At 46.9% G+C, this 67,581-nt stretch overlaps 7 protein-coding genes across 12 annotated transcripts in view; 3 read left to right on the forward strand and 4 right to left on the reverse strand.

Annotated features, from left to right (window-relative positions):
* Positions 1-2,914: 2,914 nt before the first annotated feature.
* Positions 2,915-17,517, reverse strand: C2CD2L (C2CD2 like). Of its 2 annotated transcripts, XM_032201840.1 has the most exons (15): positions 17,460-17,517; positions 16,991-17,128; positions 15,300-15,395; positions 14,789-14,908; positions 13,924-14,034; positions 13,061-13,174; positions 12,492-12,609; positions 12,205-12,328; positions 11,608-11,672; positions 11,062-11,189; positions 10,598-10,769; positions 9,784-9,885; positions 9,074-9,207; positions 8,328-8,610; positions 2,915-7,418 (listed from the first exon to the last, which is right to left on the reverse strand). In XM_032201840.1, the coding sequence occupies exons 3-15, from the start codon at positions 15,300-15,302 to the stop codon at positions 7,201-7,203; spliced, it is 1,692 nt and encodes a 563-aa protein (XP_032057731.1). In that variant the 5' UTR covers positions 15,303-15,395; positions 16,991-17,128; positions 17,460-17,517; the 3' UTR covers positions 2,915-7,200. The 2 variants fall into 2 exon arrangements, with proteins under 2 accessions (XP_032057731.1, XP_032057732.1); XM_032201841.1 differs by lacking the exons at positions 16,991-17,128; positions 17,460-17,517 and adding an exon at positions 16,530-16,931.
* A 603-nt stretch (positions 17,518-18,120) lies between these two features.
* On the forward strand, positions 18,121-22,508 carry DPAGT1 (dolichyl-phosphate N-acetylglucosaminephosphotransferase 1). Of its 3 annotated transcripts, none has more exons than XM_032202004.1 (10): positions 18,121-18,308; positions 18,391-18,511; positions 18,591-18,804; positions 19,324-19,470; positions 19,603-19,687; positions 20,264-20,452; positions 21,059-21,146; positions 21,512-21,667; positions 21,953-22,039; positions 22,321-22,508. In XM_032202004.1, exons 1-9 carry the CDS (start codon positions 18,154-18,156, stop codon positions 22,016-22,018), a joined length of 1,221 nt encoding a protein of 406 aa, XP_032057895.1. In that variant the 5' UTR covers positions 18,121-18,153; the 3' UTR covers positions 22,019-22,039; positions 22,321-22,508. The 3 variants fall into 3 exon arrangements, with proteins under 3 accessions (XP_032057895.1, XP_032057896.1, XP_032057894.1); XM_032202005.1 differs by lacking the exon at positions 22,321-22,508 and adding an exon at positions 22,193-22,290; XM_032202003.1 differs by lacking the exon at positions 22,321-22,508 and having other exon boundaries at positions 21,953-22,290.
* Positions 22,509-23,117: 609 nt separating this feature from the next.
* LOC116497904 (histone H2A) lies at positions 23,118-23,994 on the forward strand. The gene has a single exon (XM_032201930.1). The coding sequence runs from the start codon at positions 23,149-23,151 to the stop codon at positions 23,578-23,580; it is 432 nt and encodes a 143-aa protein (XP_032057821.1). The 5' UTR covers positions 23,118-23,148; the 3' UTR covers positions 23,581-23,994.
* On the reverse strand, positions 23,902-32,653 carry HMBS (hydroxymethylbilane synthase). 2 transcript variants are annotated; one of them, XM_032201927.1, is made up of 14 exons: positions 32,630-32,653; positions 32,470-32,523; positions 31,094-31,166; positions 30,362-30,411; positions 30,210-30,265; positions 29,237-29,314; positions 28,847-28,924; positions 27,696-27,771; positions 27,353-27,466; positions 26,863-26,901; positions 25,983-26,102; positions 25,730-25,783; positions 25,097-25,183; positions 23,902-24,875 (listed from the first exon to the last, which is right to left on the reverse strand). In XM_032201927.1, the coding sequence occupies exons 1-14, from the start codon at positions 32,651-32,653 to the stop codon at positions 24,702-24,704; spliced, it is 1,077 nt and encodes a 358-aa protein (XP_032057818.1). In that variant the 3' UTR covers positions 23,902-24,701. The 2 variants fall into 2 exon arrangements, with proteins under 2 accessions (XP_032057818.1, XP_032057819.1); XM_032201928.1 differs by lacking the exon at positions 29,237-29,314.
* Positions 32,654-33,008: 355 nt separating this feature from the next.
* On the reverse strand, positions 33,009-41,792 carry VPS11 (VPS11 core subunit of CORVET and HOPS complexes). The gene is made up of 16 exons (XM_032201948.1): positions 41,630-41,792; positions 41,174-41,322; positions 40,891-41,026; positions 40,188-40,351; positions 39,840-40,087; positions 39,211-39,412; positions 38,779-38,930; positions 37,904-38,090; positions 37,352-37,495; positions 36,668-36,856; positions 36,172-36,333; positions 35,562-35,701; positions 35,048-35,250; positions 34,363-34,534; positions 34,018-34,240; positions 33,009-33,258 (listed from the first exon to the last, which is right to left on the reverse strand). The coding sequence occupies exons 1-16, from the start codon at positions 41,781-41,783 to the stop codon at positions 33,094-33,096; spliced, it is 2,790 nt and encodes a 929-aa protein (XP_032057839.1). The 5' UTR covers positions 41,784-41,792; the 3' UTR covers positions 33,009-33,093.
* A 3,654-nt stretch (positions 41,793-45,446) lies between these two features.
* DDX6 (DEAD-box helicase 6) lies at positions 45,447-58,647 on the reverse strand. 2 transcript variants are annotated; one of them, XM_032201760.1, is made up of 14 exons: positions 58,526-58,647; positions 55,930-56,406; positions 54,601-54,664; positions 54,014-54,118; positions 52,720-52,849; positions 52,101-52,247; positions 51,770-51,864; positions 50,916-51,038; positions 50,329-50,457; positions 49,901-50,017; positions 49,124-49,187; positions 48,139-48,240; positions 47,523-47,706; positions 45,447-46,382 (listed from the first exon to the last, which is right to left on the reverse strand). In XM_032201760.1, exons 2-13 carry the CDS (start codon positions 56,127-56,129, stop codon positions 47,531-47,533), a joined length of 1,452 nt encoding a protein of 483 aa, XP_032057651.1. In that variant the 5' UTR covers positions 56,130-56,406; positions 58,526-58,647; the 3' UTR covers positions 45,447-46,382; positions 47,523-47,530. The 2 variants fall into 2 exon arrangements, with proteins under 2 accessions (XP_032057651.1, XP_032057650.1); XM_032201759.1 differs by having other exon boundaries at positions 58,501-58,647.
* Positions 58,648-61,584: 2,937 nt separating this feature from the next.
* The window catches only part of CXCR5 (C-X-C motif chemokine receptor 5), a 6,123-nt gene continuing 126 nt past the window's right edge, over positions 61,585-67,581 (forward strand). Inside the window, exons 1-2 of the mRNA XM_032201715.1 lie at positions 61,585-61,623; positions 66,631-67,581. The exon at positions 66,631-67,581 is cut by the window's right edge and continues 126 nt beyond it. Coding sequence (XP_032057606.1) covers positions 61,585-61,623; positions 66,631-67,581 — 990 coding nt within the window. The remainder of the gene's footprint in view (positions 61,624-66,630) is intronic.

The raw sequence follows: 67,581 nt of genomic DNA on the forward strand, positions 1-67,581 counted from the left end.
AGCATTAGCCATGGGGGCCAGTAAAACAGCTCTTAAGAAAATGCTCTTGAAAACATTTCTTGAACATCTGGTGTCACCTTTGCTGAAGCCCAATGTAACAAAATCCCTCCCACGTCATTACTTGCCAGTACAGCCTGAAGTGAAACGAACACCAAGCAGCAGAAAGAAAGGATGGCCAAAGAGCTAATCCTGTGTAAACTCCCCTCTAGCATTAGTGGTGCTAAAAAGTGAGAGAACTCCTTCAGTGCCATTATTTACGTATTTTCTATGAAACAGGAGTAGAAAACTGTTATTTTTACTGCAGAATATAGGGCAAACATGGGCATTTAACGTCCCCAATTGTCTCATTTGCTTTTAATACAATTATCCCTCCTTCCCCATGGCTTAAGCTGTGTGTTTACCCAGGCAATTATTGCAGGAAGCTAAGTACTTTATAAAACTATGATCAGTTGGCAACAGTCCCACTGATCTTTACCTCACCCCCCCAAAACATCATCTGTGGAGCAGATATGCAGCCACACTTTGAGGTACCCATCTTTCCTTTTTTTTTCCTTTTTTTATTTTTTATTTTTTTTTTTCATTTGTTTTTTCTTTTTTTTCCATTTGTTTCCATAAGTTTAGTTGCCTGGTTATTGCTGTCACGTTTTAATTAGCCAGCTTCTCTCCTTTCAGCTCCTTCCCATTCATCTTGCACTGGCCTCCTCCTGTTACAGCATTACCTTTCCCGTCTCACTGCTTTCCTCATAGAAAAGAGGGTGGCTGAAAGGAGCTGGAACAAGAGCCAAAGCAGCTTGTTTTCATTTTTCTATTATGCCGGTATAACTGGAAAAATCCAAGATTGTCTGAGCTGGGGGAGTAGAGTTCCACGTTGCTTCTGTGGAACTAAGGTAGCAAAGAATTCCTTTCCCGTGCTTCACCATCACTTTCAACTGCTTTTAGCCAAGGCAGCGCACCTGGACATTCCTCATCAATTAAACTGCTTTGGGCAAGAAGCTACTTTGTACTATTAGCTATTCTTACCCACTCAAATAAGAATGGCAGAATTTGGGCCCTTATTCAAATCTATTCATTAGAATTTTTAGTCAAGAACAGAATTGAAGCAGACTTTCCCCAACCCTCCACCTACTCCTTAACCAGCAGGTATTTGCAACTCCTAGCACTGAATGACTTGTGTTACTGTTCCCAGCAGCCAGCCTCTTACAGGATGTACCCATCGCTCACAGCTGGACTTGTTCTAAATCACCAGCTTACCTAGAAAGCCTGTACGACCAATTTCCAAGAGCACAATCATGTACTAGATTCTCTTACTGGAAATTCAAGTAGGAAAGGGATTACTGAATTTCACTGGGTCAAAAATACCTAGTAGAAAAAAAAAATAAAAATAAAAAACAAACAAACAAAAAAAAAAACCTACAAAGCCCAAATCCTTGTTTTCCCTGTGTTATGACACATTCTATTTACATTTGAAAAATGAGTGTCAGAACTCCAAAAAGCATCGTTTAGATTTTTGGATGGTCAGTTTTCCTTTAGAAAGCCACAACATCACTCACACAGCATTTGCTATGAAGATTGTTTTAATTGTTCTTCTTTCCCCATCCCTATTTCAGGGGAAAAAAAAAAATCATTTAAATGCCAGCTCTGAACAGATTTATCTTCAGAATGGTTATTGCTTTAATTCTTGTTTGTCTGTGAAATTTCCAAGAGCATCCCTTCTCCTGTCTGGACGCCTCCCTGAGCAGCCTGCTCTGAGGAACTGCTTTGGTGGAAGGGTTGGACCCGGTGATTTTTTGAGGTCCCTTCCAACCCTACAGTTCTGCGATTCTGGGGTTAATTTAGGCTGCGTGCGGCTGACAGACATGGGGACAACCCCCACACACAGCCCCTGCCCCCTCTGTACCCTATGGAACCTGCACCCATGGACACACAGCGCTTACAACCCTAACCCTAAACCCTCATACAAACCCTAACCCTAAACCCTAACCCCTGCACTCTGGGCACACAACATGGCCTCGAACTACACATCCCAGCATCCCCCGGACACCCAACATGGCCGCCGGCAGGTCGGGTGTTCGAGAACTACATTTCCCAGCATTCCCTGCGCCCCCAACATGGCCTCCTGGCCTGCAGCGTTTGGAGAACTACAGCTCCCACAATGCTCTGCGAAGCCAACATGGCCTCCCGGAAGCGCAGTGCCCTCGGACTACATTTCCCAGCACTCCCCTGAAAATGGCGCCTGGCCGTAGGCCGCCACTGTTTGCCCCTCCCCTTCCGGTTTATTTTTGGGGCTTTCCCCTCAATTTTGGGGTTTCATCTCTCCACGGCAGGGTCCTCCCCCCAGAATTTTGGGGCTCCTTCCCCTAACTCGGGGCTTCGCCGCCCCTGTTTTGAGGTTCCCCCCAGTTTATAGAAAAAACTAATTTTAAGGTTCTTTCCCCCAATGTTGGGGTTATCACCACAGTTTTGGGGTTCCTTCCCATAATTTGGGGCTTTGTCCCTCGAGTTTTGGGGCTTCCACACAGGTGACACCAAACTCCCCACTGGGTAGGACCCACTTTTGACCAGCCGGTGGCCCCTAACACTAACTCTAAAACTCTACCCTAACCCCATTTTTTGGGGTCAGAGGCTCCAGGGTCAGGTCTGGGGAGGGGGTTCTGGAATTTGGGCTGTGTCAGTGGCTCGGCTCGGCTCCGGGGTCAAGGGTTTGGTGTCAAGGTTTTAGGGTCAAGGGTTCGGGGTCAGGGCCCTTTTGGTGCTGGTCCAGGATTGGGATTTGGGGTCATTAGTCACGGTTTGACCTTGCTGTTGGGGGTAGGGGTCAGGGGCTCCATGGAGCTGGTGTAAGGAAGCAGGGCTGGGGAGCAGGGTAGGAGAACAGGGGTGCAGTCAGGACGCATGCTCAGGTTTTTATTTCCATGGGTTTTAATAAGTTAACAGGTTCAGCCATTACACAGCAATGGAATTCTTCAACATTTACAAAGGTGCAAGAACTTCATTCATTTACTCTGAATTAAGTCGTTTTATTGTCATCTCTTAAGTAACTACACAGTTCCTAGTTTTGTTTTTTTCCTCTAGACAATCTGGGGTTAAAATAAGCCACCCAGAAAGAAGGTATTAAAGTACAAAAAAAAAAAAAATGAGCACACAAAAGGAGGGGTGCTAATTTCAGATTCAGCATGGGGATTTGGTCCAGTACCTCTACACGCAAAGAGAGGTGGTACGGAGCAGTCACGCTTGTAGAAAGAGCTGTGATTCCTGCACGTACACAAAGACCTTTTCCAGAAGTTTGACCACCGACAGAACTGTTGCTGGATCCTTACACTCACCGTGAGCTAGGGGCAGGGAAGGGAGAACGAGGCAAAAGACTCCAGAACACGCCGATAGCATCCACACATCCAAGCATCTCGCCAGCTACCCAGTAACCTCCCTCTAGGATTAGCACACAGGGAAGGAGAGTGGCTGCCACACGATGTAGCACCTCTAAAAACAAATCTGAAAATAAAACACAGAACGCTTCCTCGCATACACGCTGACACACACACACAGATCTGGTGTAGAAACAGCCCGTGCCTCTCGCACTCTCACAGCAGTTTGAAGTTTTCCTGATGCTCCCCTCCCCTGAGCTGCTCTCCAGCTAGCTGCAAAGTCTCCACTCTCTCTCCCCCTCAAAACCCATGCTTGACTACAAAAGCATTTCGAGGGCATCCGCGGGTGCAGTATCCGGATTGTCTTTCTCAAGTTGACCTCTGGGGAGGTGTATCAGGGTTAGAAATATTGCGTGGATGGCACAGAGGCTCCTAAAGCCGTTCTCCTGGCCCTGTCCATTCGCTTTGCGGTGTGAGCGGTACTCTCAGAGAACACGCTGTCCACACGTACACGCAAACATATATTCACGTGTACAATCCCTCTCCCTTTGGATTGTACACGCTTTAAAACTCCTCTCCAAATCATGGAACCACAGAATGTGTCAGACTGGAAGGGACCTTAAAGGTCATCTAATTCCAACCCCATCACCTGACAGAGTCCCTGCCCTACCAGGCTTCAGTCAAGTTCCACCGCATTAAAGCCCACAGCACCCCCCAAAAAATGAGGTTTTGCGGTCTCCTTCATTCACGTTAATGTTTTTTCTTACTTTAAGAGGCTGCAAAATCACAGAACACCCTTTGCAGGCAGATGCTAAAGGCTTTTCAATGGGAAGGTTCTTAAAAGCCTTACCAAAACAGGGGGAAGGGTGTGTCCGGGCAGCTCTAGTTACAAGCGTACAGCTAGAGCGATCTGTTTTCTTCAAAGAAGTGAAAACACACAGTATATGTAAATCCTAACTCTGTTCAGCTAAAACACCAGGAAAAAGAAAAAAAAAAAAAGTGTACTTTGGCTTTTTTAACGGTCACTCTTTCTACTTGCGTAGCCAGCAATGAAACGTTGCATTTGGAATACAGCCTGCGTAAGCAGGCTGAGCTCTTTCAGAAGCATCTCTTTGTTCAAGTCCAGCGCTCTGACACTCCTCTCCCCCCACTTGTTTGGTCAATGGCACCAAGGGCACGAGTACCCACAAGAAGTTAAACAGGGAAAAGCTGATTTCAAACACCATTTCTTCTGTTTTAAAGCAAAAAGCACCAAGAGGTGACTAAACACAAACAGATTTTTTTATACAGCAGCTTTATGAGTGAAAACTCCATGGGACCTTCTCTACAGTTTCTGGAGACCAGAGACTTCCATCACCTTCCCTTCCCTTTTGAGAAAGTTAGGATATGAGGATAAAAGAATCGTTCCTCAGGCCAATAATCACACCTCCCCACAAGGCAGATTTGTTACCATTCTTGGCTTCAGTAAGTCAGGAGATTCACACACACTCACATAGCCAAGACTACAAAATTAAAAAAACAAAACACTGCTTTGGAAGACAAAACTAACCTTGCACAAGAGAAAGGAAACCGTGTACAGATATGAAGATTAAGGATGGATGTGTTAAATCAGTAACATACCAGAAGTAAAATACTCCCAAGTGCACCCAGTTGTGCCATTCTCCCTTGCCCCACTGTCCTTCGAACAGCAGCTTACCCAAATACTCTGAAAAAAACATTCTGCACTCAGAGAAGATTTTGGAGAAAATCAAAAGCTACAAGATCACTCCTACACTGTAAAACTTTGAGGAGCAATGATGTGGCAGAAAGAAAACATAAGCAGATGCAGGAATTAATGTTTGGGGATATGCTCCATCTGACCTTAACAATAACCCTTTCCGCTGCAAGGATTATTTGTATCTAGCCAAATACAAATTTTCATATCCAGTATGAAAAATATTGGATATGAAGAAAAAAAAAAAAAGCCCACGATAAAGAGTGCCACCAAAAATTCAAGGGAGAATACACAACCACTGTTGTGCACCCTGTGTGCCATTCATCCCACAGAAAACAGTGCAGAATATTCCCAACATTTCTGACAGGTCAAAGCTCAAATCAAAACCAGTAATTCCATCGCCACTCGTTAGCAGCCATATCCTGGAGCCCACAAAGCAGGAACAAGTTCAGTAAGGCCTTCCCAACTTCCTGATACTTTTGGGATGCACTCTAAAATTCCTGCCTGTAAATTGTTTCACAACAGCATACCAAACACATTTCAGCCTTTGGAAATAGCACCTGGCCTTACCAGTAACCCAGGATTTGTCCTTCTGAATAACACGATGCATTGTATCACACACAATTTCAGAGTACTGCTACTTTTCCAATTGGGTTGCATCTTGAGTGAAGTATAGCAACAGCCCCCACCTCTGGAGGTATTTTAACAGGAGAACAGAGAGCTGAAGACCCCAGCCAGGCTTACACAATCTCTCCACCAAATTTCTTTTCCTCCCCTTTGACCCATTTCCCTATCTCTGCAGCTCTACAGAAGAGCAAGAGCTTCCATTCAAACAATCTACTTTAACAACGAATAAGCATTTTTCTAAGGAGTGTTGTTACACTCATTCAAACGGGGCCTCTTGGGATATTCACAACGCACGTATTTCAAGAGACTGGGAAAACATTCATTTAGAAGGGCAGTTTCCTCCTGTGTGAGCAGCTGATTTTTCCCCCCGTGCAGCTCTCCCTCAAGAAACACCCACTGCAGACAGGCCCACGCTTTAAACGTAGAGGATAACATTTTCTAGAAGGAGGTTAGTTCCCATGCCATCAGGAAAGGCTCTTTCTGCTACAAGAAATGCCGTTCATCAGTGCAAACATGTAAGCTCTTCACTCAGGTTCCACATCACAACGCCCTTTTGCTAGCATTGCCATGTTTCTCGTTATTCATCCCCAGCACATCAGGCACTGGAGTCAGAACTGCTAAGGAGAACCACAGAACGGGACCACAGCCTCTGTTTCCCCCGTGCCCTATCAGAGATGGCCCTAACCACCCACAAGGAAAACGTTTCCACTTGTACAGGCAGATGGCTGGTACAAATCTGTCCCATGGCCTCTTCCCTGCTCCAGAACATAGATAAAGAGGCACCAAAAGCAGCCAACGGATGTTCTTGCAAGGACTGGGTCTTCTACAAAAACTCGTCTAGTGGTTAAGGTTTCCTTCTTCTTAGAGACTTCTTTCTTCATCAGTGTAGCACAGAAAAAAGGCACCTTTCACGCCTTCTGAAACGGAGACCATTCCAACAGCCGATCTGGGTGGGGAACAGCAGCTTGTTCTGCTCACAGCACATAGCCCAGGAACGCACACATCGTCCCACACCACACCTCAGTCACGTTACAGCCTCTGCATCGAGCAGGAGCAACAACAGAATGGTCTGCAACTGCACCATTCTCTCTCAAGAGCAGAATCGAGCAAGGCTACATACCGCAGCTCTCGAAAACGCAGCTAACTTGGCAGTTTCTCAGTTTTTTTTAACTCCGAGGCTGTCACTTGACAGGTGCCAGGAAGCGCTTAGTGAAGCTGGACAGCTGGACAGAGTCACTTCTGCAGCTCCTGGGAACCCCACGGGGATTAGCATGCCTGCTGGATTTTTTTGGGGAGAGCGTAACAGTCAGAGAAGGCTGTGCAGTCTCAGCCCTGGGTATGCCACCTTTGCTCCCCAAACAGTGTAAAGCACTGGGGTGTCTTCCCTCCGCCAAGGTTGGAAGGAACTGGACTGCAGATCTCACATACCATGGAGCGGGAAGACAAAAGACTAAGAGAGGATTTCTGTATGATCTTTCCAACCGGCATCTCCCTCCTTCAGTTCTCACCTGTCGTGTTGTCGTTAGCTTTAGGTTTGGATTTAGACTTGAAGGAGAAGCGTTTGATGAGGCGGTGGGAGAAGCTGCCGGCTTTCTTCTTGCTGGCAGAACTGGTGGTGACATTGGTCAAGTCATCGTGAGACTGGCTCAGGCCAGCTTCTTTCTGCTTGGTCTTTCTCCTGAAGATGAGCTTGGTACCACTCCGAAGAAAACTAACTGCAAAGACAGAAGAAGGAGATGGAAACAATGATTGTATCCTTCCCTGGCAAGTCTCAGGGGCAACAAATGCACCAAATATAAGAGGCAGAGACCTCTTTTGGCCTGAGCAGCAAAAGCATACAGCAGGGCAGCGAATCTCAGCTCCCAGCCTCAAGGCAAAGCCTGCATTCAGGACAGACTGCAACACCCGCAAGCTGTTTCACTAAACACTGCACATGTCCTGTGTGTAAGCTTCCTTTTGTGCAGCAACACCCTCACTGTAGCGGAGTCGTGGAGAATCGGAACTTAAAGGTAAAACTGGTGTGAGTGGAAAATGAGTGGGAATGTCAGTGTGGAGACACCCGCAGGAACACACAAGAAGGGAAAAGGCATCTCAGACTAGGACTGGCTCCAGAGCATCCAGATTAGCTGGTCATCGAGCCCTCAGCACAGCTGCCTGTACTTTCACAAGATGTCCAAATCTGGAGAAAAATAACAGTGATGGCTCCGGGTGATAAACCAAGGCAGGGCAGGATGGAAATGCTGATCACTGCCAGCCCCAAAAGGGTACAAAAAGACATCCAAAACCTGCACATTATTCAGTGCTACAGCAGCATTTCCTACAAAGAAGGGGTTCCGTTTTTTTAATTCCTTCTTTTCCCTGCCCACCATGTCTCTTGTCAATCTGGGATAGATACTTTTTGCAAGCTACAAAGAGCTTCCATCTAAGACAGCACACAAACCACAAAGCCTACAGGAATCGGGTAACTGCAAAAAGGTGTTTGAAACCATTTCATCAGGGAGCATAGAAAATACGTGGGCTCTTCCAAGGCTCCACTGGAAGCCACCCTTCATCACCCCAAAAAGCTGTCAGTTTGTCCTCAGGCACAAGCTGCCATTAGCTACCGTACAAGAGTTCAACCTCACCTTTGTGATCTTTCAAGCTCCTAGTCTCGAGGGCTCCTGTGGAGCCAGTTTCGGATTCAACATCTTCCATGGATGGTCTCTCAGAGATGTCTGATCTCGTTGTCTCATCCAGCTCCTGACTGGTCCCTGGTCCTGATGGCGACGCTTCCAGCAGCTGTGACGACTCAGTGGAATCGTGCATCTGCTCCGCTGCACTCACCGCCCCAGAAGCCCCGTACACCGTGGCCTCCATGGATGCAGCATAACCCAGAGAAAGTGCCATTTCGTCCTGAGCAATAGGTACCTGCAGGGGGTTAAAAAGTCAGACAGGAAGACAGAGTCTAAAGGATTGCATTTCTCTCCGATTCTTCTCATCAGCACTAAAAAAAAAAAAAAAAAAAAAAAAAAGCACAGATGTGCAGCAGTCACTTTTTGCTGAAACACACTGGAAGATACCTGATTCCATGGCATTTTGCAGCACTTCCCTCTCTCACACAGGAAAGTCTCAGAATAACTCCTTACATTCTCCATGAGGTTCCCGACTAACGCAAAAGTTTCCCTTTCTGCTGCCAATGCTTTGTGAGCTTCCATCGGCAGCTGCCCTGCAGCCTGGCGAGGTACCTTTGATGGGAAGCAGCAAAAAGCTGAGCAAGTCCTCTGTGCTGGTACTTTTCCACACCATTCCCTACAGGACAGGGTCGTTTTACACAGACATGCACAGAAATAGCCTCCCAGACAGGAAACGGAGCCCCCTAACTGCCAGAGACCTTGGAAACTCCCGAGATGATCAGCGTGCTACGTTTTGTTGGGGTCTTCTTGGCGGGCTTGTTATTTGTCTCAGTTAGCTGCCTGATTGCCGTCTCAGCCACCGGATCCAAGCCATTAGGCATCTGGCTGTCCCCTGAGCGACAAGAAAGATACCAACACTTGAAGTAGCATCCTTCAGCACAGGGAAGAGATCACTTGCTGATCACGATGCTTTTAATAGGCAACTACGTGGACATGAAGGGAGAGAACAGTATTTATTACAGACTTGCCCAAACAAACTAAAAGGAGAACGCTCTGTAGAGCTCTCAAGTCTTTCAGGCACCTGTAAATTTGAAGTTCCTACAGGCGTATCATTAAAACACCACTCCCACCTCCCACTTCAGAAAGATTTCTAAAGACTCCCAGGAGATCTCCCAGCCTCAGCCACAAAGCATCCAAAGAGCTGCAGCATTCTGTCTCAGAGACAAAAAGGAGATGCCAAGTACAACATGACCAAATCTCATTGGCTCCAGCTAACTTAGGGATGTTCTTGTCACGCAAGAAAACACCCATAGTCATGGGCGGAATTTCTTTTACCTGCCCTCCCCCTTACCCTCTTCACTCAATCACTTGGACTTCCTCTTCTGCAGCACATTCAGACAGACACTCTTCTAGAAAGGCTAAGGAACATCCTCGCTCCAGTAAGAACTTCTGACTTGCATGCACTTACTGCTACTGCTGGCCAAAAGGCTGCGAGGACAGCTGCTCTCCAAAAGAACCGTCGTCTTCTTTTCAGTTACTTCCACCTTGGATGGCGATCTTGAGGGTGAATCTTCACGGCGAAAGACAGGCAGAGACAACAGTCAGTGGAGATGAAGTTTAGGCAACTTCATCACCGTATTGTGCCCTTCCTCCCCGCCCCCCACAGAGGGTCTGCTGCCATGAGGCTGTGCAGCACTGAAGTTGCAAGAAGCCTACTGGAACAAGACATGCGAAGCAGCCCTGTCACAAGGTTTGTGCTGTTTCCCAGCCCTGCCTCACAGAATATCCAGCACCACATTAACCGAGACATCAGACAGACACTGAGCAGCACCAACCACTGGCAAGCAAGGGCGACATATTTTCAAGCCTGCCAACAGTACCCAGAGCATAATTCATTTAGCAGTGATGAAAAAATAGAGGAAGAAAGCCACAACACTTAGCACAACATCATGCAGAAGCTATGCAACACCAGCATACGCAGCTCAGTCCTGCCACCAGAAGATGTCAGAGAGGCTTGTCCCTCTCACAGCTCTCCCCAGTTGCTCCCCTCAAACTGATCTCCTCAATTCCCTCCCTCAAGGCCACGTACTCGTCTCCAGACGGCCACAAAACATTAATAACTCAGAAGCTAAAAGCACCGCCCACCCATCCGATCCTTAAGGTGCACAACAACCACAACACACAATGGCTGAACAGTTTTCCTGCTGCCTGTGTGAACGGCCTCAGGAATACGCCCCACCCCACGCCACCTTGACAAGACTCCTGCCTCAGGGCAGCCTCACCCAGCTTGCAGTCGGCTTTGGGCCGGGACTGAATTGTGGTGACAGTAGTCACGATCGTGCCATCAGGCATGATGGTCCGGTCCATCTCCACCTTCTTGGTGGGGGTGATGCTGGTACGCAGAGATGTGGCGTGCTGAGCATTTAGAGATGTAGAAGAATCCTGGTATAAGAGCTACAAAGAGTAAGACACAGCTCAGAGGGGGCTCTCCTCCTCCCAGAAGTAAAGGCAGGCAACAGGGATGACAAAAGCCACCCCTCCAGGCACCAAGGAGCCATTCTCACTACAATGTCAGCCGAACAGAGGAAAGCTCAGGCACTAAGGGCAAGGTGATAAACCTCCTCGACCTAGGGGGCTGTTTGTCCCCTGCCACAAGCGCAGGCCTAGTAATGCTGGTTTCCAGCTCGAGCCTCGCATTATAAATATTTCCAGATCATGCGTTCACACGGCTGGGTTGCCTGCTCACCTCCAGTACAATGGTAGCTTCAGCTGCCAGCGACTGCCCAGCTCCGGGGGCCAGAGAGCAGATCTGTCTCCCAGATGGCCGTTTGCTCAAAGGATCAAGCAAAAGAGTAGTATGGGCCAGCAGCACATCTGCAAGAGGGAAGAGGAGAAAAAAAAATAAAAACGACAGAACTTTAGCACCTCAGACCTCTCACAAGCTCCCTGTGCTTTTGGAAAGTGGTCCCATGGGCCAACAAATCAGCTGCCCTTGGCTCTACTACATCCCTCTCACTGCTTTTAGGTTAGGAAGTGCAGGCCACGGGAACCTCCCAGGTACCAAAAAGGTCACTAAGAGCCTTTCACTAAGAATAACAGACTTGAGAGTTACTTCACCCAGTCAAAGGCTCACAAAAAGTTGGATACAAAAATCCTGTGCAGATATCAGATATAATCCTGTTCATAATACATCATAACTACAAAGAAGATCCACAGGCTCAAAGCACAGCAAGTCCCTTAGGCATTTTTGTCACCTTGTCTTAGAATCCATTTTATGGCTTCCTGTACTTACCTTCACCTCTGCCGCTGTTCCCCAGCACCTGTAGCTTCAGCTCCTTACTTCTAGGTCCCAACTCGCTGTTGAAACACAAATAGACAAGCTGCTGTTAGGCAGTCTTTGCAAAATTACCAAAGTAAACAAGACTATTATATGTTTTCCCTCCCACAAATCTCACATCCCTCATCATCTTTCCAAAGCTCCTGTAAGTGTGTATTATTTTGGAGGACACAAGAAGGGGCAGCAAGCAAGAAGAGGGAAAACTCAAGTTTCTGTCCCATGCAGGGCTGCGTACGCTGTCAGGGCAAGTTAAGATAGCAACCTTGTCTGGAAGGCAGAGAACTCCTGCCCCCACACTCCCCATGCTCAGCACTTCTGTCCATCCAGTTAAAACACACACTATTCAGGGAAGCAGGAAATAATATGTACGTGAGTTGGGGCTGATCACTGGGGCTCACAGCCCAGCACACAGGCAGCACGGACACACACCATCCTGCTGTACAGACATCACCTCCACGCCACCTGCATCAGTTACTGCTGCGTGGCATTGACACCCAGAGACTCTGCCAGTCTGCCTCTACTGTGAGGACGAAGAGACCAGCAGGCACTTACAGAACGAGCTCCTCGTTCCACTCCATCTCTGCAGCAGTGCTGGCACTCCCAGCTGTCACTGGCCTCACCCATTTCTGCTGCGGGGGACTGTCTAGCTCTACGACACAGCAGATCTCCTCAACTCCTGCAACAGAGAAAGAGAGCACACGTGCACCTGTCAACACAAGGCAGAGTTCAGTGGGCACGTATGCATATTGCCATTCAAAGCCACCCAAATCATCCACACGCTCTCACCTCACCATTTCTGCACTTCCCCTGCTTCAGATGAACCACGTTTTCAGGCTTACCTGCCTTTTCCTGGGAGCCCAAGTTCAGCACGTGAAGATTCCGTAGAAAAAGCTTGGAACCTAGAGGGCCTGCTACTACACCGGCTGCGGAATCTCGAGTCAGCTTACTGCTGGATACCTGAGGAATGATGAGAGGAAGACCGACACCTTTATCATTCTCTTGTCAGCAGACAGTGGTTAAGACACACGGCATTTGTGCTTGCACCTCCCAATTGGCTTGCACCCACAAAGCCATCCAGAGACACTGCAGACCCCCCAAGCTACAGACCTCCAGCTAGCCCCCAGCTTACTTCAGATATGAAATTTAAGGCAGACAGGAAAAGAGACAGACAGGAATGAGCTTGCTGGCTACTAGAAGGGGAACTGAAGATGACTACACTGCTGAAGGTCTGTCCCACTCTAATTCTCCCTGCTTCCTACGCCACAATACCCCAGTTCCTATGACAGCACAGCCAGGGATGTGGCTGTTGCTCAGAAGTCAGACTTAGCCCTTGGATTCCTGCCTAAGTCTCAGCCCTCAGAAGCATCCCAGTGTTCAAGGCATGAATATCACAAGAAGAGAGCCTTACCGCCCCAGTTCCTGCGGTGCAGGCTTTCAGATGTACCATCAAGGCTGGCTGCGTGCTGACAATGGTATCCTCGATCAGATCCTTTATGGTAGACAGACCCACTCTCCCGTCATTCTTCTCTCCACAAATCAAAAGGAAACACAGGAACGTCATAACAAGGCAGATATATTTTCTCCTTAGACAGCTACAACTGCCTCTCAAGCCTCTACACGGCCTTTCTCCTAGCAATACCCTCCTATACACTCTTCCTCTATCCTGTATGCCTCCTCCTCAGTGCCTAAGCTTTGTTGTAATAGCTGCAGGCAAGTATAACCTGCACGAACAAGACAAACTGACCTTTTACATCTGTAGCCCGTCTATTACAAATTTTGACAATAAAGCCTTCAGAGTTTGCCACATCATCACTGCCTCATGAGATGGTGCTACCACACCTCCACAAGAACAGCTGAATTCCTACATCTACTCAATATAAGGCAACAAGGGTGTCAATAAAACTAACAGACAGAACTGTTTGGGGCACAGAAGCGCAAACACATGGGTGTTCAGCTCATCAAGTCACTAATACCTACGGCTTCTGCATGCTTTACAACTCAAAAAAAAAAAAACAAAAAAAAAAAAAAAAAAAAAAACAGCTCATTTTGCAGCTACACATTTGGCAACAACAGCAGGAGAACCTACACGGATTAAAAGCCTTTTTTGCTACACATTCCAGGGTGAAAGAACCCCCTTCTCTTGCCACAGAAGGGCCACAACAGTGAACTGCCAATCTCTCTCCTTTGCAGCAGCCTTCTTGCTGTCTGCGCACTGTTTCCACCCCTCCTGCCCTTCCTCTGCTCGAGTCCAGCTTCCCCCTGTTTGCTTACCTCATGAGGTTGAAATCTTGGAAGAACTGACAGATTCAAGTCTGGCCTGTCCTTGAATGTCCACGACACCAGGAGACCCTCATTCTGTATCTCCTCCAAGTGGATCTCCACCTGACCCAGAACAAACACGCAGTCAGGAACACTCTGGTTTTATCAGGCATTTTCTCCCCTGTTTCAAATTCATCAACACAAAGGGCTCCACGCCAGTCCATGCAGCAATTAAAGACAGCAAGTAAGGACATAGGTGGTCCTGGGCCTCTGAGAGTTACGAAATGCACAAGTTTCAGCACTTCACACTCAGACCCAGCTTTCTCACTGCCTTTGGATGCCCAGAAGCCAGTCAGAGGCAAAAACTGTTATTTCTTTGGTCAAAGACACAGCCTGCAGGACAATCTGGAAGAGCAAGTTGGGTACTAATACAGGGTATTTGCTGAGCTACGTCTATTAATCATCACCAAACATAAGCACGGCCATTTGTAAGTCTCTAGGAGACGAGCTGTGCCTGAAAACTCATCCAGGTCACCAACAGTCTGCAACAACAAACCAGCCCGTACAGCATGCTGTAGTTCAGAAGTTCTGCACCTATGCAGAACAAGTACGTCATTAATACAGAAACAGAATGACAGAGGAAGAACTCCTGACTCAGCGTCTCTAGTAAAAACAGCGCAATGAAATTTAACATAGCTCAGAAATAATTGAAAGACAAACGACTTTTGAACTTTTTTTTTTTAACACGAACATCTAAGGTGATCTGTTGAAAGCAACAGGTCTGGGACACAGTAGTCAAATAACTAACCGAGCATAAATAACTTTACCTGGCTAGGTAAAAGAACAAATTCAATGGCAAACTTTTTACAACCATTACCTTAGCCTGCAGCAGAGACAAAGTGACATGATACGTATCCACAGAAACAGCAGCTGGGGATTGCTGCGTTACAGAGACGGGGAATTTCACGGCTTCTGCAGACAGATGGCAGTAAAGCACCTATAGAGAAAAGGAAGCAAATAGGTTTATGTCCTTGGTAAGAAGCGGAAGCAAGATGGCAAGACCTATAAAAGCAATAGGCAAGGTTGACCCATTGTGGCAAAGAAACATCAGGCTTACTGTCAGCTGCAGATCTGTACTGCAAATCTGCCACTTAAGACTCCACAAACGAGGCAATAAGAACGTATCAGTGACAGAAGCTCTCTTCTCTCCACTGCACTACCCTGATACTCAGATTCAGCACCCCTACACCTCAGCTCTACCTGCTCTTGCAGAGCTCACGGATGTACAGCCCCAGAGCTGCAATCTCTGTTACGCAAGTGTTGGCAAGCTCTGTAGAACACACCGTCAGTCGACAGACATGCTACAATTCAGAACAGCAAAGCCTTACCATGCTGCAGTCCGACTGGCCTTTGCACGTCACACAGCTTATATTTGCTGCCGGTGGTAACTGAGGACCCTCTTCAAACGTGATTTGCACTGAACTCTATGAAAATAGAGATCTGTTAGTTCCCGGTGGTCACAGCATCCCAGGCAGTTTCACAGAAGATAAGCAAGTCTAACTTAGGGCCCTGGGGACGTCCTGGTCCATTTCCATGAATCCAAGCAGCACAAAGACACCCACGACACAACTCCACCCTCCCTGACTCCTCTAACACAGACTCCAGGCAGCTCTCCCTGTGACCAAGCCTCTGAACTGAAAGGCTCAGTGGAGAAACAGGTCGCTTCCCACTGCCAGCTGACAAGCTTTTGGACAACGAGACCACAACTCCTCAACCCCCAGCCTCCACTGCCTCCCCATACCCAGCACTGAAGAAAGGGCGAGGACAGCAAAAACCTAACTATCCCTCACTGTTAACTATCGCCCCACATGCAGACAGTTCACATGCAGGCTAAAGTCCCTTGCAGTCCTGTACTGTCTCGGGTATTTTCTCATTTCATAATAGTTAGACCAGCCATTTCCTCTTCTTGCAAGCCTCCTCCACCAGATCTGCATATTCACCTACCTAGGTCAGTCCAGAGAATCGAATCAGTCCCTTCTCCACACAACCAGAGGACTTCCAGACTCACCATAGCCTCACCTCGTCAGTACTCTCTTTCAAGAGCACCCAAAAACAAAACCTGCCTTGAGAGAAACTACTCTCCCACGTAGTGGTCAGCCACCTCCCCTTGTCTGAGTTCTTTTTGCCATTTTTTTTTTTTTTTGCAGGCAGAAGCCCTTGCCTCGCAGGTAACGTGAGCTCCTGTGAAATTACTTCCTTGTGGAAGGGAAGACCTAAGGTTAAGGCCCCAGACCCTTTTAAGCAAAACGTGCTGCCGAACACCTACTTCTCAAAGTTTGTAAAACCACGTTATGCTCACATTTATAACACACCCCATCCCTCAAGCACAGCAGAGAGCGAAACACAGCAGCCCAAAAAGCGAAGCTGGCACACCGAGCGTTTCCCAGCACAGCTCAGCCCACACCACAGGGTCCCCGTCTGGCAGTCCACTAACAGAGGATTCCTCAGAGCCTGACGACAAAGGGGTCGCAGCCCCGCTCTCCCAAAAGCTAAATACCCTCCCTCAGCCCACCGCCAACACCACCACCGTGGCCCAGCCCGCCCATGCCCTGCCATACCCCGTGCCGGCGCGCCTGGCTGTTGAGGGCCCGCACCCAGGCCCGCTGCCACTGCTCCCGCAGGGACCGGAGGGCGAGCAGCGCGGCGAGCAGCGCCCGGGCCCCGGCTTCTTCCTCCGCCACCACCGGCGGCCGCCGCCGCCGCCACAGCACCCGCAGGGCCGCCGCCCGCCAGTACTGGAGCAGCCAGGCCGCGACGGTGAGCAGCGAGGCGGCGAAGAGCAGCACCAGCGCGCTCCAGCCTGGATCCGGCCCCATGGCGCGGTGCCTCACGGCGGGCCCGGTGGCATCCCGGACCAGAGGAAAGGAAAGGAGAGGAAAGGAGAGGATGCGGGCCTGGGCCGCGCCGCCTTTCCCTTCCCCCAGCCCCGCGGCGCACGTGGGCCGGGCTCGGCCCCCGCCGCTCGCGGCCGCCGCCTGCGCACAACGGCGGCGGGAGGCTGAACCCTCCCCACACCGACCTGGCCGTGGCACGCAGCTTCCTTCACCGTTCCTCACGGGCAGGTTCTTCATCCTGGGTTGCACGGTCTTAGGTCTGTCCAGGCAACCTCGTTGTTCTGCTGTTGTTGTTGTTGTTGTGAGCCTTCTCTTCCGGCAGCCTGAAAGAGCAAGGCAAATGCGGTCAGGGCGATGAGCTCCCCAACAGCCTTTCTGTCTCTCTCGCTTAAAAACAGATTTCTCTGAGCTATTCTTTTTCCAGCTGTGCTGACTGATGGACACATTCGCAGCGGGGCTGTAAGCTATTCAGTTGCCTGCTCTCAGCTCCAGCCAACTTTACTGTAGGGGGACAGCAACAAATGCTTTCACCTCCTTTCCTCACAAGTCACCTTCCATGGGGGCATTTCCCCCGTGCTACATCTGCAGGAGGCTCTCTGGCCAACCATTTATCTGCCTCAAAACTTATTTATTTAAGGCTCAGCTACAGCTTACCAGCTTTTACAGCAATTCAGCAGACAGCAGAGCAGAAAACACCTCTTTCAGTGCAGCAGCAGCTGCCGGTCAGCCCAGAAGCCACCAGAAACCACCTCAGGTCCCCGTGCTTCAGACACAGGGCAGGGGGAAACGCTTCTTGCTGCTACCAGACCCCGCTGCCTTTGCACCTGCTCGGTGACTCGCAGCCTTGCCACCCCTGAAGCTCTAAACACCCGTTACGGTCGTCCTGGCGCAGAAAGACCGGGATATTATTTTTTTTCCTTTTTATTTATTGATATTTTTATTCTTTTATTTCACTTTTTCTCCCCCGGCGCTTCAGGAAACGCTCCCTCCGCCTCCCGGTCCCCTCAGCTCTCCCTCGCGGCGCTTCCCCACGCATCCCCGTGAGGCGCCCCCGGCTCTGGGGAGCTCCCCTCAGCCTCCGCCGCTCCCGGGGCCTCCCCTCACGGCGCCCCGCCGACGGGGCCGACCCCGCCTCCCGCGGGGGCAGAAGTGACGTACCTGGCGGCGGAGCCGGGGCGGCGCGCGGCTGGGCAGCGCCGAGGCGGCCATGTTGGTTGAGGGCACAGCGGGAGGAGCCCGGCTGTCTCCCCACCACCATTCGTGCCAGGCTCAAAGATGGCGCTTCGTGCGTCGGAGGGGGTGCGCGCGCGCAGCCAGCGCCTCCTTCCCCGCTCCCTGTGAGGCGGCCATGGCGGCCTGGCCGGCCGTGCCGCTCGCCATCAACCTGTGCGGCTCGCTGCTGGGCATGGCGGCCACGCTGACGCTGATCCCGGCCTTCAAGGAGCGCTTCGTGGCGGCTCGGCTCTTCGGGCAGGACCTCAACAAGACGTCGCGGCGGCCCGTGTGAGTAGCGGCACCCCCGGTTCCCCGCGCGGGGCCGCGTTGTGCCGTGCCGTGCTCACCGCCTCCCGTTCGTTGCCCGCAGGCCTGAGGCGCAGGGCGTGATCAGCGGCGCCGTGTTCCTCATCATCCTCTTCTGCTTCATCCCCGTGCCCTTCCTGCGCTGCTTCGTGGAGGACGGCTGCGCGGCCTTCCCGTACGACGAGGTAGGGCTCGGCCGGCGCCCGGAGCGCGGTGGGCGCGGGGTGGGCGCCGGTAACCGCAGCGCTGTTCTCTGTCCTTCAGTTCGTGGAGCTCATCGGCTCGCTCCTTGCCATTTGCTGCATGATTTTCCTGGGCTTTGCAGATGATGTCTTGAACCTGCGCTGGCGCCACAAGCTCCTTCTTCCTACCATGGCCTCCCTCCCATTGCTCATGGTGTACTTCACCAACTTTGGGAACACGACCATTGTGGTGCCCAAGCCCTTCCGCGTTCTGCTGGGCATGCACTTGGACCTGGGTAAGTTCAGAGCACGAAAAAACATCATCAAAGCAATCGGTGACAGCCAGAGGGGCTCACCTGAAACGTTAACACGTAGCAGATTGAAATGCCTGTGCTGCAGAGGGAACCCGTGAAGGATTTGCTAAATAAAGAGTGAGAGGGCACGTCACCAACTAATTGTTACACTGGCGAGAATATCCATCAAGAGGTCCAACGTGCATCATACTATACCTGTGTATATAGGCACCGTACATTTTTCCAGGTTTCTGGCAGTACAAGTGTCAGATGCCAATACCAGAATCACAGAAACAGGACACAACAGGCAGCCAGCCTGTTTCAAATGTTGTGTAGTTGCCATGCTGTACGTGTGTGTACACATAAGATTCAGGGCACTATTTGTTAAAAAGCTACCGACTTCAAAATTTACCCAGACACCAGGTAATAGATTGTCATCCAAAGCAGGAAAGTTCAAGCAAATTGGACTAGAGCCTGTTTCAAATATGCATGCTGAAGTGTTTGGCTCACTCTCACCCACAGGTATCCTCTACTACGTGTACATGGGGATGCTGGCGGTGTTTTGTACTAATGCCATCAACATTCTGGCTGGAATCAATGGAATCGAAGCAGGGCAGTCTCTGGTGATTGCTGCTTCCATTATCGTGTTCAACATCGTAGAGCTAAACGGTACGGAAATGACACGCTGAGCCGGTACAAAAAAAAAAAGGAAAGGGAAATAGAATCCTAGATTTTAGCTGCTGGTAAAAATAACCTAGTCCTGTCTTAGAACAAACTTATTTTGTTTCTTTTTTTCTTTAGGGGATTATCAGGATGATCACATTTTTTCTCTCTACTTTATGATTCCCTTTTTTTTTACCACGCTGGGCCTGTTTTATCACAACTGGTAAGAGGATGGACATTCAGCATTTCTTTGGAAACGCACTCTTTACTTTTACCCTCCATAAACAAAAATGTTTACCGACATGCAAGCGGGATAGTGGAGCAAGCTTCTTGCCAGAACCATGAATGCAAAGCAACAATCCACTGGTAGCTTTTGGGTTTACTAGAACAATTCAGATCACACTGAATCACTAGAATGCATGGAATACCCTACCTCACATCTCCCTACTTTTATTTATACGTTGTATTCTCTGCAAGTCACATTGCAGGATAGTTTTCAGCATATATACACCTGCAATTGGTGTTTTCGATGTGTGGATTGGTGGTGGCCTCCAGGGTAGAGTTTTGTAGACTACAGTGGTAGCAGGTACATATCTTAGTATCCCATAAAAGCATTGCTATGCTGCTTTTAAGCAGACAAGGAGTTATCTTCAGTACCTGAGAAGAAGCCAGCTGAGGCTTAATGTCTCTCTTGCCCCCCCCAACCTGCCACTTAGGAATGCATTCAGCGATTATAAAGTCATTTTCTTAGAAACGGTGATCGTAACAAACCTTTGCTCTTTTGCCCTACGGACCGCAGGTACCCATCCCAAGTGTTTGTTGGGGACACTTTCTGCTACTTTGCTGGCATGACCTTTGCTGTGGTGGGCATCTTGGGGCACTTCAGCAAAACAATGCTGCTTTTTTTCATCCCGCAAGTGCTCAACTTCCTCTACTCATTGCCTCAACTCTTCCATGTCATTCCTTGTCCCCGCCACCGGCTGCCAAGGTAATGTACTTGAGTGACCTGTAATGATACTAGAGATGGTGTCTTTTGTCTCCCATAGCAGCTGAGAAACAAGAGCAGGTGTTGGTTGGTCCTCTTTTTAAAACTTGTCGAGGTAGGTTGTGTAATTAAAATCTGGCCTGCTGTGCTACTTGTGGTTGAGTCAAGCAGTACAGGCTTCTCAAAAAAAAAAAAAAAAAAGGACTGTTATGAGTATGATTATTCTCAGCTCCAAGACAGAGGAATGCTGTTGCAGTAGGCTCTGCTAAAGTTTCATAGAAGCAAGCATTCTGTGACACTGTGCCATAATGCTCTCTGTGTTTGTGATCATATCGGCATATATTCAGTTCTTCTATTTTTTAAAACCTTTAGTTTTATGCATACATTGGGTGGAAGGGGGGGGGGAAGTGTCTTCTTCTGACTGCCCAGTCTGAGGAATCAGGTATCAGCAGCTGTTGTTAATTATTAACAGATTATTCCTGCCTTTTTTTTTTTTTTTTTCACCAATGGATTTCTTTCTCAGCAACTTGTCTCGGTATCTAAATCTGCTTACATAGGTATCACTGTTTCCTTGCTCTATCCGGACTAAGACTTTAATGTTCCTTTTAGGCTCAATCCTAGTACAGGGAAGTTGGAGATGAGCTACTCCAAATTCAAAACTAAGAGCCTCTCAGCCCTGGGAGCATACACTCTGAAGGTAATACCAGGAAAACATTCCAAATCCAGACCTGCTTTGAGGCAGCAATTACATGCAGGAACCACAGGCTGTGAGGGAAGACAATTTCTGGGTTCAGTGGTTGTTTCCTGGCTCAAATCCAGAACACATTCTACTTAGCCCAGTCACTGTCTCTCACAGTCATTCAACCATGTTACTAATTGTTCTTTTAAGATAACCATACACAGCAGTGGTCCCAGGACCATCCCTAGCCTGTCCTTTTTTTTTTTTTTTTTTTTCTTAAAGTAAGAGTACAAGCCAAACTACTGGGATAGTAGAAGAAAACAGAGCTAGCAAAGAGCACTAAACACAGCTGGTGAAATAGCATGCAATATTTCTTTCCCTAGGCAGTAAAGAGCTTGCACATAGTAGACGTGAGAAGTGGAACGGATGAAGATGGCGAATACACCGAGTGCAATAACATGACACTTATTAACTTTGTTATAAAGCTGATTGGACCCACCCACGAGCGAAATCTGACTCTCCTGTTGCTACTCATCCAGGTCAGACAAACGGTCTCACCAGCAATGAAATATACCCTGTGGTAAAAACAGATCCAAATCAGTCTCAAGAGTTTCAGGGGTGGCAGAGGGAAGTAAAGTGTCACACTTTCCATGCAACATGCATAAATATGGCACAGAACTCCATGAGCTGAAGTCACAGTGGGGTGTGGGAACATTCTGATGCAACTTAGAATGCCTTGCAGATAGTGCTGCTACTTATATTCAACATGTGAACTTTCTTGCCTAATACAATATAACACAATATATGTATTTTTTTTTACCTAGGTCCTGGGGAGTGCGATTGCATTTTCAATCCGGTACCAACTAGTGCGGTTGTTTTATGATGTCTGACTAGGCTACAAGGAGCCAGTGGTAAGAGTTGCACTTTACAGTCAACTTCCTCCAGTTGCTGACCAAATAATTCAAATGATCTTATTCTGGTCCTCTGAGAGCATCAGGCCACCTTTCAAAAGGCAAGCTGATCTCTGGGCCTGTCCAGAATCACAATCTTCTTTCTGTGCACAGAGGTCTTTTGTCCAGTTCTGCTGACAGGAGAGATTCAACGCTACTTGGACATCACTGTTAATGGGATTACCTTTGAGAGAGGAATTAAGGAACCCGCTTTTTTTTTTTTTTTTTTTTTTTTTTTTAAGCACACAATGTTTAGGGAAAGGGGGAAGAGATGAAACCGCACTGAATTCAAGAAGCGCCTTTCCGTTCCCTGAGAGAAAACAGGAACTTCTATTTCTGTAAGACTCTACAGCAGAGCAGAGCGGACATAGAATATTGTTATAAATCATACCCAAAATTCAGAGCACCCTGAGAATAAAAGAACTCAAGGTACCCTTTCCCCTCTGATGCTTTGCCTTGAAAATCTTGACACGGTACCTCTGCGTCCTACCCTGCCAGGGGCCGATCATTTCTGCAGCAGGCAGAAATTCCCTCCTCGATACCTACTGGGAATATTTTCACTGAGGCTTATTTCGGAACATCTTTATTGGTTGTGCTCCTTCACGGAGCAGGGCGCCTCAAGAACAGGGCGGTGCAGACAGGCTCGCTGTGCCCGTTATAACACCGGGCGTTGGTAGAAGCCCCGAGTCGGTGCCCTGCAGGCCGCAGTTCGGTTTTCCTCGCCCCCAGCCCCGTTTGCACGGCCTTGCCCGGCACCGCGGCTCGCCACAGAATCGCAGCGCCACAAGGGGGTGGCCAGCGCCTCAGCGACGCCGCCAACGGTCACCGCTCGGTTTGAATTTGGCGCCTCGGCTGCCGATTGGCCCGCCGCCTCACCCAATAGCTCGGAGGCGGAGGCGGGCAGAGACACGGGCGCGGCGGGCGAGCCAATCCGGCGGGCGCTCCGCCGCGGGGCGACCAATGAGCTGCGCCCTGCGGGGATAAAAGCGGGCGAGGCGGAGCCGCCCCCTTCCATTCCGCCGCAGAGCTGCGAGGGAGCGGTCGCGGAGCGCGCACGGCAGCGAGGCGCCATGTCTGGCCGTGGCAAGAGCGGCGGTAAGGCCCGAGCTAAGGCCAAGTCCCGTTCGTCCCGGGCCGGGCTGCAGTTCCCCGTCGGGCGCGTCCACCGGCTGCTGCGGCGCGGGCACTACGCGGAGCGGGTCGGGGCCGGCGCCCCGGTATACCTGGCGGCCGTGCTGGAGTACCTGACGGCCGAGATCCTGGAGCTGGCGGGCAACGCGGCCCGAGACAACAAGAAGACGCGAATCATCCCCCGGCACCTGCAGCTGGCGGTGCGCAACGACGAGGAGCTCAACAAGCTGCTGGGAGGCGTCACCATCGCGCAGGGCGGCGTCCTGCCCAACATCCAGGCCGTGCTGCTGCCCAAGAAGACGGGCGGAGGCAGCGCCGGCCCCGCCAAGGCCGGCAAGAAGGGCGGCGGGCAGCAGTCGCAGGAGTATTAAGCCGGCCGGCCCCCCCCCCGCACCACACAAAGGCCCTTTTCAGGGCCACCCCATTGCTCACCGGGAGAGCTGCGATCCCAAGGGGTGGGGGGGAGCCGCGGTGCTGTGCCGCCGGGGTTGGGAAGGGGGCAGGGGGCGAGTGGAGGAGCCTGCAGCCCTCCCGGCCGCGGGCCGGCGCTGCGGAGCTGCGAGGAACGGGTCCAGGGGGCTGCGGGAAGTACCACGTGCGGGCAGGCAGCCGGAGGAAGGGCAAGAAAGGCTCCCGAAACGCTCCTTGAGTCACAAAACAGGAGGTGCTCCATAAAGACACTTACTCTTGGGTGCTGACTTTGGCTGTATTTATCTGCTGTTGCATTCAGTGGACAGTACACCGAGAATAAACCATGCTTTGTTTCCAGAGCAGGAACGCTGTAACAGACTGGTTGGGTGTTTCTCACACAAGGCACTGTAATGCTTGAGCTCTGCTGCCAGGATGGAGAGAATAGCACATCAGGACGTGCCAGCTGTGAACCACAGTAACAGCAAGGAGCTGCCAGTTGCAGAGAAAGGCACAACTGTTCAACTTTAGCTCAAAGGCTAGAGTGGATGAACAGCTATCTCAGGCTACATCTACACGAGATGAGATAGCTGACCAGTTACTTAATTCATTAGGGGCAAGTGAGAAATTATCTGATAGCTTACGATATAACTCAATGGGATTATTTTGAACACAGCATTCCTCATGGAAAATTAACACAGATGCTGTAATGAGAGCCTAACGCCATTCTCCTTCAGCATTTCTGATGGGAGAACAGGCCCAAATAGTACACAATTACACAAAATCAGTGATTACTGAAAATACTTTAGTCAGACTGGGACAGTACAGTGCCCCATTCCTAAACGCAACAGGCAAACACCTTTTTTTTCCCCCCTAGCAACAAAAATCTTTCAGTAAGCTTCAGATATAAAAACCCTGATCAGCATCACTACTCTGGAATTAGTTTATTATTGCATATTTTTCTGCGCCCAAACATCAGGCAAGACCGGTGTGAATGTTTTAAAAAATCCCTCTAAAGGCTGATAACAACAGCTGCAAAGGCTGAAGCAAGACTTGGAGCAATCTTGCTGACCTCACCACAGGTTTAGCAGGCATCATTAAGCTGCCTTGCCACACTCAGGATGTGCTTAGCTCCCTTGCTCAGAAGTAAACTAGCCAGTTCAACACCAAGGTTCTCCGCAGCTTCCTGCGCCTGACCAGCGACATTCCTGGCTGTGATGCCAACGTGCTGCACATCGTCATTTGGTCCGTCTTCATTCTGCAAACATAAATGTATCACCATAAGGCAGTAGGAAGGTGTGGACAATGAATTGAACGTGTAGAAAACGAGATAGAACCCCTGGTCGAAGAAGTTGAGAACAGCATTGCTGTAGAGTTTCCAGGGACTGAAGAACCAGACCAAAAGTAAGAGATTTCTAAAGGTCTGGTTTTGTCATTCAACTTCAGGTTTGGCTTATGAACCCAGCGTGCTTTATGTACCTGTTGCGGATAATTAACGCTGGTCTGCATAGTCTCTTTCAGGCTATCAGATCCATCCAAACTGTAGACTGCACCTGTCAAATACAACTTTGAAAGACACAGAAGGTATTAGTGCCACATTAAAAAACAACATGCAAAATGCACAGACAAGCCTGGAGGGGAACACTTTTGTAGTCCAGTAGGATCAGCTAGAATAGCAGCATGACAGAGCTTTAAGACAAGTAATCCCTTTTACAGAAGATGCAACTACCAAGGAACAAGCTGAATTCTTTTCTAACTTCCCACCTACTTAATCATAGTCTGCTGTTTTCACAGCCCTGTGGTCTGGATGCTTTTATGCACACATTTTCTGGAGTTCAACACATCCAGACCACAGGGCAACACTGCCTTTAGAATAGGTGGGGGGGGGGGAAATAAACTATCATAATAAGGAGATTTTCTAAAAGACTTGATCTCAGTAACCAGACCCATTCTCATTCTCCTGTTTTAGAGAGTAACCTGGAAGGCTTGAGTCAGAACCCTATCTGCCCTACTGTACCATAAAGCTGTCTGCTGGAGTTGCCTTCAGGGAATGTGCACACACTGGTACAGTTCCCCAGAAATAATCCCAGATAAATACAAAATATTCCTCACCTGGCCATCTTTCAGCATGCTGCTAACTGCAACAGGGACACTACAGCCACCCTCCTAGAACAAAAAAGTTGACAATGGAGTTTTCTCCCTGACACATTCAAACCAGAAGCACCTGAAAAGTACATGCTGCACAAAACCCCACTTCCTAAATCACAAATAGGCTCTACTAGCAGTTTTAAGAAAGCGTGGCATCAGTTTAACTGTAGCAGAGCTGTACTGATTGCTGCAAGAAGAGCAAGGATGCCACACGTACCAAACGTTTCATAAAGGCCCTCTCAGCAATGCAGCATAGTACGGTTTCTCCATCATGCAGGGCAGATACCATATTCAGTATTTCTTGGTCTTTGGCACGAACTTCCACTGCTAATGCCCCCTATAAGGAGATAATAACAACAAAAAAAAGTAAATCCTCAACTTCAGCATCTCTGTGTGCACTCAGCAGTTGTCACAAATCAGAATGATCCTCGTGGGTCCCTTCCAACTCAGGATATTCTAGGATTCTCTGACTCCTGTTCACGCACTGGGAATTGACCCAGAATGGGGAATAATTGCAGCACATAATGATGCTTGCAATCACTAATGCACAGCCAGCTCAGGTTTCTCAAGTTTGATACCAGCTGTGCAACACTTTGTAAACTCAGCTACATGCCCAGCATGGGCTGGAGCAGTTTGACTGCCTTGAAACAAGAGCACTAACAGTGTGCCCCAAGGCAGGTGTTTCAACTCCACACAGAGTTAGGACACAGTGTGTAAGGGAGTGTAACAGTGCAAATACAGCAGTGGCTTTGCACAATTAGCCCAGCACTGCACAACACTCACCCTGCCACATTCACGGCCTGCCGGATACTTGCAGAGTTGCCCCAGTGTAGTCATGCCACACGTTACCTCTACCATTTACCACTTTCTATAGCTGATGGAAATCAGCCCCCCGCCACACAAGCTCATAAAGCTGACTGATGTTCTTCCCACAGGCTGTGCATAAGCAGCCTAACAGGCAACGAGATCAATGTAATTGTTCTTTGGCAACAAACACAAACGTAGTATTTGACTGTCACAGTCAACCACTTGACATGTCATACTGCTGCTCGTTTTCCATACGCAGTCAGGTTTACGGTAGAGAAGCTGTAACATACCTGTCCGACAGCATAGAGGCAATCCTCAGGGCTCAGGAGCTGGAAGACAGTAAAACCAGAGTTAAACCACATTGCACTTTTCAGAACATAGGAAACAGGAGTTGAATTCTGTGCTCACCTCTACCATTGATCTCACGCCCAACCATGGAAATATCACTTCCCCCTTCCCACCCCTCAGTGTTTCCATCCCTAAGGTGAGAAGCACCTTCCTTCACCTGGGCAGTAACACTTCCTTAGTTAACCTGAAAAGTCTTAGTCACTTAGTCTGTGAAATGCTGGGAGATATTACAAACTGTTACTGCACTGTGGAAAGCCGCATGGTAAAAATTTACGTATGAAGATAAACAAACAAATCAAATCCTCCCTGAACCACATCAGATCTCAAGGGAATGTGACCATGAATTCAGCAAACTAAATGTACATCTTCAATGAGACAAACACAAAGCAGGCAGACTCAGAAGAGAACGGTATTCTCTGCTTTGCCACTCACCTGACCAATGCGATTCTCCCAGCCCATTCTCTTCAGCCCAGCAGCAGCCAGGATTATGGCACTGAACTCGTCCTTCTCATCGAGCTTCTTTAAGCGGGTATTTAAATTCCCTCTCTGCAAAAGCGGTTAAGTATAGAAACAGCATGCAAGCAGTCCTACAACCACTTCACATTAACTTGTCTGTGTTTACAGAATCCAACAGTCTTCAGATTAGAATCAGTCAGGATACCGTCCTGAAAGAAGTCAGGTAGTATAAATCAGCCTTGATGCTAGATTTTGCATCAACTTTTATTACCCTTCATGGAACTTTATCCAGAACCCACATTTTGTCATGAAAGGATACGATATCTCTGAATTCTAGATGAGGAAACTTCTTTTTGAGCTGGGCTGCTCGACGAAGTGAACTGGTTCCAATCACGCTGTTGAGAAAATTAAATCAATGAAATCCAGAATACTCCTGCACTTCCATCCATCTGGAGATGTCAGAAGTTTTAAGCAAACATTTTTTTCCTTCCTCTTAGGATGGAAATGAAGATCCAAGAGCCTGCCAATGATTTATACCTTCTTTGAACACGTAAAAAACACTCATTGAGGTTTAACATAAGAACTAGCTGAAGCTAGATGCAGGCAAGCCACTCCCAGTAGTGGATTTAGAGTGAATGCTTCTGGAGAGTAGCCACAAGAAACTGTCGAGGACTGATGAAACTTCCGTTTAAAACAGAAGGTTTAAATGTGTGGAGGTTTAAATGTTTAACACAGCCCCCATCAATTTTTTCCCACTGGCAATATACTAAAAAAACAAACAAAAAACACTTTGAAAATAGGTTGTCTAACTTGACAACACAGAACACTATACCGTAAGCATTTCTTTTCTAGAGATGTGCTCTATTCACTCTTCTTGGTAATCTGGAACCTAAGGCAAGTAAGATTTTCACACCACCCAGATGCATGGAAATGTGAGTCCACGTTTGTGGACTCTATAATCTTGATAAAAACGCATAGGCAATTAGTCAGGTAACTCCAAAGGCAGAAACTACTTATGCTCCCAGCAGAACCACAGAAAACTGATGCCAAAAAAAGGTAACAAAAATCAGAATTGGCTGGGTGGAAACGAGAATGGTTCGGGACCATGCAAGTTAAAACGCTGCACTAGACACCCTGGCTGCACAGCATGCATTCATTCCCCTGCAATAAGCAGAATACAAAGGACCTGGTGTTCGCTCTGGAGGTTGAGATAAGAAAGGGTCTCACTTGAAGAAGTGCTGCATCTCAAAAGGTGGCAGGAGATAGCCAAACTGACTCAGTCTACAACACTCCCAAGACAGCGTTGCTTTTTTCAACAAGCGGATTCAGTGTAACATACGTGAAAGTTAATTGAAGGCAGTGTAAAACCACTACAGGATAAAGTAAGGAGCTCATTGATTTGTCACTAGGAAATATCAACAAGTTTCTCCCTTCCATTTTTACACCTGTCTTCCCTTTCTCCCCACTCACCTCTTTTCCGGAAGGAGACCAAGTGTTTTCCCACAGTTCTTGGGGTGAAAGACGACAGCATCAAGTGGAGATTCCCTTCTGCAAAATAATGCAAGAGCAGAATTACATCATTTAAACGGAAGGTTGTTAAGGTCAACAGTTCTGATATTGGCCCCCAAAGGAGCTGGCTCTAGCTCCAAAAGACTTTTTCACCATTGTAAAAATAAGGAGTTCCAGTACACCTGATGGCTACAGAACGCTAGGACAACTCCAGCTGTTCCACTGTTTCAGAGAATAATCAAAGGGCAAACAAACTGAACCAAGACTACCTAAGCTGCCTTTGCTTTTCTGCCATTACTCACGCTGCAAAACGCACGTCCCTCAGAGAATCAAGAATAAGCCCATACTTACTTGCAGACAGCACCAATGGTAAAGCCAGGAGGAAGAGAAGTTGGCAGGTCCTTCAAGGAGTGAACTACCAGGTCAACTCTAAAAATTACAGGACAGTAATCACAGCACTGAACAGATGGTTGGGTCACACGGTACCCACCAGAGACCTACAGGCAACGTACAGAAAAGTATAAATTCACCCTGGGAATTAATTTGGAGGAGAGAGGATTTTCAGGATTGTACAGCCAGAACTACTATAGTATTATTGTTTCATCCCAAAAAAGTAATTTCACCTTTCTCTGTCCATCTTTTCTAACCTGGAAAATTAAGTGTTGTGATCTTTATTTTTAAACCTACTTTAACTAAGCCATAAGCAAGCACCACAGCAACCCTCCCCGTGGTATTACAAAAAGCAAAAGCTGTAATTTCTGCTCCAGCATGAATCTGAACTGAGTTCTCCTGTAGAGGTTAGTCCAGAAAGCAGCACAACTTGCTCACACCCAATTCTCTTAAATATTTAGCATGCAAACATTTTAAGAAATATGGTCACACAATAACACTGAATGTTATGCCATGTTAATGTGAAATACACTAAAACAAAATATTAACACAACCAAGGAAAATATTTTTTAAAATAAAGTATTCCCAAGCAGGCATTACATCCACTCTGACAAACATGTAATGCAAATCACAGCAGAAAAAAAAAATAAACCGTAACCAGGGCAGACTAAGCATCACAATGCCACTCCAAAATGCAAGGCCTAAGTCCAGGGTAGAAAGTTAAAAGAAAGAAAAGAGACAATGAGTAGAGACAATGACTTAGCAAAGAATTTCTCATGTAACCAGACGTAGCGGAACAGAAGAAAACTAGATCACATGGCAGCAAAGCAAAAAATGTCTGAAGAGCATGAATGCTAGACAAGGAAGAACAAAACAACAGCAACCCCAATTCCCCCCCTCCCCCCCCAATAAAATAAAATAATCAGGCTCTTACTCATTTCTTTCGAGTGCGTTTTCTAGTTCTTTGGTGAAAAGGCTCTTCTCCCCAATCTACATGTAAATGGAGGAACATGAACCACAAAAGAAAAATCTGCAAATATACCACCAAACACAATTACTTCATGAGCACAAAAAGATGCCCTTTACCTTGGAAAGTGCTGTGTCCAGGATCTTATCTCCAGTTGTTGACATGGCAACTGCTCAGAAAGAGCACAGATAAAGTGTGAGGTATGGTCAGAGCACATAGGCCTAGACTGAAAGCATCTACACAAGCAATACACACTTATGTGCACTGTGTGCACAGACTCAATACGAGAGCAGCTCACTCCTAAGAATACGTTGCACTCAACCATGTTAAGGGAGAATGACACATTCTTCACTGTCCTTAAAAACACAGAGAAAGAAAGAGCGCAGGTTTTGGGAACGACCAACTGAAAGGACATTGCCCAGATCTTTCTCCAGAGCGTCAGTGAGCAGATACTCAGCAGCTCTCTCCAGTGCAAGTGTGCTTCCAGTTATTCCTATTCTGTTGAATACCACAAGCCCCAGACAGGGAAGTGTCCTGAACACAGTCCAGAGGGCAGCCACATTGATACCACGTTCTCCAACAAAGCAACACAATGTCACCTGCATGGCAGATTGACAGATGCAGGGCCACAAACACCAGGAGCTTGTGAAATCCTCCTCCCATGGAAAATACCAGCAGCAGTTGCTCAGCCACACAGCCTAAATGAATTCAGACTGCACTCTTAGATAACGGGGCAAATTCTCCTCCTCCTGACAGTATTCTGTACGCACATCTTGCACACAAAGATAGCTGGCTGGCTCCTACTGCAATCTACACAAGAGCAGAAACAAAAAAAAACTCACACCACCTACCAATCTCAAAGTGGAGGTCTGGGTGTAACTCACGGAGCATCTCAACTACGCTGTCGGTCTGAATCCGGGCCAGCTGCAACAAAGCAGAAAGCAAAGCCCTATACAAAAAGCACATCAGCTACATGAAAGCTAGAGAGAACTTTGCCATTCTTTGATGGTTATGCATTAATTACCACTAAGTTCTCTAAGCTGTAAATATTAAAAAAAGTAGCCCCAAGTACAATAGCTCATACATACAAACCCTCTGAGGCACACAAACCTACATCACGACCGGAGCATTTCACCAAATAACTGTTTGTATCTAAGCAGCAAAACAGCCTCTCCCCAGATCCAACACTGTTGCGATCCAAACAGTGACAAGTCAGAACAGAAAGAATTTACTGAGTTAGGAAAATCGACTGAAGCGGAAGGCTGTGTGTTGGGATTCACTCACTCTGCTTCCAGGTGCATTAAGGTCATTAGCTGTTCCCATCATTGCCTTTGCACTTAAACAGAATTTACGTACCTAACTTTAAGGCACTTTGTTCCACATCTCAAATCCCACTGCTGAAAGATGCCTGCTTACTGGCAAGCAAGTGTAAAGGCAAGCCAAACCATCCTCCTGCCACTCAGTGATGAAAGAAGTCATACACATACTGGATACCCCCTGCTATTTCTAAGAGCGTGAACGTTACCAATACTGCAAGTTTTGGTAGGAACCAGTTGGATTTCACTTTACCTGTGGAAGACTTACAGTTGTTGGTAAACGTGAGCTACTTTTAAGAGCAGAACTTTATTTAGAAATTCTACAGACACAAACAAAAGGTCTGCAGAAACAGCAAACAAAAGATGCTAGAGCAGTAAGATAAAGGAAGAATATTCTCTTTTATGATGACAGTAGAAGCAATAAGAACACCATGATGTTATTGGTTCATGCTACACGTGCAGCAGTAGTCGAGCAGCCACAGCTGAGTAGCGTTTTAGCTTTTCTCCCTGTAATGAACCGAGTAGCCTGGGGCAGCTAACTTTGTTCTCCGGACGGCACTTTCCCTACATATAAAATGAGTGCGAAGGGAAGCTGCTGCTTGCAAAGCCTCGGGTTAGAAAAAACAGTTCAAAAAGACGCTGCCCCTCTGCACCCCCCCTTTCTTCTTAGAAAAAACCCACCGGGACGAGCGAGATTACGGCGCCACAGGGGCACGGGGGCGCGGGGCCGCTTATCGCCCTTGACGGGCCGGCTCCTCCCTGCTGCACCGGGCTGCACCGGGAACCCTGAGGGCCGAAAAACGCCGAGCAGGACCCCCGTGGGGGCAATACCGGGAGAAGGCCCCGGGAGAAGCCCCCCCGACCCCCCCCGTGTTACCCCCGGGGCGTTACCGGCGCCCCCCGCCGCCTACCTGGCTCCGCCGGGTGCCCACACGGACCGCTCTGCCGCCCACGCCGTTCTCGCCCTGCGGTAACAAGGGGGTCAGCGGCCGGCCGGAGTCCTCCCGGTGCCCTCCTCCTCCCCTCACATCCCCGGTGTCCCCCCCCCGAGCCCCCCAGACCCCGACTCACGGCGGCCGGGCCCGGCTCCGCCATGGCGCCGCCTCCCTCCCCTCAGCGCTCCCCGCTCCGCTCCATGGCGCGGCCCCGCCCCGCTACGTCACATCCGGGACGCTCGCCCCGCCCCCTCCCCTCGGGGCTCCCCGCGCCGGTTCCGCGCGGCTCCGTTACGGCCACGTGGGCGCGGGCGGCCCCGTTACGGCCCCATGGGACCGGGCAGCTCCGTTACAGCCCGGCCCCGTTAAGGCCCAGCGGTACGGGGCAGCCCCGTTACGGCCCCGTAGTACCGGGCAGCCCCGTTACAGCCCGGCCCCATTATGGCCCAGCGCTACCGGGCAGCCCCGTTACTGCCCAGCCCCGTTACAGCCCGGCCCCGTTTATCACAGCGCGATGCCGAACAGCCCCGTTTATTGCCACGCGGTACCGGACAGCCCCGCGCTCTTCCCCGCCCGGTGGTCACAGCCACACAGCCGCCGTTAGGTGCCGCGCCTGCCGTGCAGGAGCAGCTCCCGGTGCAGCCCGGCCTCCAGGCTGGCGGGGGGCTTCCCCGGGGGTAGGTCGGTGATGAGGGTCAGCTTGTTGAAGACGCCGCGGCCGAAGTAGTCGGCGACGACCGAGAAGCCGTCGTTGGAGCACTTGAGCTGCAGGGCACAAAGCAGCACCGTCAGCGCCCGAGCCCTGCCTTCCCTGCCCCTTTACCTACAGCCCCTGCAGCTCCAGGCACTCCCTTGCCATTCCATGGCAGCAGCAGCTTCTTACCCTGCTGTTACCCTTTGTGCCACCGGGGCAGTTTATTTAAGTATGAAAACTTCTGCATTAGCTTACAGTGTCCCAATGTGCTAACATGTTCCAGCTGGTATCCCATTCTCAGCTTACCTCCTGAATTTTTTTGGAAACATTGACATAGAAGCATTACTTCCGATACGCCCTCCTACCCACTCTGATCTCAAGACTTTCCTTCCTCCTTCATTTGCGCTAGGCAATTTGTTGATCAGCTGCCCACGGGACAGATCTAGACCCATTTCTGGATGAAGTGACAACAGTTCCTCTTCCGTCTTTGCAAAACATCAAGGAATCTCCACACCCTGTACTAGTCACTCTATCTCCTAAGGCCTCAGCATCCTCAATCAACATACTTTCAGCTTTACCCTCCTCTACCAGCTGCTGGGGGATCTCCAGAGCAATCCACTTAAAAAAAAAAAAAAAAGCTGGAAGGACATTGGAATGGGCTGCCCAGGGAAGTGGTGGAGTCACCATCCCTGGAGGGCTTTAAGACATTTAGATGTAGAGCTCAGTGATGTGGTTTAGTGGAGGACTTGTGTTAGGTCAGAGGTTGGACTGGGTGACCTTAGAGCTCTCTTCCAACCCAAATGATTCTGTGACATACAACATTACCCTACCTGATGCTGAAACTGGTCGTGCAGATCTCTCTTCTGCTCCTGAGCCCGGATCATATCCATCACTTTGCGGTTTTCAGGCATGCAAGTAGGACATTCTGAGTCACTGTCCGAGTAGCTCTCAAAGCAGTGCTGGTGGAAGGAATGACCACACAGAAAGTGGACTGAAGGAAGCTCCAGGGCGCTGGTACAGATACTACACTTGGTCTTCTGAAAGATCTTGGGACTGAAAGTGACAGAAAGCAGAAGGAAAAACAGAAGTAAAGAACAAAAGAAAAACAAAGTGTATTTTTCATTAATGAAGTAGAACAGCAGCTCTGCTGTAGACAAGACACCACAGTCCTGCACCTTGCTTTTAGCTCTTCAATCTCCTGGCGGATCCTGGTGGTTTCTTCTCTGTATTTTAGAATTCTTTGCTCATCCTGCTCGATCTGGCAGCTCTGCTTCTGCAGCTTGTTGACAAGATAATCCTTAATCACAGACAGCGTGGCCGTGGAGTTGTGAGCCAGTGTCTGCACAACTGAGGATAACCAAGAGGTTAGTTTAAACACAAGCAAAGAAACTGCAGCTACACTGGTCCTACCTGGACAGACCACTTTGCTTTAAGAGGCTACTTACAGGCAAAGACAATCAGAAACCTCATTTAAAGACTAAAGTTTCAGCTTGCACTCTGGAGAGCTCCTGCTTCCAAAAAGACATGACTGGTCTGTGCTGTCTGAACATGATCCCAAAGAGGCAAAGCAACGATCTAGTGGACTGGATTCTATTTCAACTTCTCTCCCAATCCACAGCAGGAGTTCAGGCAAGCCCTTCACCTTCCAACACTGATAGAACAGAAACAATTCACTGACATCCCAGTGACCGATACCACAAATCTTCTGCTCTGATTAGGGAGCTACCACTGGCATCACATTTTCCTATAGAGCAGGTCCTTGTTTTAAATCATGGGCTCAAACTTCATTGATACTTCTCTCAAATTTCTAGTCTACAGAGTGCTATAATAAATGGTTTAGGTGCCACGTGTCATTATTACCAAGCAGCGGAGGCATAAGGTTCTTGTTCTCTATGTGTTTCAGCACTGCGGCAATATACTCCTTGCAGTCCTCCTCTTTCCGTGCAAAATAGCCGAGAGCCTGTTCCCAGAGACATGCCTCCTGGTCTCCATACAGCTCACACACCTCAATCACCTTCTTGTACTGCTCATTCTGCATGTGGTAGTGCATGATCTGTTGGAAGCTACAGAAAAGAGCAACACATCAACAAGAAGAATCTACTTCTCTTTTTGAGAGGTTATAGGAATCCCAGGTTTTCAGGCAGCCATGCAATCCCCAAACATTCCCACAGAACCAGAGCCTGGTCTGTCATCTATTCTCCACATCACGGCCCTGCTCCAACAGTAGGATATTTTCAGCTGAGCTATTATCTGTACAGTTCCTATCTTGGGATACTCAAGGAGCCCTTACCATTGTAGGGCAGGGACAATTACAGCTCAGAAATTCCTGGAGTGGAGCAAGCAATAGTACTCTGGGGAGAAAAGCAACACTCACAGTTTGCCCTGTTCATAGAGGTAGAGGACACCATCCTTGAAGTTGTGCATCTGACATAAGACCAAGGCCTTATCAAAGACTGTTTTGAACCTTCCACTCTTCAGGAGAGTGAGTGCTTCATTGTGCAGCTTTTCCTTGATCTACAGGAAACAGAAATGAGAGGTAGGTGGGAAGCAACGCTCAAATATTTCGTATTAAAACCTGACAACAGTTGCAGCTTTCTAAAGAGGAGCAAAGTCCTTCTGTTTGCCCTATATCCCCTTTAAGCAGAGAAGACAATTTCTTTCATCCAAACAGCCGGCATCCCCCAGAGATGAGGGCAAGCATATATAGCTGGTTTTGTGGGAGCGGCCTCTGCCCACAGAGATTGTATTGTCTGGAAACTGTACTTCACTGAGACTCATACAAAACAAACTCAGCCTCACTGAAACGAGTACTCTTCAAGCTAGCAGGTTGCTTTCTCACTTATTTGTCGTTTGTCCAGTATAGCATATGAACTGCCTCACATTAACACTGCCCATCTGAAAAGGTTATGGGCTGGCAGGAATGCAAATAGAATTCCTAGGCACCAAAGCTCCCTCTCAAAATACAAAGCTGGAGGAACTCAAACCTGCTTGTCTTGTTCGTGGGCCCAGTTCTGGAGTCGAAGTTCCAATAAAGTGTCATAGACACCCTGTGGAGAGTCAGACTGCACCTCAGTCATGTGCTCCAGAAAAGCTTTCAGTTCTCGGGAGTTGTTTGCAAAAATTGGAATGAACTCCTCAGAATTAGCCTGTAAAACGGGAAGGAAAAAAAAAAAAAAAAAAAAAAAGAGTAAACCACCCAGCACAACCACAGACAGACAGGTGCTTCTTCTCTATCATTTGGAGGGCCTGTTCCTACAATCTGTGACGCAACAGATACCGTACAGCACTGGATGCCAATTACTGCAGCAATCAGTTCTGTGTAATAGCTTTAGGCAGTTTCTTGTGTAGTACCAGTACACCAGGATGTGGCCTTTCATTACGTCTGAAATGTCAGGCCTGTGCTGCAAGGCACGCAGGAGTGCTCATCTGCTGCAAAGTCACTACTCCAGAACAACAACTCTCAGTCCAAGCAAACCATACCTTTTTTCCTTCCAGCAGCCCAAGGCCTTCGTTGTCTCCTGATGGCTGGTAATCAGTGCAAAGGATCTTCAATAGTTCTGTGGTCTCATTAGGGACGTGGTGCATCAGGATTTTACCATACCGCTTCATGTTACTCTCTGCCTGATCAAACGGCAGCTTTCCAATGTAGTGTAAAGCCTCTTGGTAGTTCTGTGGAGGCAGCCAGCAAAGATAACATCACATTGGCTTCTGCCCTCCACATCAACATTAGCACAGACAGCATTGAAGACATGCTGAAAGTATGCCAGGACCACCATTTGCTCTGAATTATCATCTTATTTCACTATTCCTGCTTGGTCTCCTCCTGTGTGAGGAAGGCTGGCTGTGGCCTCGGGGAAAGACGGAGATTTAAATCCATCTGTCATTAACCCGTTTGCCACTAACAAACCTCCCTTCTCTAAGGGTCACTGTAAAAAGCCACATATCAAAACAGAACAAATAAGCCCCTCTAATTTCCAACCCACTGCACAAGCCAGAAGCAGAAAGCCAACACACAAGCAACAGCGGGCACTGGTACTGCCTGAACAGTCCTGTAGCCACAGGGCTACTGTGCAGACAGGCTAATGAAGTGAGATTCCCTCCAACACAGGAGGTTAGAGAAGCAATATTCGCACCAGTAAGAACACGAGAGCAGTAATATCTTACCTTGATGTCCTCTAGCTGGATTTTGAGGTACCATTCGTGATGGGCATGTTTCTCTGCCAAGTACACAGCATGGGAGTAGTAACCTGCTTGACGAAGCACTTTGATTGCTGTTTCCACATCAAAGCGGACCTCGCTCTCGCTAGTCTACAAGAACAGAAGCAGAAAGACTGAGGACTAAGCAGTAATCATTTGCTTAAAAGGAGAAATGCCAGAGTGCTGACAACTTAGTATCTCTCATGCAAGGGACAGATCACGTGTTGAGAAGGAAGTCTAACCACCTCTCAGTAGATAGCTAGTCACACTGGCGAAAGCCATCACAATTCAAACTGGAACGGCCAAGCCAGCCAAACTGAGAATGTAACCAAGAGCTTGGAAATAAAGCAACAAAAACAAGGACACTGCGGCAGAAATCCCTTCTTTTCTGTGTGTCTCTCTCTCTCACAACAGCCCCACAGGAGCCAATTTTTGGTTATCACTACTCCTTTTTAATTGTCGTGTTTTAATTGTAACAAAATAAAACAAAATTCTTAAGTTATCACCTTCCCCTGTTACCTTAATGAACTCCTCCAGTTTGGAGCTGTCTTTGAGTTTGGTATAGCAATTCAGCAGAAGCGTAGTATGGTCTGCATTGGCCAGAGACTGCAGGTGAAGAGTCTGCAGATAAGCAGTGAGGTTGTGGATGCGCTGAGCATCTAGAAATTTCCGAATAACATAAGATGGTTCCAACTTCCCTATTGTTCTGGAAGGGGAAGAATCACGTCACAGCAGGCCACGTAACCAGGGAGTCAAAAAAAGAAAAAAATTAATGGCACAGAGAACTTCAGCAGACACAGTGAAACAGCCACCTACAAAGGCTGCAATTGGGATGATGGTGGCAGCACATGAGGAATTAATGCTCCTCTAAAAGCAACTGTGAGAAGATGGGCTACACTCTGGCCACAGATAATTGGGAATCCAAAAAAAGGGAATTAAAGACATTTTGCTTTCTTACAGTCACAAAACTCGAAGTCTTATTTAAACACTTATGCCCACATGCATCAGTTTAGCCACAGTTAGCCTGATTTTATTGCAAATTTGCGTTAAGTATATATACTAACACTTGACAGGTGTCAGGGCTCCAAAGTTTCAGTTCTACATGTATGTGGCTCAAAACAGTTTTCAATAAGCCCCAAAACAGACTTTTTTTATATTTATATGTTTTATATTAAAACAGCATTTTTTATATTTAAGTGACACCCTAGTTTACCCTTTCACATTGAGTGATTTTCAAGCAACCTTCGGAGGCACTTAATCTGACACTTTTCTCTCTATTGGTAGAATTTTTCACAAGTCATGCCTTTTTTTCCTCCCTTGGCTGAAACAGAAATCAAGGCCTATATAGCTCCATCTGCACCACACTGCCCTTGCTCTGTACTACCCCTGCTTACCGAATATACTGCTGGATGGCTCCATCGTGGTTCCCCTTGTTGTACAGATGATCACCATACTGACGGAAGATCTCTGACAAGCCATCGCTGTCCAAGTGGTGACTCTTGGCTAGGTTAATGGCCATTTCAAATAAGTTCTTTCTGAATAGCATCTGTTAAATATAGAGTAGGAGCAGTATGAGGGCAATATCACCTCCTAAAGCAAGGTTTAAACACGCCCACAAAACAAATTGTTTCTCTTTGGTGCTGTACCTGTATGCAGACTTGGGCTTTTAAATAACAAATGCTCTGCAACACAGGTTATGCTGGAAAGCTATGAGGTCACTTATTACCTTGTAACTCACTCACTTCAACAGTCCAATTTTTCAACCTGTGGAGCCAGTACAATCTTGCAGACATAAGGCAGACCAGCAACAAAACAGGTTTACGTGCCTCAAGTTTGGTTTGCGTATCCTTCTCCTGCAGTACATGGATCTTCCCATCTCGGGTCAGTACGTACAAGGAACCCCACTCTGCTAAAACATCCACTATATCATCGAAGATCGAGCTGTATGCAATGAATTTGTTGCACAAGTCATAGATATTCAGGACTTGTTTATCTGAATTCTGTGCCTCATTCCCAGCAAACTCAGACCTGGAGAGCAGAATAAAGTTTTAGAAAACAAGAAGCAACCTGAATTCTTTCGATACCTACGCAAACTAAAGATGCCCAGAGGGCAAGACAAACGAGGTTCATTTGGACAAATAAACTAAGCAGATGCATAGGCAAGACACCGCATATTTATGCACAAGTGCCATCTGTGTGTGTTGGACTGAGAAATTCATATGGGTGGAAAGAAATCCCCCTTGTTCAGCATGCTTGACTGTGCTACTCTAATAACCAAATTGGTCTATGGGTCTGGATTAATTTTAACAGCCTCTGACAAAGTTACAATCAGCCCCTAGAGTGAAGCTTCACAAAGAAGAAGGAAAAAAAAAAAAAAAAGAGGGAAAGCAGGAAACTGCAATAGCAAAAGAAAAAAAAAAAAAGTAATAATCTCATGTGTTCCAAGGACCCCTACTTTGGAGAAGTCTTCCGGTCCTTGGAGACAATGATGAGGTACCCCCGATACCAGTGAACAATCAACTTTTGTCCCTCGAAGGCAAAGCAGGGGCCCCGTTCATCTGGCTGATAGAGGTACACACATTCATTTCCTGCTACGATGAACTGGAGATCCTGTGAGGGGTCACTGAGAGAAGAACAGCGCAATCCACAACCGTGAGTGTCCAGCTCCAGATGAGGATAATCTTTCACTGAGAGCAGGTAAGACTACAGAGGAAACACAAGGTTTTAGAGCTCACCTGAACTTGACTCTAAAGCCAATAGAATTTTCAAGTCAGATTCTCATTTTTTCCAATTAATTTCCCACCTGGATGTTCTCTGTGGTCACCACAAACAGATGTGTTGTTTTGCCAGACTGTCGGAAAGCGAGACCAGTAACTGGGTAACTGCCCTCATGCAGGATCTGGGTCTTACTGTGCCGGTCTCGGGTGATGTCTCCTTTTGTAAGTACAACACTCCCATCTGCAAAACCTGATGAAAAGGACAAACCAAACTGTTCACTTGCATGGCACACTTGAAATATTATCCAGTGCGAGTTAGGGCAGCTGCAGCCAGTGACACCTTGCTTGCCAGCAAGGTGTCAAGTAGTGGGATTGCTGCACCAATCTACCTCCAATTACTCCTGTTAAATTTCACAGCTGCCACCTGACCACATGCAATGTCACTGTTCCACAAGGCTCAACATGCTTCCCCCATCACAAACTCCACTTGCAGGTTATTTTTGTTTGGGTCTTTTTATATTTTGTTTTGAGAAGACCTACTTCATCCTCCAATTTTAACTACCATTTTAATTAATTTGCTTATTCAAAACGCACCATACATTAAAAAACCTAGAGGGAGGTTTCCTACTAGTGAGTAAAACATTCAGATTTCATAGTTTGCAAGCTGTTTGGGGGCAGAAGGCCACAACACATAAGAAAAGGCTTCTGATTTCAGTGCAGAGACCAACACACAGAAAGAGCCTGCAATCTTGCAACATTGCTGCTCTTACTCTGTTCAGCTTTACTTACCAATAGCCATGAAATTAAGATTCTCGTGGACAGTTAGGCAAGACACAACCGTGGGCTTGTTACCCGGTATCGCTGGAAAAATTCGTGTGCAAAGAGGATTGCCACCATCTCGTTTCTCCAGGTTCCATACTTTAACCTGAAAACAACAGCGGTACAGCATAAGCTGAACATGAGGCATTAGAGGCAAACTACTGAAAGTAAGAAGAGTCAATCGAGATAATCACGGTATTCTATGAGAGATCCATGACACAAAAAATTTGCCTCTCTTTGTCACTTGACTTACCAATGGGTTAATGCCCTCTTCATCCTCACCAACAGAAACCAAGATACTGTGCTGCTTCAGCTGGTACAGGTGCGTTACTCTTAGCTTGTAAGCCTGGAAACTAGTGAGTTGAAGCGAGCGCGGCAAAAACCAGATCTGCCCTTCGATATGTTGATCACAGTTAAGGCAAACAAAGGAAGATGATAAAAAACGGTAAAAGAAAAACAAAACGACACAAGAAGCCCTACACCTCTGAGCGTGGCAGAATCAAACCCTTACCGGCTCCTCTCATAAGCCTACAACAAACGCACTTTTGTGGAGACGCCTAAGAGCACAGAAACAAATAACGACGGGTTTTGCACAGGGCAGGGGCCTGTGCACAGGATCACCAAGCCCACACAGAAGGCCGCAGGCCCCAGCCCACGAAGCCCCCCCGCAAGGCCGGAGCGCCCAGCACCGCCACCTCTCCTCGGATATCCCCAAACACGAGGCTCCCCCGGCCCGAGTCGCACACCGTGACGCCCGGGGGCAGCGCGAAGGGTTTCCCGGCGGAGCCCTCCGGGCCCGGCGGCTCCTTCACCACCTCCCTGTCGAAGAAGACGAAGCGCCGCCACTGCAGGTAGGCCGCCATCTTGGCGACGCGTCCCGCCCCCCGCGGGCCGCACCGCGCATGCGCCGGGGCTGAGGGCTGCGCCTCAGCGGTTGCCAATCCAAGCGAGCGCCCCAGTTCAGGGCCACTCTGATTAAAAAAAAGTAAATTAATTAAAAAAAACGCAGGCCGGTGAGACTTCCGCAGTGCTGCTCCAGCCCCTCACAGTCAGGAGAGTGTGTACAGAAAGCACGAGCACCACTGAGGGGAGACCCCTTGTGTTTATACACATTGACTCCATCTTGAGGCATCTCTCCACAGCAGTTTTGTTTGTTTTTCTTGCTTCGCAATGTTAAAAGAAACACCAAAACCAAGCTGGAGTTCCAGGGAGCTTTTATTGAGTTTAATCAACAAAATCAGGATTTTACCATTCATCTTTTTTTTTTTTTGCACTCTGAACTCATGAAGCTCTTCACAAGCCAGTGCTGCAACGCATGTACATATCCAGAGAAAAACACATTCTCAACAAAATCTCTGCTCCACTGGAGAATTAGCCAATTACCAATTTAACAGAAAGCCAATTTTCCCCTCCCTCCCCTGAATATTTTCAAGGACTATTCCATGTTGTTCACTGGTTAACAAAGTACCAACTTCTTAACTAGGGACCAGTGGATATCCCACATGAATTGCAAATAGTTTTGCTTTTTTTTTTTTTCTTGAAATAAAGTTCCAGTTTTTTCTATAAAGGGAACAGCGACTATTTTCTTCTCCTGACACCCCTTCCCCATAATTATTGGTTAAAATACAGCAAGGCCGTATCTTTATAAACCCATCCCTCCCACCACCCCTCCTTACCCTTCCCTTATTTGTCTACAGCAGAATTTAACAATGCTTCCACAGAAAGGTATTTTTTAGCAACGCAACAGTGAACTGAGCAAAACCTACAGAATAATCTGCCAAAGCCTTATTTTGAAGATCAAATGCATGCTCTTTGGTCCAGAGACCTGACTTATCATGAAGAGAAACTGTGATTCCAAAGAAAGAAAAAAAACTACAAGTTCACAGCAATTGGAAAAACCCCTTGTGCGGACTTTTTGCCCAATCTTTCCAATGGTGGCCATGCTGCTGGAGCTCCTGGGAACAAAGTTCACCCCCATCCTCAGAAACCAACAGCTGCTCAACCCCAGCAGTATTACGAAGTCCAGCACCAGGACAAGAACCACTGTGATGGCAGCTCAGCAGGTGCGGCATGGCATCCCGATAACCTCTAGAACAGAAACCATGGCAGAACAGTTCTCTGCTCAAGGTTTGAGTCCTATCAGTCATTTTTGAAAAACAAGCGTGTGAAGCATTTTTAAATCCTTGGAGCAGACACCCTTCCCTATCCCAAGTAAAAATAAAAATCAAACAATCAGAATGAGATGATTTGATACCAACATGTATACAACATATTCATGTTGAGCTTCCATGTTCTTACCCACAAAATAAAGTCCCAGAGGGCAAAGGAAAGATGCTCCCATCTCATTCTGGAAATTAAAATATGTATTTGAGACCAACCCACCCCCCTCCCTTCAAGGAAAGCCCTCCAGCAACTGCGCTGCACTCTTGACAGCGCGCATCCTGAGACCAGCCTAGAGCTCATCTGGAGTAAATTGGCTGCAGATTTGCGTCACCCTCTTCACAGCCATTTCACCCAGTTGTGAAACTTCATTACTTCAGATTCAGAGGATGATGCTTTTTTAGACTTTCAGGGGGAAAATGCAGAATACATCAGATTCTTAATGTTATCTTTGTCAGAGGAATTATTTGACCTAGGGCTCTCATCACTGAAGGCAGAAACTGGCTCCAAGTAATGCGTTAATGTGAAGGCTGGTGTGTAACTAGGAAAACAACAGGAGATCAAAAGGAATCTCAAAAAGCCAAGACTTACACACACTCCTTACTCCTGGGCAGGAAAAAACAAAAACAAAAACTAGGCTTATCCTAGTCATTTGGAGCATCTTTCCATCTGCAAGATTGCATCTGTTAGAGATAGCCTATTGGCACCAAAAATAGGCTGCTTCCTTCTTTGCTGAAAGCCACCTAAAAACGGTGCCCCCGATAGTTTAGGTAAGTGCCAATCCTCAAATAGAGGCTGAGTTTAAAGTAATACTTTCCATTTAAAAGTTCTGTGCTTTAAGAGGGACCATCAAAGCATGGCACCAGGCTAACCTACCACAAATCCAAGCAGAGCACACACATCTGACTCAACACTGCTATCCTGTTCTTGTTACATGTGTGCGCCCTGGTAAGATACAAAAAAACTTTTATTTACATTTTTTCATGTCTTTGTTGCACTAAAATGATCCCTCTTCTGTCTCTCTGGAAAATCGTAAGCTGGCTGCAGTACAAGAGCAAGGTTTTACTTTTGGTCAAAGTTACCACCCACAAACTCCCACCCCACCCCCCACCCCCAAAAAGCACCCCAAAGTTGTTTACATTTAGTACCTGCCAGTCAGATGTAAGCTGTGTGGCTCACAGAGTGTCTGTGACCAAGCTCTTGAGTTTGTACTCTAGTGCAGCATTTGCTACAATTATGGAGTCACTGCTGACAAAAAAAAAAAAAAAAACACACCCTTTCCATCTTGTAAAGTTGTTGTCAGGAGGCACCTGATTTTGTACTTATGATCCTCAAGGAAGTGGGACAGTTAAGTTTGCCTTTTAGTTCCAAACATTTTTACTCGAAAGAAAAAAAAGCGGAGGTGTCAAAATGGGAGAAATTAAGACAATTAATTCCTGCCTTAAGATAAGCAAGCATGGTGTGAGTGCAGCGTCTGTATACACAATAAATGACTGAGCAAAAGGGATTGCATTCATCCAGGTGCCTCCTGACACTGTTGTTGAACAGGCTAAAAGGGAATTTTAAGAGTTTACAGTTTGATTTGTCTCACTCCTCTTGCCTGTAGATCAGGCCAAACATCAAGCATGTTGGGAGGGGCACAATTTAAAGCAACACTATTTGACCAGAAAGTATTTTCCAGCAATATACAATGCAGAGTGACAGAGAGCAAGTCATGCCACAACAGACAAGATGGCAAATAGCTTTCTGTAGCTTCTGACATCAACAGGGGTTTTGTACCCTTACCTGCTCACAGGTCTGTATAGAGGCTGTTTTGGGCAGAAAATGCACAATGCTGCAGGAAGTAAATCAATCCCATAAAGCTCCAAAACTGTCAGTTTATGCATCTAGATCAGTTTCCTACTGTTTCTTTTAAACCCAAATCCACGCCTTATACATATGCTGCTCAGCAACACTGACACCCGCTGGATTTCCCTCACACCATGGTGGAACACAGGTCAGGGCATCCTTCAGAGCTTGTGAAGTTCCTGACGTTTCTAAGAGGGAAATCAAAGAATATCTTGAACAAGGTAAGCAACAGATTTTGAGGCCTCAGAGCCTCTGCAAGCAAATCTCTTCCATACAAGCGGTACAGGACAGTGTTGCTAGCACCAGAGCAAACCCACCCTGACTAGAGACACTTGGAAGCCTGCTCTTCAGGGAGGTCAGAGCATTTCTCATTGCTTAGTGTTGCAGAAAACTGAGCCCCTCTCATCTTTAGCTGCTCCCATAATCAGTCTAATCCCTTTAACCCCAGCAACCTTCATCAAAAAAAAAAAAAAAGTTATATATGAACCCAAACAGAAAAAAAATATTTACAAAGTTTGTACAATATACACATCTGATTTTCTATGGGACACACTGCACCAGAAGAAAGAGGGCCATGGCTCTGAAACAAGTCTACATATCAAGTGCTGGAACTACTAATGGAGACTTATGGAAACCAGTCTTTAGTGTTCTGCTAGAGCATAGGGCTTTTCTTATGGCTCCTGCAAAGGATGACAGGCTACTCTTTCCTTCTGGAGCTATGCTGCTGCACCTAATCAGCCCAGATTTTAAGTTGGTTTTGTTTTAAATACAGTATTTACAGTGTGGGTGAACTGCAGATGCATATCAACTCCTCCAATTAAAAAAAAAAAAGTTGAAAAAAAAAGTAGTATTACCAATAAGTTTCACCTCCCAGCCCTGGCCTTGAGTACTTGGGGAGGAGGAGAGGGGGAAGAGAGGGGAACTTTGACCTGAAACCAAAAACAGCTGTTGATTCCTTGGGCTGTGTTGGAAAGGTGATATTCTGAATGGTCTCATAGCATAAGGCACTTTGCACGAATAAGTAACAAGCTCTTTAGCTTAAAAACAGATGAGTAAACAGGGAGAAGTTGAAATGCACTCAGTCGATGGTTGAAGAATTTGAAATCGCAGACAAGCTTGTGTTCTTCAAGATTCTTCTCTTTCCAGGGTTTCTCTTCTTCCCTTGCTGCCCCTCCCACCCAAAGAAAAAAAAATTTAAAACCAGCAGTTAGTGCAACTAATGTTCAATCAGCACACAGTGCAAACAAGTGGAAAAACAAAAAGACATTCCTCCTTTCATCTTCTTTCTTCCTTGCTGCCAAATTTAAAAAGAAAAAAGGCCAAGCTCTTTAGTCTTCATAGTTCCGAAATGAAAAGACGAAGAAAAACCCACAAAGAGAAGGGTATCCCCAAAGAAATGATGTGTCACAGATGTGGATCAAAGGGCTTCACCTTCTGGCATGTGTAGTCAAAGCCTTAAAAAAACAAAAACAAAAACAAACACCCACAGTTAAATCAATTCTATGCAAAACCAGAATGTAAGTAATGAATCACACTGACTATGTAGCTGCTCCGGAAAAGCCAACGGCATTCAGAACAGCTCATCTTCAATCACTGTACCTCAGAAAGTGCTACTATTACCCAATTATACCCAAACGGCTCAACTACACACTTGTTTACTGTCATTAAGTGGTGTACAATTCTCAGACAAGGTTAGAGCAGTCCCCTTGAAGAAGCCACCCAAGAACTTTGTCCAGGTTCATCATCTGATTTGTTTTGTCTATGCACTTATTTATTTTAAAAGATTAATAAAGCAAGGAAAAGGTTGCAAGTCATTTTGGCATGACTAGCAATCTGCTTCTTTGACAATTTTTGTTTTTGTCAGCTGAGATTAATTTCAGTAGCTTCATCAGTATTTTCTAATTCACGATTTCTAGGAGAAAATACACAACAAAATTACTTTCAACCCAAACAATGTCATCTCTTTATGTTGCATAAGATAGCACCTTAACTAAAAACAGATCAAACATCACCCTCTATTTGGCCTGACTGTAAGAACAACAATTTCCCTGGATTGAAAAAAAGAAATCGACTCAGCATTCTTCCTCAGACAGCGATCAAGAAAAGCCACACTGCAAGACACCCTGGCAGTGAAGCCTCTTTTTTTATGCTATGTAGACCTCAAGTGGCAATGAAGATGAATTACAGCTTTGCTACCTACTTTGCAGGAGGTTCTATGAAATAAAGACAACAAAACATGAGGCACCTATAGCTTGAACCTGTTCCTTTCAGCTGCTGGAGGTGATTAGGCTTTTCTGTTAATGCAAAATTCTTCCAGATCCATTTTCTCTCCTGGCTTTTTTGATTACCACCTCCCTTTCTGCTGTCACCTACTTCTCTTCTTAGCTAACCAGTCCAGAAGGAACTCTTTAGGCTACTAGCAGGCATCCTAGCCTCTCCAAACACCAATCTTCCCACCCTCACTGAGGATCTATTTCAAACCCTTGTTTTCACATTCAGACACGTTTGGCACATCAGTTTCCCTCTTCCCCTGCAACAATATTCAGGCCAGCTCTTCTTTTATCCAACACAACTTCAGGAAGGCATTTACATACGCATATGGTTACTGCTTCTCATCTTCTACAGGTTCACTGTGGTATTCTGCCACATACAGGCTCTTGTCAATGTTGCTTGGTATGGGTTTAATTTCAGTTCCCAACTGCTCCTCAATACTTTTCAGGTTGAATCGATCATCATAGGTGATCAAGTTGATGGCCAGGCCAAGATGACCAAAGCGACCTCAAAAAAGAAAAAAAAAACAAACTGAGTGATAGAAGGTTGATTGAAAAAGTCTGCAGATTCTGGTGTTCGTAACATTGCCCTCTAATAGTAAAAGAAAATCCAGACCCTGCAACAGGTCTCTGAAAGCATTTAAGGACTTTTGTACTACAGGAGTAAGAAAAAACAAGGGGTTAAAAATGCTCCAACTGCACATACTCATTAATAACCAACTCGAAGTCTTCTACTACAGTACACATGTCCACCCTTTATTAAATGAGAGTTATTGAACAAGCCTGAACTACAGAGTTCAAGTACAGAAAAATCTAAGTCAGAAAAATCTAAGGTATTCAAAATAGTTCAAGTATATTAATAAAAAGCAGAAGCCAATTCAATGCTAAGCAAAAACTCACAGTTACCAAAGTTGTTTCTAAAAGATGCTTCTCCTCTCACCTGATCTGCCAATACGATGGAGATAAGTCTCCGCCAGCTTTGGGAAATCAAAGTTTATCACCACGTTCACAGCTTGGATATCAATACCTCGGGTAAACAGATCTGAAAGACAATTCAGGTCAAGAATTATGTTGATTTAGGGTAGAAAATTTAGGAACAATTAACACTGGCCAGCACTAGTTTGTAAATATATGCTGTCCTTGTATCAAGGCATTTTACATACAATTCTGTTACAGCTTCTTCTTGCTCTTTATCCACTTTAAGCGTAATGCAAGAAGAATGATCAAGCCCTCAGATCTTCAGATCTATGCCAAAAAAGTAACTAACATCAATCCAGTTTTTGCATGTTAGACTATTTTTGAGTAGGTCATCTTATACAAGCACCTCCTCTAACATGGCAGATGTTGCCATTGTCACAACAGACTTGAGATCTGAACTACATCCCACCAGCTTAGCTATTTTTATTTCACTTCAAGTTGAGTTAAGACTACCCAGATGCATGTAGCAACTGTCATGGTACAGCCCAAACAGGCTGTACTGTGGATAACTCACATCATATACAGACCAATCACAACTACAGATCATTTAGGAAAGATGAACTATAGACATGTAAAGAATCAGCAAAGTGTAGTCCAGTAATCCTAGCCACAGTTACACCTACAGTTCTGTTTTTTCCTAAAGCTTATGGCCCTACAATTTACAGAGCACTTGTGAGAACATACAGAAAACATAACTGAAGCAGGAAACATTATCACAATAAAAGGATTTGTTAACAAGTTGCACCTTCACAGTTTGTCGCAAAAGACCAAACCCATATGCCTAAAGGAGTGCAGCACTCTGCCCTACACCCACTTGACAAAATTCTCTGATCAAAACATTAACTTGCTTCATCACAAATCAAGTTACCTGGCTCACCTGGGCTACTGACTAATCAGATTTCTATTCACAACCTTCATAAAAGGAAAAACAATTTAGGAACTCTTACCAGTGCAAACAAGATTGCGGCATAAGCCATTTCGGAAATCGTGGAACACACGATTGCGGTGCTCCTGGAAATATGTAAAAACAAAAAAACAGCTGTGACTTTCAGATAGGTATTCAAGTTACAAACACTGAACTTCATTCACATAAATTCCTTCCCCTCATCACTACTGACAGCTGAGTCAAAGCTGCTTGTACAATTTCTTAACACTTCTTACCCATATATTCTAAAAAACCTTTTGACAATGCCTTTTAGTACACTCACCGATAACAAGGAAATCAAGAGCGTGAATCTTGAGGACACGTGAACTAATCTACAAGTAACAAATTCCTGCACCAGCGAAGCTGCAGACATTTTTCATGGTTTTGTGAACTAGGCCACTGGAGCTCAATCACTATGCAGCAGTCAATGCCTTCCAGCAAGAGCTTCGATCAAAGCCATCTCCCTGCCTTCTCAGATTCCCCTACAGCCACAGTGCAAGATTTAGTGCTTGCAAAGCCAGGCTAGGCACTCAAATCAGCTGAGTATTGTTATTTCTGTTTGTACTCCTGAACACCACATGAACAGCTACGCTAAACACTCTGGAAAGAGGCTTAAATATGGGGGGAGGAGTCTGAAAACAAAACTGAAGCAATAGCAAAGCAATACATGTCTAAGTTTTTGAAGACCATGCAAATTTAAAGCAAGTATGAGACTTAATTCAGCTACGTGCTACATCTGTGGAGTAAGACCTGAAATTATGTAGTAGCAGGACATAAACCACTGTAACTTCATACTCACCTGCCTCATTTTAGCATGGATATAGAAGCAGGAATAGCCCAACTGGGAGATCTTTTTGGCTAACAATTCAACCCGTTGAGAGGAGTTGCAGAAAATGATCGACTGGTTAATCTGGAGCTGAACATATAAGAAGCGTGTTAAGTAAATGCAGAATTTCAGTAACAGATGATCTAAGGCAGAAAGAAGGCAAGACAGGTGCCGCAAGTAATTCATACCATATTTTTGTACAAGAGGGAAAAAAGGTTAACACATAACAAAACTGCAAGGCAAGTTTTGTTTGAGGCAAACACACTTATTTTCAGCTTCAGCTTATATAGTATGATTAGCAGAGTATGACGAGGAAAAAAAATCTGTCACTCTGATTCTTATTCTTGATTTTGAAGGGAACAAAGCATTTGTAAGTTCTTAACCTGACCTACACTGCTTACCCTGGAAAACAGTGTATTGAGGCAATGAACCTTCTGACGCTCAGTTACATAGGCATAGTACTGAGTAACTCCCTTCAAGGTTAACTCCTCCATCAGATTAATCTCATAGGGTTTCTGCAAATGGGAATTCTGAAAGATAAAGACAAAAATAAAGCATGCATATCTTTATGCAAAGCAGCATAAGAACTTCCCATCCTGTAGCACATTCAATTCTGCCATTGCAAGGATCCACTAACTAGCCAATCTTTATGCCTGTCACTAGACAGGGTAGGTGAAATTTCAAAGGATTACTTATAAAACCAAGGCTAAACATGCCAGGCTAAACAGGATCACCTTCTAGAAGCAAATCAACACAAATAGCGTTAACTACCGAATGAAGAGGAAAACAGTGCATCACATGCAAGAATTACATGTACTTCCCATTAACGTTATTTCTGGACAAAAGTTGTTTCAAAATTGCTGTCCTACACTGAGGCTGGTATATTAAACCAGAAGTGTGGATGCATAAATAAATGAGCAGCACCCACTCATGCAGCTTAGGTGCAACGTCACCACAATCACATGTATCTGAATCCAACTACACTCACCATGAATTTCTGTACACTCAGAGGGAAAGTGGCTGAGTAGAGCAAAATCTGTCTGTTTTTAGGTAGCGTAAGAATAATGTCTTCCATTATTTGTACAAAATCTTGAGACAGCAACTTATCTGCCTGTAACAACACAAGCACAAATGAGTAAGTCAAAGAAGTAGGGCAATCTTTCAGTTTTCTGGTAGTATCACGCTGGAAAAGAAATACAAACGCACCAGGAATATCCTCCTCCCTACCTTCACAATGGCATCACCCCTCTAGAGTGAATACCACATCTGATTGACACGTGAACATGACATCTGATTTAGTTTCTGAAAACAGGATACATCAGTAAAAGGAAGTTTACATTTCCCATTTTCAATACTGATTTAAGCAGAATCAAATTGAAGAAAAATACATATAATGGGAGTTCTAAACCAAAACTAGCTATCACTGTTCCTATCAGTCATCCAAAAGCTTTCACACAATTATTTTTCTCAACCTCTCACTTAGCAGTCTGTTGGATGTTCATAAATCAGGTTACATGAACTTATGTGGTAAGCACAACGCATTCACTATGAACAGATACCAAATGAAACACAATCCTTCAGTTCAGAATAAACCGCTAATCTATTTCACAGTAACAGTGTACAGAAAAGGCAAACCTTCCTAGGCTGTCTTCTTGGAAGTTTTACATGCAGAAAAGCTCTTACACCCAAATACCTTCTCAAAAACAGCAAGAAATTAATTAGCTATAACTTTAGTATCCCTAAGCAAAGGTATTTGTTGCTGTATATACTGAGGTGGCTGGCTGAGACACATCATTTGTTTAAATTGTTAATACTCCAAAAGGTTTAATATGAGCAACTTGCCTCATCCAATACTATCATCTGGACATGCTCAACTTTTGCTACTCCTTTCTTGATGAGATCGAGAATTCTGCCAGGGGTAGCTATCACCACATGCACTGTAAGGTTAGAAGAGAAAAAAAATAAGGTGATTAAAACAATGTTTCCAGCATTCAGAGACATGTTTTATACCAACAGATTGAGTGAATGACTGTATACAAACATTGACTAAGACATAATACAGTCTGTTCTGTAACAAGCATAACAATAACACAGACATAACAAAAAAGCAGAAGTTACAATGCCACATTGTAAAAGCCCAAACACCAACTGTAGCATAGCAAAGTGCTCTGACCTGTATCATCAAGCCTCATTATGTCATCTCGCAAATTGGTTCCTCCTGTTGTTGCCATCACTTTGGCACCTCCCATGTGTTTGCTGACTTGGATACAGATTTGACTGACCTGCAGGGCTAGTTCACGGGTGGGAACAATCACCATTGCTGGAAGTTAAAAGTGTCAGCGTGAGTTACTAATAACACACTACCAAAAATACTTCTCTGTAGAGGACAGAGATTTCATGAGAGCCATACTTCTGCAGTTTTGGAGTTCCACACTAGATATCTACATTAAGTCAGAGAAACTGCTTAAAACACGACAAATGCCATGCAAGGTTTCTATATCCCTTGATATTTCCTCCACATGAGTCACCCAGCCACCATGCTTCTGTGTATTACTCCAAATCCATTTTCCAGGGCAAGACAGTGAAGTCCACTAGACACCTTCAAGTTTTTAAAAGAAGCTGGAAATTTAAAATTCCACTTTCCCTCCACCACTCCCTATGTACTTGCTTTACAAATATCAGCAGATAACCTACACTGCTGCATTTTGTCAACCACTTTTAGATTCAAGTCTGCTGCACAGCGACCAATACTATTACCTGGATGCAGCCATGGAAGACCCATGCCAACTGACCTTGTATGTTGTCCTTCTTTAAGTCTAGCCGTTCAAGTAAGGGAATGAGGTAGGCTCCACTCTTGCCTGTTCCATTTTTCGCTCTAGCCAAGATATCCCTACCAGATAAAGCAATGGGGATGCTCTCCTCCTGAAATGCAATGACAGTCAGCATGTGAGCAATCATGAGCCATGCTCATTAAAGACTGGCCAAATATAACTCGCCTCGCTATATGACGTTAAATCTGTTCCATGAAAGAGTATCTTGCTACTGCAAGTATTGTGGACTTACACACAGCAGGAGGGAGTTAAACCTAGCAGCAAAGAGCTCCCCAGCAAAGCAATAGCTCTGCTCCCAACGTCTCACATAAAGCCCTCTTATGACCAGACAGGATGAGAACCAGTGCTCGGGTACCGCAGGAATTGTGAACCCATACAGACGCATTAGTAAAAAAGTGAAAAATTAGGAAAAACTGGGAGGAGACAGTGAGAATCACTAGCAAACTCCCCCAGTGGGAGAAAACGCCCACATCTATCGTAACACTGGAAAGGCATCAGCCCATGTAATTTCAAACCTGCATGTTTCTGTGATACACTTCTCAAAACCAGCAGGCTTCCCTTTTAAAACTTCAGCCATTCAGACAAAGGCCACAAGTATTTTTCATTTGCTTTCTTTTACAGCGGTATCTAAATGACCCAAGTACATTCAGCCTTTTAATTTGGAAAAGCTGACACAGAATCTGTTCTAAAGCCGATAAATTAACAAAAAGCCATATAAAATGGCCTGGATGTCAGTGGGGGGGGGGGGTGGGAAGGGAGGAGAAGAGTTCAACACCACACCCACTCCCCTAAGTTTACATACATTAACATTTACTTATGGAATCAGCCCTAGAAGTAAAAACAAGATGGAGAGACAGAAAAAGTAAACGTACTAACACTCTCTCCCCTATAATCTCCATTATGACTCCTTCCAGATATTTATGATTAAAAAAAAGCCAAGAATGGGTGATAGATATCTTAGTAACAAATAAAGGTATGCAACCTATGGCAGACCTGTTTTCCAGAAAATTTACAAGAATACCCCTGTACTCACTGCGACTACTTATCTGAAGGATGCTACTGAACATGGGATTAACATACCAATGCCTCTATAGTTTCATTACCCAAATGGAAGCAAAATGCCACTGTTCAAATCCCCAGTTTTCAAATCCCAAGTTTTCCCAAATCATGACATAAATATCTGACATTTAAGCGCAAGAATTTCAGAGTTTATAAAAAATTAAGCTGCTGCTTATAACTAGTCTGTTTTAACAACCTGAATAGGAGATGGTTTTTCCCAGCCCATTTCAAAAATTCCCATCAGCAACTCCCGTTTCAAACAGTAATCTTCAAACTCATTTCCTTTTGTGGAGGTCACGTCCTAAATAATCACAAAAAGCACATCCATAAGATTAGGTCATACAATCCACAGCTGTAAATCAGTCAGACTCAATGAGAGAGTGCTTATGCAAGAAGATCACAAAGCACATTTCATTACTACACAGGAGTTCCCACTAATCTATGCAACACCATACAGCGGAGAAGTAAATATTAACTTTCCAATAACCAACTACAACACTGTGCATACACTGACATATTTTGATCTCTGTCTTGCAGGAGCCACTAACAATTTGCCTCATTCTGTAACAGTGAGGAAGTAAGAAATACAGAGTCAACTCTGTTTTTGAGCTTTACAAGAGAAACATCTCTCCTGAGCAGTTTTAAGAGAATTAAAACAGCAATTCTTCATTAAAAACAGGTTAGCAATAGCTGAATTGCCTTTGAATATTTGATTACAAGCCCACCGCAGCTTCTCCCACAACCTTCGTTCCATATTTATTCCTGAAGTTCAAACGTCCTTACCGAAGTTTTGATTCTCAAATCCTTTGGAGGGAGTTTTAAAGTCTTCTTCCAGTCATCACCAGGTCTACCGAAAAAAAATCTGGTTTAATAAGTTTATTTTGCATCATGATTTTCTTAGGAACAGTGATTTAACATGTAACATTTTCACCTCCTGAAAGCTAAAAACACCTACGCATATGAGCTCAAGTCCTCTCTGAGCTAAGCGGATACAACAGGCAGGAAACTGTAAACACAGAAATTCACCAGTCTGCCAAGCGCAAGAGAATTTGTGAAATCTTTATCCAGTCATGATTCAAATCCCATTTTTAGGGCACTGAATTGATCCAGTAGAACAGACTTAAAACTACACGCTGACATATTCATAATAAAGTACTGAGCTATAATAAAACCACAAAACTATAGTTCACTACTTCAAAAAATAAAAACCTCATGCCCAAAGACCATCTATTCTTTATCCGTAATATAAGAAGATGGAAATACTCTGGGGGAGAAAAGTAAGTAAATACACACTCCACTTGTTGAACTGTTTTTTAATTTTGCACCAGAACTTGGAATGAGTCCTCAAGTATTCCATTTTGCCATTATGCACTAAGGTATTTTCTTCAAAAATAACTGAATAGCAAAAGAAAAGTGAATGTTGCTCAGGGGCAGCAGAGAATGACCCATTACTGTACCACACAAGTCTCGTAAGTCTGTCAGAATTTCCAACCAGCACATTCACATTTTATCAGCATGCTTCCTAAAACACAGTTTGATGAGAAAAGAGAGAAGAGACGCATACAAGGGTGTCATAGCGGTGCTGTATTATCTCAGCTTACACTTTGACTCATTAAAGTTCAGCATTATACTGGGGAGAGCATACTACTTTTCCAAATCATTGACAAAAAAGATAACCAACTTGAAAGAATTTCTCACCACAAGAGAGATCAGCAACAAACTGAAAAGCATACAAAACTGGACTAGGAATAGGCAATGTTTCCTCCTGTCTCAAGTATCAGTTCCTTCCCACTCCCCAGCTTCCTTCTCATACCACTTGAAATGAGCAAAGAAAACAGGATGCTGCTGCTCAGTGGGCTGCCTCTGACAAGCAGCTCCCTCTGAAAAGTTTCAAATTCAATTTCCACAACAAACACATTGCTAAGATAATTGCCAGAAAGCAGCTCACACCTGGAAATACAGCTTTTGTTTAGTAATGCACATCCTAGGACGCTGCTGTCATCAACATCATAAAACAACAGAACAAAACTTTTAAAACACAAGTACCCAAGAACGCTTTCCCTTATAACAAATTTTGACATTCTTCTTGCGGCATTTGACACAAGTACTTACTTAATAGTGGTGGTCATACTCTGTGCTTGTTGTTGAGTGCCATTATTGATTGTGTTGGCATTTTTCAGCTGGTTCATCTGTTGCTGAGTCTGTGTGCCTCCACCTCCTGGGCCCCCGCTGGGTTTTACAGGGCCTCTCAATTGCCCATTCTGACTGGATAGACCCATTATAACAGGGTTCTCTGTTCTGGCCGTGCTCATGCTTCTGTTTTTAAAGATGTCTTTTTAGACTTCAAAACTTTGAAAGTCAGTACAGAAACTGTAATAACAGTTTATTAGACTCTCCAAAATGAAGAGATAAATAAGTCTTGCTCAATATATGAGTCCTTTATTGCAATGCAGGCAAGCACCTGTAAGTCACTCAAAAGTAAAGTAGTAACTTGCTCTGATGCACTGTGGATCAACCTTTTTTTTTTTGTAAAAAAAAAAAAAAGCCCTCTATCAAAGTTGAGTTATATCAGAATTCACTCGCTTCACTCTGAAAAAGAAGCAGACAATAACAATTAATATATGGGCTTCTGAATATGCAAATCCTTCAGTTGACTTCGCTATTTTAAAATAGCCTGCAACACTGCGTATTATCTAAAAGTCACCTCTTCCCAGGCAGCACACAACACAGGATTTGTTTTCCTTTTTTCTCAGTGGAATTATCAGAGACATATCAAACTTTTTTTTTTTTCCCCTTGCTATAAAGCTGAGCTTAGGTCACCAAAGATGACTTTGTAAACAGCTGTACTTTCTTTCAGGAGCATTCCAGCTAGTAACCACTTGAAAAACAGTACCTAGACTCCCCTGTGAAGTAGGCACAGATTACCTCGATTGCTTTGCCTGTTCTTGAAACTCCCCCTCTTCTGGGACACAGGGAAGCAACGATAAAAACCTAAGCAACGTTATGTACAAGTGTTCGATAAAAAACAAAACCACAATATCAAACGGACATTAAAGCAAGAACTGAAGAAATCCTGAAGTTACTCTGATTGTCCTTTTCATGTAAGAAATGAAATTGAAATGATGATAGAATTACGATAGAAATTATGACGTTATCTGTGAAAACAAAACTCATCCTCCCCCAACTCCAAAAGTTAGTTCAACCAACTTATTCATAACCTTTTTTTATCAGGCATTGATTTAACACCGTTTAGAATATTGAAACGAATGATATTATGCTGCTGAAACAGAGTAGAGCAGCTTCTTGTTGAGCCTAAACGTTTACACCAGGAATCAGTTAGCCTCCTGCTTGATGTTACCTTTCAATCACCAGTAAAAACCCACATCGCACTCAGGGTTGGAACTAGATGATCTTCAAAGGTCTCTTCTAACTCACATCACCCTATGATTCTAAGATAACATTTAGTACGCATGACTTAGTATCAACACTGTATTTAACAAGTGTTGCCAAAACTGCAGAGAAAAAACACAAAGTCTGCACCTCACACACTGAAAATATAGCCCAGAGATGAAGAACTCCTTACAACAATATCAGCCAGCCAAGACTCGTAATACAAAACCTTTCAAAAACAACCGAAAGTAAGCTTGCTTGCCTATACAGTTTCTCATCGTAAAGCACTTGCAACTTAGGAAGTGCATAGGAAAAGCAGGTTACTGCTTGCTAGGGTGGAGTGCTCAAAAGAAAAAAAAAAAAAAGGCAATTCCCCAGTGAATTAAACATAAGTCCAAGAGCACTTCAAGAGAATGGAAAAGGAATGCAAACTCTTCTCAGACTTCCCAGCTGTTTCCAAGTGCATCGATTAGAGCTCTGCAGCAAAACTTTAAAATCGGTAGAAATAAGATATTTCTCCTAGTTATCTTCCTGACTAGAAGCACGGTTATGGAGTATCTCTGAAAAGACAGCTCTCCTTCCCATTAACTTGGTTAAAACAAAACAAAAAAAAAAAAAAAACAAAACAGAAAAAACAGATCACATAAGGCACCACGGTCACGTAACAAACTGTGATGAAAGTAGCAAAGATCACCCCAATATTTTTAGCAGAGGAAACCTCTAGCTCCCTTACAGCCTCTCACTCGCAGCTACGCTTCAAAAACACGAAAAATCCAAAAAAAAAAAAATACACAAAACCTCGCCAAACCCAGCGAGCCGCCGCGCTGCCGGCCGCCAGCAGCCACCATTTCGCAAAGCGGAGGCCCGACGGCGCAAAGCACCCCGCGTTACGACGGCCCCCGGGCGGGCACAGCCCGGCAACCACCACCGGGCCTCTCCCTTCTCCCTCACCACGACAGAACCGGGCCCACCGGGCCCCACCGGGCGCAGGCCGCAGTGCGGGCCCCTCCGCGAGGCCGCCGCCTCCCGCGAAAAGCAGCTGCGCCACACCGGCACCCCCCCGCCCGCAAACAATGGAGCGGCCTCACCCGCGGCCTCCCCGCTCCTCCCGGCGCCCAGCACCGCCTCAACCCGGCCCCGCCGCCCCTCCACAGGGCCCCCGCCGCCTCCAGGCCCCGCTCGGGCCCCGCCGCTCCCGCGCCGCGCCTCAGGCCGCGAGGCGAGGCCCGGCCCGGCCCGGTAACCACGGCGGCGGCTCCCCCTTTTTCACCGCATCCCCGGGCTCGTTCTCACCCCGGCAGCCCCCGGCGTCGCTCACCGCCCCCGGCCGCGCTCCCCCTCGCCCAGGTACAAAATCCTCTGGCTGCCGCTTGGTGCCTTGTTATGGCGACTCGACGCTCCAAGATGGCGGCTTCCTCCTTCCTCCCGTGCGCCCTCCCCCTCCCGGCAGGGCAGGGCAGGGCGGGACGGCCCCGCCCCGCGCGCACGCGCACGCACGCACGCACGCATGCGCGCGCGCGCGCGGGCTCCGGGAGGGGGGGGGTCACGTGGTCACGCGGCTGTGGCGGCCCGGCCCTGCCGCTGGGCGGCGGCCGCGGCCCTGGGCAGCGCGGGGCGCTCGCTGCGTTTATTTTTTTATTGCTCTTTTAATTACCAATAAAATGTGGTTATTTCAGCCCGCGGCCTTTACCCATCCCACCGGGGGGCGGGTGGTTGCGGTGTTTTGCCGAATTGCACCAAAGTGGAGTCCAGCCTCCAACAAAGCACTGAGTTTAGACACAGAAAATGGTAGTGGAAGGCTTATTTCAGTTATTCTTTAATTTAAAAGGAATCCACTATTTTTTTTTTTTTGTGTCACAGCACAATCATCTCCATCAGGCCTGGCGTACTCAGTTCAGACACCCCTGCCTGCTTCTCCCAGACAACGAGCCTCATTATTAAACTCTTTCCTTTCATTTATTCCCCAACTCTTTGCCCTGCTGCGGCTGCCAGCACCCCGTGCCCCATCAGCTGTCATCTCCTGAGGCAGTCAGGACGCTTCAGCTTCCCCTTTCAGCCCCTCTCCCTCCTGATGTGCCCCACTTTTCTTCCACATGCTTCTCTTCCATGCGTGGCAAAAGAAGGAAAGTGAAGATAGGAGTCCTGTGCCTTCCCGTGCCAGGAGTGGGATGAAGAAGCTGCATCCCCTGTGCCATGCTGGGCAGGCAGCAGTCACTGCTGGCGAGGTCCCTGCTCCACCACATGGCAGTCTCGGTGCCCGTCATGGTGCAGGGTGCAGAGCTGGGCATTGCATTTCACCCTGAGATGCTCAGGAAATAGCATGCACCAACCCTAAAAGAACAAATGACAACAGCAGTTAACGGATCGGTAAAGCTGACTGGTGTGTAGGCAGCGCAGAGGTCACCAACCTTCAGTTATGGTAGCAGCAAATGAGGTGACTGGAAAAGTGAGGAGAGGGGATTCAGGAGCCAGAAGCGAGCTAGCTTTTCTCAAGCAGAACTCAGAAAGTCAGTGTAGTGTCAAACTGGCCAGTAGAAATACTTGGTCATTATACAGAATAGACAATCTTCATATTCAAGTAGTGCATTTTATCATCCTTATGTACAGCTGAATAACTTCCCATTATCAGAATATCTGATAAAAATTAACATTGTGTGTTGGTGATAATACAAGATTGGTTTGCTAGCCAGAGAGTGTACCCGTAGCAGAGTTTGGACAGGCACTGCCATGCACTGACACCAAAGCAGTCCTCAAATATTTATTGTTGAATCTTGTTATAATTTTATTTTTTATTTTATTTTTTTAGGTTGCTTACCTGCTGGTCTCCTGTGGAGTGACATTATTCTTAATTTAAATTCCTTTTCTCTCCATTTAATTTTCTTCTATAACCTCCTCTCTGTCATCTTTCCCAGCGCAGCAACACATGGATCCTGTAAGTCACCTCGTCTGTGGTAGCAATCACACGCTGCAGCAGTACGTGTCTACAAGGGAATTTGTTGTTGCCTATGTCCTTGGAGTGGGCTCCCTGGAGCCTCTTCATCTCCAGCCCACCTCTCGACAGCCTGGGAGGTGCTTCCCACCTCCGTCTCCCTGCAGGCACACCCTGCAGATGTCCCTCTGACTTGGGAAGTTCAGCATCACCACCAGCCCCTATGCACCTACCGCACCTTACTTTGCACCATACTTTTGTTCCGCTTGCAGGGCAGACTTGGGGGGGGGGTAACATTTGCTGATGGTCAGAAGCTCTCACGGGCGGAGCTAGTCCCAAGCACACATTGCCATGGGGAGCACCACCCTCTTTGCTAGCCCTCAAAGGAAGTCAGTGATGCAGAGTGCTCCACCCTCCAGTTCTTGCTCAATTAAAACATCCTTCATCACTTTCCCAGGGGCTGGATGAGCACCCAGCGGCCTCCCTCCAGCACCGCTGAGCTCTGTCCTTTTCCCCAGAGAGGGAGGGGGTGCCCCAGTGAGCAGGTACACAAAAAAACGTCCTCAGGGGCTAGTGAGGGCAGGAGGGAGGGATGGCAGCGCTGTCCTTGTGCAGCAGGTCCCTCCTCGGCATTCCTGGCCAAGCCAGGAGCGCCACGCTGCTGCTAAGAAGCACTAAAAGCAAGTAAAATCCAGTGGTGCTCACCAGGCTGACACCTTCCTCACTGGTGCAACTCCTGCCAGCCTTCTTGCTGGTACAGAGGCACTGGTGCAGTTGTGCCCACCCTCCTCAAACCTCAAAAAGCAAAAAAGCTCTGCCAAAATACCAGCTGTAATACCACTCTCTCCTGCTGACCCCGACTGGAGATTGTACACTATGAATCCACTGCTACAGCAGCAGTAGGACAGAACACTTATGTTCTGTCCTACAGCAGCAGGAGGAGGAGAGAGAACAGCCACAGGGCACTGAGGCTGAAGTGGCGAGGAGGACCCAGAGGGCAATGGTAGCACAGACCAGAACAATGCATTTCCTCAGATGTCTGCAAAGTCTCATGTAGAGGAGCACCCAGATCTGGGGAGATTTGGGGTAAGGTTTTCCCTCAGCACAGAGCTGTCTAAACCCTTTCTGATTGCCCTGGACTAGGACATCAGCAGTCAAGAGCCCCAGAGGCTGGCAGGATGAAATTAACAGACCTCCTGATCTTTTTTTTTTTTTTTTTTTAAATAAAAAAAAATCAACCTACAACAAACGCTTAAGAAAAAAATGATAGAGCAAGATGCCAGTCTTTACATCAAATAGGTCACTCTTTGCTTGGAGCTCATTTGCCTTGCAAATACTCTATTGTTACATGCTGGGTCCCTCCCTACTCACTTAAATGACTAACTCCACCCCAGAAAAGAACTTGTGCCGAAATTGCTGGAGGAGAGGCAGATCCTGCCCCTGAAACCATGGGGCCTGTCAGCTACTCATCAGAGACCTATGACTTGGTGAGTTGGGCCTGGCTTTGCTTGTTTGAGAGGACAACTGGGGAGAGCGGGTAAAGCTGGGGTGGGCTGAGAGACCTGGCTTCGATGTCACCATCTTCTGATCCCTCCCATTAGGAGAGAACCCAAGCAATAACTTACACCAGTGCAATCAGACCTTGCATCCCTTAATTCTGGATTCGAGGGATGAAGGGACTGCAAGAGACATGACTGCATTTGCGGGGAGCTGGTGCAATGTCACCGCGGGCACCTGCAGTCCAGGGGCACAAGGTGTTCCCCTGCAGAAAGCTGCACGATGAGCGGTGGCGACTTTGAGCTGAGGTGTTGTGGTGGGCACTGAGCCCCAGCACTGTCCCCTCAGGGGCACCCAAACCCCAGCTCCTGGCAGAAGGGCCTGGAGAGCCCGGCCCACACACCTCTGCCCCTTGCTGCCCCGCTCCTGCCACAGCCGTTCTGGGTGACACAATGTGGGTGAAAAGCTGGCGTTCAGAGCCCATTTATACCAACCTTCAGTGGTATAGATGACTGTGTGTAGTGTGCCAAGCTCTAGGACTCTCCTCTAGTGTCTTTAACAGGAATACCAAAGCAAGCCCCAGTGCTCTCTCTCCAGGTGTGAAAAACCTTCCCATGACTACGTATTCCCACCCCTGCCATCCTTCTCCATGAACAGGCTGCCTGAGTCTGCTGTGAAGGGAATACATGGTGTATTTACAGGAGGGGAATTTGAAAGCGTAGAAGATAAATTGCAAATACTTCTTCTAACTGGGAGTGATGACACCAGACATTTAGCCCTGTAATTTTCTGCGCTAAGCTTGCAAATGAAATACAGCAGCTGTACCTTTCAGAGCATATTGTGCTATCCAAGGGGGTATCCACAGCAGTGCTAGCATTAGCCAGGTTTTCAGATGTTGCAGCTCAGAATTTCTGTTTTCTTACAAAGGCTCTCTGCAGCAGACCTCAGGTTTTGTTTATTTTCTGTTCCAGAGAGAAATGCTGGATTTAATTTTTTTACCAATTTTTCTTTCTCTCCTTTTTCCTATACATTATGGGAAGAGAGAGAAGGCTGGGGGTGGGACAGGCATTTCCAACCCTCCTTATTTTTTTCAGTTCATCCAGTCTAAAAACCCATTGCAAATAGTGCTCGTGTCCTTTACAACTTTTTGCAGAAGGCACCTCTGTGACCTCTGCTGAAGTTCGGTGGCAGCACTGAAGCTTGCTAAGAGGTTAAAACTAAACTCCCTTTGCCATCGCTTTGTTGGTTCGTTCCTTCATCCGAACTCTCCCTTGGACTCTCTCCAATGACCAGGAAACCATCCACATCCAAGCATGCTGTCTGTCCATCTGCACTGTGTCACTGACTACAAGTAAGCAGCTGCTGGTGGCAAAGTGCGTAGTTTTCTAAGGCAGGGAAATTAAACAGCACTGCGATTTGTTCTCTGGATACAAAACTTAGAACCTTAGCTTAGCAATTTTACCTCTGTTGTGACTTATTTTAAATTACAGAGGAGACCCCAGACAAGAGGAGAAACTCAGCTAGCTTTGTGACTAAGTGTGAACAGTCCCATGCCACAGCAGAAAGAGTTTTCTATCTTTTCTCAAAATTCACGTGGTTGGGAGTTTGTGACACGCGTTTCCTAGGAGCTTCTCAGGTTTCTCTTCCTCCCTGGAACTGACCACAGATCGCACACGAGCAGTGTCACATACGGTCTGGGGATGCCATATATTGGTGAGCTCAGTGCTTGCATCAACATGTCCAGAGAGATTTGCAAAAAAAAGACCTCGACGCTGTTCTAGCAAAGCAGCGACACAAAACCGCATTAACAAGAAAGGCCCAGTTGACTGATAGAGCAAATGCAGAATGAAAACAACGGGAACATTTGCACTGAAAGGGCATTTATCTAAGTAGTTGCCCAGCAAGTACAGCAATAGCTTCACCTAATCTTTGCTACCCTGTGGGACCAATTAGCTGTGTAACCTTGTGGAAAAGTAACGTAGCCAAAATTATAGCCCCAATTCTCAATAGCAAGAAAATTTTGCCCACTTAACTTTCCTCGGCTGCAAACTAGAGAAAGAAAGAAAAAAAAAAAAAAAAGTTGAAGAAAGACCACTGAGATTGCTGTGAGGTCTCCTAAGGTGCCAAAGGCCAATTCTTGTTATAATGAGGCCAACTTGGCTCAAGAGGCAAAAAGGCACCTACATTACAGGAACATGGCGTTTACTTATACGTTGGTTTCCCCAGTTCAACCACCAGAGAGGTGATGAGCAGAAAGTCTATCACAGGAGCTTGCTGAGCTGCACACTGACATGAGCAATTCCTGTTTTATGGCTTTGGGAATGAAATATGCTTCTGCTGGCCCTGGATGGGCTAGAAGGGAATGACTCACTTGAAAAATCCGTAATAGGGTACGGGCTGCTGCTCTTCTACAGGCAAATGGGTGATTGTTGGCAGTTGTGGGGAACTGAGAAAAGCAGCTGACATGCAGAGGAGACCTGCGTAATTTTGAGATGTGGGTTAGAGGGGAAAAGAGATTCCTAAGCAAATAGAGTGCAGGATTGTGCCTCCCCCTGCCGTGGCCCCAGGTGTGCATTTTACTGCTTAGTTACAGAAAAAAACTCCCCACTTTACTGTCACATTCCCCCTGCAGTATAGACATGTTGCTCGGGCTTTTACTGTATTGCAGGAGAGCTGTGCAGAGGTTGCTCACGTGCAGCCCATTCACCCATCCCATCCCAGAGCAGGCAGCCACCCGCTTCCAGTCTGGAAATGGAAGTCACAGCAGAGTCCCCAAAAGCCCTGGCTCATCATTCAGGGCATCTCCTACAGCTCTGGTCCCTGCCCTTCCCGTCTCAGCCTGGACTCTGCCTTTTCATCCTTTTCTATTCGTCTTCAACTCATCTCTGTCCGCTCCCACCCACACGGTGCTCGGAGATGCACATGAGAGGACGCCTGAGACACAGCTCTGTGCACACTTCCTCTGCCCGCAGCGAGTGGCTTACAGTAAGAGCCCTACCTGCCACCTTATCTGCAATCAGATGGTGGCTGATAGTGGCCTCTGCACCTCCGGCTCCGGCTCTAAGGTGATGCTGGAAACCGTTCTGCAGCCAAAGCCGTTCAACACCGCACATGCCACCCACCTGTAGGCATTGGCAGTGCTGGCGTGGTTCCAGGCTGTGCTCCAGCCACTGGACCCAGCCACTTCCCCTCGTTTCCTTTTTCCCTTTAAAACTAGAACTGTTCAGCCTCTCCCCAGCTAAGTTATTCGCATTCCCTTTGGGGTTTTCCAGCAAGGTCACCACGGGATCCAGAGCAGCCCTGTTTGGTCCTTGTGCCAAACAGCAAAGGTTCTTCCTTTGGTTTTCTTTCTTAGGAGGTTTTCTTTCTTTCTTCAGTAGCAACCTCCAGTCTCATACCAGAAACCAGAAAAATAATTACTCTTTGGGCGAGCGATGTTCATGTTCCAAGGCTGCAGTCCCGCTGTTACATTAGGTGAAGACAGCTTTGTGCGGGTGAGGTTTTGGGCAGGGAAGACGACTGCTAGCCCCCGAGGGAGCTAACTCTCAGCGCCTTTGGGAGAAACATCACAGCACAGAAACAGCATGGGGGGCACGGAGCTGGCAGGGAAAGGGGACCCTTGAAAAAAGAGGCCTGGGGAACAGCGTAAGAGCTGGGCAAACTGATTTTACACTTCCCCCAAGGGCTTGCTTGCCTTCCTAGCATCCCCTGCTTGAGGACCATCCCAGCCAGCTGCCTTTTGCATGTGCTCAGTAATACTCCTTAGATATCTGCTCCTTCACTGCACCCTTAAAGCCATGGAAGTGGTTTCAGCAACACAGCAGTTTGAGTTGAGCGCTGCCACATCAGCTCTTTGCCCCCAGCCGGCTGCTTGCAGAGGCACACAGCACATCAGCAGAGGAGGCTTTTCACAGAGAAGAAACCCAGTCACCCTTTCCAGCTCGGTATAACGCAGAAGTTGAGAATATTTGCAGTCACTCGGCTTCGGAGCACACGCAGGGGAAGGGGGGGGAGTGGACAAAAAAAAAAAAAAAAAAAAGATCTAAAGCTGTTTAAAGCAGGGCCAGTATTTTTAGCTGGGAACTTCGGCTGATGAGGGAAGGAGCAGCAGGTGCAAACGGCTACAGCTGGCAGTGAAAGGTATGAAAGCAGCGAGCAGGGGCTTCCGCTGTGGTTGACACTGAAGTCTCGGTGCTGGTCTCCAGAGAGGGTGTGGGTGGGGGAGTGCACAACTACTGCTGCAGGGCTCTTCCCGTTTTGTCACGGATTTCTGAGCTTGCCACAAGCCTCCCAGGCTGCTCTTTTTCTGTGACAGCCTGCATCTGAGCCCTGTGCTGCTGTTAGCACCCAACTCCTGCCAAAGTGCCTGAAGACAGCGCGTGCCCACCATCTGCGGTAGCTCTGCCACACTTTCCTCACTAGGTATCAGCCCGGGGTCTGAGTGGCATTTCTCAGATTCCCTTTCTGGCTTTGACTGCAATTAATTCGGAACCACAAGGTTTACCAACAGACCAGATTTCTCTTTCCAGAACAATCACTGTGGCTGTGGCACCCCGCTGCCTCAGATGCGTTCACTCCTCACACCTGCCCTAAAACTTTCTCTGAGTGCATGTTAAGTGATGTCCAGCCTTGGCTGTTGCTGTCCCACCTCGCCTTGCTCGGTGGATGCTGCCCCAGATGGCTCCAAGGTCTCCAAGCTCAGAGCATGGCTGCGGTCAGAAACCAGTAAAGCAGCAGCTGCAATGGGGCCAGCAGCAGAGCACATGGGAGGCTGCCCCAAATCCGTGTGCTACGGCTGCTCAGCTGCACTCCAGAAGTGGAGGCATCAGGAGGGCAAGAAAAACGAGCAGTGAAACCTCCTTCCTACCAGGAGAGGGCTGAAGGGAATGGGATCGGTACATAAAGGGGTCAGGACAGCCTCTCCCCATGCTGCTGTCTCTCACGGGACCCCAGCCATGAAACTGCCCTCCTGTAACCAGATTCTCTCTGTTCCCCAGAGCCAGGCGGAGCTGAGTGGTTACTACGAGGCTGATAACACAACCCCGTCTTTGGAGGGCTACTTCTGCTTCAATCCGGCCTCGTCTGTGGTCGGCAACCAGAGAGACCCGTTCAGGAAGGTCTTCATGCCCCTCATCTACCTGCTTATGTTTGTGCTGGGAACTGTGGGCAATGCCCTGGTCCTGGTCATTTTGGAGAGGTTCAAGCGGTCGCGCACAACCACGGAAAACTTCCTCTTCCACCTCACCCTGGCCAACCTGGCGCTGCTGCTCACCTTCCCGTTCAGCGTGGTCGAGAGCTTGGCCGGGTGGGTATTTGGGACTTTCCTCTGCAAGATCCTCAGTGCCGTCCACAAGATCAATTTCTACTGCAGCAGCATGCTGCTGGGGTGCATTGCGGTAGACCGCTACCTGGCCATCGTTTACGCCATCCACACCTACCGCAAACGCAGGGCTCGCTCCATCCACCTCACCTGCACGGCCGTCTGGCTCTGTTCCTTGCTCTTGACCTTACCCGATCTCATCTTCATGGAGGTCTGGACAGATGAGAGCAACCGCAGCATTTGCTATTTCCCCGAGATTGGGATTCACGGCAACAACGCGTGGCTGGCAACCCGGTTCCTGTACCACACCGTGGGTTTCTTCGTGCCCCTGCTGGTGATGTGTTATTGCTACATGGCCATCGTCCGGACTCTGTGCCAGTCCCAACGCCTGCAGAGGCAAAAAGCCGTCCGTGTAGCCATCCTGGTCACGGGCGTGTTCCTGCTCTGCTGGAGCCCGTACCACATCGTCATCTTTCTGAACACCCTCACCAAGCTGGAAGCCTTCACCAAGAACTGCATCCTGGAGGACCAGCTGGACACGGCCATCATGGTGACAGAGGCCATCGGCTTCACACACTGCTGCCTCAACCCCATCCTCTACGCCTTCATCGGGGTCAAGTTCCGTAAC

This window comes from Aythya fuligula, chromosome 22 (assembly GCF_009819795.1).
Source record: "Aythya fuligula isolate bAytFul2 chromosome 22, bAytFul2.pri, whole genome shotgun sequence".
In the NCBI taxonomy this organism is placed as follows: domain Eukaryota; kingdom Metazoa; phylum Chordata; class Aves; order Anseriformes; family Anatidae; genus Aythya; species Aythya fuligula.

Bases quoted from the DNA above. Each gene is read 5' to 3' on its own strand.
- VPS11 (XM_032201948.1), bottom strand. From the start codon at position 41,783: ATGGCGGCCTACCTGCAGTGGCGGCGCTTCGTCTTCTTCGACAGGGAG. The intron at 41,323-41,629 runs ATATCCGAGGAG...ACTGTGATCAAC, and splicing joins GGGGAGCCTCGTGTTTGGGG to ATATCGAAGGGCAGATCTGG. The intron at 38,931-39,210 runs GCACGTAAACCT...TATATTTAACAG, and splicing joins ATACGCAAACCAAACTTGAG to ATGCTATTCAGAAAGAACTT.
- DDX6 (XM_032201760.1), bottom strand. From the start codon at position 56,129: ATGAGCACGGCCAGAACAGAGAACCCTGTTATAATGGGTCTATCCAGT. The intron at 51,039-51,769 runs GCAAGTTGCTCA...GTGTTGTTACAG, and splicing joins AGATGATAGTATTGGATGAG to GCAGATAAGTTGCTGTCTCA. The intron at 50,458-50,915 runs GTGAGTGTAGTT...TTTATCTTTCAG, and splicing joins TGAGTGTACAGAAATTCATG to AATTCCCATTTGCAGAAACC.
- DPAGT1 (XM_032202004.1), top strand. From the start codon at position 18,154: ATGGCGGCCTGGCCGGCCGTGCCGCTCGCCATCAACCTGTGCGGCTCG. The intron at 20,453-21,058 runs GTAATGTACTTG...TGTTCCTTTTAG, and splicing joins CCCCGCCACCGGCTGCCAAG to GCTCAATCCTAGTACAGGGA. The intron at 21,668-21,952 runs GTCAGACAAACG...TTTTTTACCTAG, and splicing joins TCCTGTTGCTACTCATCCAG to GTCCTGGGGAGTGCGATTGC.
- LOC116497904 (XM_032201930.1), top strand. From the start codon at position 23,149: ATGTCTGGCCGTGGCAAGAGCGGCGGTAAGGCCCGAGCTAAGGCCAAG.
- HMBS (XM_032201927.1), bottom strand. From the start codon at position 32,653: ATGGCGGAGCCGGGCCCGGCCGCC. The intron at 31,167-32,469 runs GTAGGCGGCGGG...GCTTTGTTGCAG, and splicing joins TGGGCACCCGGCGGAGCCAG to CTGGCCCGGATTCAGACCGA. The intron at 28,925-29,236 runs GTAAGTATGGGC...ATTATTTTGCAG, and splicing joins ACCATTGGTGCTGTCTGCAA to AAGGGAATCTCCACTTGATG.
- C2CD2L (XM_032201841.1), bottom strand. From the start codon at position 16,787: ATGGGGCCGGATCCAGGCTGGAGCGCGCTGGTGCTGCTCTTCGCCGCC. The intron at 12,610-13,060 runs GTAAGGCTCTCT...ATCATTCCTCAG, and splicing joins GCACCGCAGGAACTGGGGCG to GTATCCAGCAGTAAGCTGAC. The intron at 7,419-8,327 runs GTGAGGTTGAAC...CTGTCTTTGCAG, and splicing joins GAGCTTGAAAGATCACAAAG to TTAGTTTTCTTCGGAGTGGT.